Consider the following 72,089-nt stretch of genomic DNA (forward strand, 5'->3'; position numbering starts at 1 on the left):
ATCCAAAAATCCCACACAGCAGCCCACAAAAGCTAACATTCATAAAATTATGACCCATAATCTATTTTCAAAAACTCACTCGTCTTTTTCTTGTCCCTCATGCACTCTGTGCAGGAAATACATAATCTCCGGAAATATTCCCTAAATTATCTTCTATTCTTTTCCATTGCTGCGTTCACATACTGCTCCTTTTCTTTTGCATTTCTTGCCTCAAATCCCTTTAAAAAATGGTCTGGGATCTCCTTATTGGTCACTTCCACTCCTAAACTCGTCTTGTTTTCCTCTCCTTCAAAAAACCAAGAACTAGTGTGAAACGGCAGTTCATGAGGAAAGAAGGAAGAGAGAAAAGGTAGCAACACTAATATGCCAATAGTATTTTATTCCTGCTCCCCTTTCCCCAACATAAAGAATTAATTTACATTTAGCAGGTCGCTATACTTATTCTGGTAGATAAATGGTTAAACAATACCGGACTACTTGATGATGAGGAAACAGTGTTCCAATCAGTGGAAAAGTATTCAACATTGTAAGTCAAGAATCCAAGTTAAAACTACTATTATCATGTGTTAGAACAAATTCTTACAAAGATTTCAGTGTATGCATGACATTCTAAGTTGGTTCAGCCCTTCTTTTTCAAAGGAACTCGATTAAATAGAAGAAAAATAAGATGCTTATATCCTTTGATCAATTTCTTTTTTTTGAGTACTAAATAATGTAAATTTTTTCTTAAGTTATTTATAGCGGCACTTTTCTGACAATGTGCCAGGCTGTCAACAACCTAAGTGCCAGTATTTGAATATTAAATAAATTGACAAAGAATAAATACAAGCGTCAAGGGCCTTTAGAGTGAAAAGGAATCATGCCCAGAGAGTAGTGTTAATGGGGAAAAACAAAGAAGCGGAAGACCCTACTCTTGTACAACTCCCTAAAATACACTAAAGAAAAAATCTATCCACGTGATGATGATAATGAGATTTCCCTTAAATTTTCTTTATTGTTGTTAGTGTCAAACAAAAACTGAAAGACAAATGACATTGGAGAATCAAACAATATACCTTTACCTTACTGTGTACTGTATATAGACAAAGATTGGAAAACAGTATCAATAAGGCAAAGAGTTGTTGTAATGCCCCGCCTTCGGCCCTTTGTAGGGGTATGAAAACAAACAACAAAAAACCACCCACGCTTCTCACCTGCAGCAAACTCAAGCCTACCTCCTCGGCTGGCGGAGGCAGCGCTATTGGCCCCGGCCCCGCCTTCAGAAACGCCTCCTGACGTTAGCGATGAGGCCGGAAGTGACGTCAAATCTGCGCCGCCCGTGCCCGCTGTTAGCTGCTGCGGCAGGCTTTCGGTCGATCCAGAAGCGGTGGGCTTTCCCCGGATGGTTGCAGCAGAGGGATCATGACGGGGAAGAAGTCTTCCCGGGAGAAGCGGCGCAAACGAAGCGGTCAGGAGGCGGCGGCGGCGGCGCTCGCGGCGCCGGACCCGGTTCCCGCCGTCGCCAGCGGCGGTAGTGGAAGCACGAGCGGTTGCGGGAGCGCCAGCGGCTGCGGGAGCGTCACCTGCTGTGGGAACACCAGCTTGAGTGGAAGTGTCACTGGCGGTGGGAGCGGCGGCAGCTGCTGGGGTGGGAGCAGCGTGGAGCGCAGTGAGCGCCGTAAGCGGAGGAGCACTGACTCATCTGCCAGCGTCTCCGGCTCCTTGCAGCAGGTGCGTGCGTGCTCTTCTCGCCGCTTCTCGAAGCGGCTGCGTTTCCGGAAGAAGGTGGGCGAGGAGCGGCATGTGGCAGCGGGATGCGGAGCCGGAGGTATCTCATGTTAGCGCTGCGATCCTAAGGGGTCCCGTGTTTGAAGTTCACGTCCCTAAGTTCCCTTGAACCCCACACTCCCACGTCTCGAACTTAAAGTTTCCGAATTTACCGGTCGTCTGACTCATACTGCTTTTGGCTTCTTCCACTCCTGTGGTCTCCTTAGTCTCCTTGAAAAGTATGGATCAGGAACTACCCTTCAGTGCCCTTGCGAGACGCGCTTTATTTCTCTCTTCCTCCATGTTACAAGATGAGAAAATTGAGGCTCACAGAGGTTAAGGAAGTCTACCCACAGTTACAGTTTGTTAATAACGCCTACATTCGGATGTAATATCTGATTATAAAAGCCATGTTCTTTATGCTCAATCGACCTAGCAAGATATTAACGTTTTTTAAAAAAAGTTTGCTTACATTATAAAACAAATGCATGAATACATACTTTAAATGTATACAACACAGAAATGAAGGGAAAATCATGGAAGTCTCTATGCTTCCCCATTAATAGTTTGATATGCAGCCTCTATATTAACTCTTGTCAGCCCTGATAATTCTTTTTTTATTTAAAATTTTTTTAATTTTTATTTTTTATTGGAGTATAGTTGATTTACAGTGTTGTGTTACTTTCAGGTGTACAGCAAAGTGCTTCAGTTGTACATGCACATATATCTATTCTTTTTCAGCCCTGATATTTCTTATTTTTTGTTCTTTTCAAAATTTTATTTATTTATTTTCGGCTGTGTTGGGGCTTTGTTGCTGCTCACAGACGTTCTCTAGTTGCAGTGAGTGGGGGCTGCACTTCATTGCGGTGCGCGGGCCTCTTTGCAGTGGCTTCTCTTGTGGAGCACAGGCTCTAGGTGCACGGCTTCAGTAGTTGTGGCACGCAGGCTCAGCGGTTGTGGCTCACGGGCTCTACAGCGCAGGCCCAGTAGTTATGGCGCACGGGCTTAGTTGCTCTGCGGCATGTGGGATCTTCCGGGACCCGGGCTCGAACCCATATCCCCTGCATTGGCAGGCGGGTTCTTAACCACTGCGCCACCAGGGAATTCCTTTTCTTTCTTTTTAATCTAAGGCTTTTAGTATAGTGTTGAACACAAGCGTTCATAGTAGGCATTCTTTTCCCATTCTTTTTTTTTTTGCGGTACGCGGGCCTCTCACTGTTGTGGCCTCTCCCATTGCGGACCGCACGCTCGAGACGCGCAGGCTCAGCGGCCATGGTTCACGGGCCCAGCCGCTCCGCGGCATGTGGGATCTTCCTGGACCGGGGCACGAACCCACGTCCCCTGCATCGGCAGGTGGACTCTCAACCACTGAGCCACCAGGGAAGCCCTCCCATTCTTTTTTGTAGTGGAAACATTTCTAATTTTACAGCAGTAAGTGTATTTGCCGTCGGTTCTGAAAGATACCTTTGATCAAGTTAAGGAAATTTTCTTTAATTCGTGGTTTTCTGAGGGTTGTAGAGTTCTATCAGATGACTTTAGGGCATTCTGTTGAGGTGATCAGTAGTTTTCCTTCTTAATCTGATTATGTAATTTCATTGATAAGTTAACTTATATTGAATTGTCCTCAGCATTCTTGGGATAAATACCATTTGATTTGTTGATTTGGTGGTTGTACTCGGCTGAAATTCAGTATTTTTCCTTTTGTGCCTATGTTCTTAAGTTAAATCAGCTTATTGTTTTTGTTTTTGTAGTTATCCTGTCTTGTTTTGGTATCAAGGTTATGGTAGCCTTATGGATTGAGTTGGGAAAGGTTTGCATTTTTTTTGGTGTGTTCCAGAGTAGTTTATATCTTTTTCTTAAAGATACGTCGGAACTTGACTGTTGGACCATACAGCTGTCGGGGTCTGGTGGATTTTTCTAGGGGTGGTTTTTTTTCTCTTAACCGCCATCTTTTTCCCCCAAATTCTTCAATAGTTATAGATCTATGCATTTTTTCCACCCTTTTTAGATTCAGTTTTGGATATCACCATTCTTATCTTAAATAGTTTCCATGTCTTTAGTACTCTTTATTATTATGGGGAGACCAATAATAAGGATTCTATAAGCGTTTGCATACAGAACTAAACTGTACTTCTCATGAGAAGTAACTGTATTTGTAAAAGAAAAAAAGAAGTCATTATATATTAGGCATGTAGAGAACATCGCAAAATTCCAATAGTGCCATAATATTTGTTGGGTATTGCATTCCCTATTGTTGTTGTTAACAGCTTTATAGAGATATAATTCACATACCGTACAATTCACTAATTTCAATTATACAGTTCACAGGTTTTGGAGTATATTCACAGAGTGGTGCAACCATCACTGTGGTTAGTTTTAAAATATTTTCATCATCCCCAGAAGAAGCCCTGTATGTAATTTTTAGCTGTCATCCCTACTAGCCCTGCACCCATACACCCATTCTATCCCTAGGCAATCACTAATCTACTTTCTATCTCTATAGATTTTTTTTTGGCTGCGTTGGGTCTTCGTTGGTGGGCTTTCCCTAGTTGTTGTGGCGAGCGGGGCTACTCTTTGTTGCTATGTGTGGTCGTCTCATTGTGGTGGCTTCTCTTGTTGCAGAGCATGGGCTCTAGGGCGTGCCGGCTTCAGTAGTTGTGGCTCACGGGCTCTAGAGCGCAGGCTCAGTAGTTGTGGCGCACGGGCTTAGTTGCTCTGCGGCTTGCGGGATCTTCCCAGACCAGGGCTCGAGCCTGTGTCCCCTGCATTGGCAGGCGGATTCTTAACCAATGAGCCACCAGGGAAGTCCCCTCTATAGACTTACACATTTCCCTGTTCTGGGCATTTTATATGAATAGAATCATATGTGATCTTTTGTGGCTGGCTTCTCTCACCTAGCATATTTGTTTTTCAGAGTCTGCCCATGTTTTAACACATATCAGTACTTCATTTCTTTTTGTAGCTGAATAATATTTCATTGTGTGGCTAATACCACATTTAATTTTTTCATTTATCAATTGAGAGACATTTGGATTGTTTCCAACTTTCGGCTGTTATGCATAATGCTGCTATGAACATTTGTGTACAAGTTTCTGTGCAGGCATTATGGTTACATTTCTTTTGGATATATATCCAGGAATGAAATTTCTGCATCATATGGCAACTTTATAAGGAACTACAAACCGTTTTCCAAACCAGCTGCACGATTTTATATTCCTACTAGCACTTTATGGGAGTTCAGTTCCTTTACATCCTTGCTAACACCTGAATTGCTTTGTGAGCCATTAGAACAAGAGCTAACCTTTGCTTTTTCAGTGTAATTATCATAGTGTTCTTTAAAATTAGCCTGTTTTTAAACTTTTTTTTTTTTTTGTGGTACGCGGGCCTCTCACTGCTGTGGCCTCTCCCGTTGCGGAGCACAGGCTCAGCGGCCATGGCTCATGGGCCCAGCCGCTCCGCGGCGTGTGGGATCTTCCCGGACTGGGGCACGAACCTGCGCGTCCCCTGCATCGGCAGGCAGACTCTCAACTACTGCGCCACCAGGGAAGCCCCTTTATACTGCATTTTAAACAATTGCGTTAGAAAGTATAAAAAGGAACCCTACTTGAATAATATAGTTAGGGATTTTCCTAAGGAAATGACTTTTAAATTGATACCTGAGTTTGTTGATCTTGGGAGTATAGAGTGATGGGGAAGTGGGGAAGAAAGACTCTCCTAGACAGAAGAACAGTGTGTACAAAAGCCCTTCCTGTATGAAATGAAGGGAGAACACCTTATGTTTGAGTAGTTCAGACAAGGTCATTGTGTTTGGAACACAATGAGCATGAAGGACCTAATAGGCTATATTACCCTAAGAACAATGGGAAGTCATTGACAGCTTATATCAGTAAATAGGGAGGATGAGTATATGTGCATTTTATAAAATCCATTTTGGTGACAGTATACAAAACAGATTGGCAAGACCTCAGTTAGATGTAGGCAGTCCAGTTAAGTGCTACTGAGGTAATCTAGGCAAAAAGAGGATGGTACCTTGGATCAGGATTATGGCAGTAGATTTGGAGAGACTGGATAGATTTGGGAGATAGGAGGTAAAATTGATTGAAATGTCTTAAATTACTTGCCTGCTTTGAATGTCATTAGATATATAACAGTTTTTAAAATGATAGAGACTTCGTTGGTGGCCCAGTGGCTGAGAATCCATCTTCCAATGCAGGGGACGAGGGTTCGATCCCTGGTTGGGGAAGCAAGATCCCATATGCTGCAGGGCAACTAAGCCTGTGCGCTGGAACTACTGAGCCCATGCTCCTCAACTAGAGAGCCTGCGTGCTGCAAACTACAGAGCCCGTGTGCTGCAACTAAGACCCAATGCCACCAAAAATAAATAAATAAATATATTTTTTAAAGAAATCTTTATTTTAAAAAATGACAATAGCTTCTGGTAAGCAATGATACTTTATTATATAATATTTGTGGTTTATAACATTTTTGCTGCTATCCCATTTCTTTTTATGAATTAAGAAGAATGACAACGCATACATAAAGTTCTTGGGTGAATTGTCTACTGGAGGAATATCGTATTCCACAAGTCTAAAATTGTAGGAAATCATTCAGTATTGAATATATTTTTCATTTGTGTGTCCTAAGATATTATCTCTTCACTTTTTTTCAATTTATTAATAATTACAGAGTGGAGAGTAACTTCAAAGAATACTGAGCAATTAAATAATCTTTCCTATGGTTTTAAATAAATAATTTGTGCAAAAAAAGAATTTGGAAATGTTTAATGAAGATTTTATTCAATGAAAATGTATGACATTATAGACATATTTCTATTGTTTAATGGTTCTTTCTCTTTTAATTTTAGGAAGCCAAATATCTTTTGCCAACTCTGGAAAAAGAGTTATTCTTGGCAGAGCACAGTGACCTTGAAGAAGGTGGATTAGACCTTACTGTGGCATTAAAACCAGTTAGTTTCTATATATCAGACAAAAAAGAAATGCTTCAGCAGTGTTTCTGTATCATAGGAGAGAAGAAGTTACAGAAGATGCTTCCTGATGTGTTAAAGGTACTTCATTACATACATTATCAGGCTATCCACATATACCGAAATATACAAACACTTTTTTATAGCAATCATTTTACTTAATATAAATTTTAATTGGATGTTTTCAACTAATATGAGCTACTTCAAAAAGATGTAAAGAAGGGATTTTGTAGAACCATAAATGGCTTTGTATATTTAAAAATTTGCCAGGAAGAAATAGGGTACTTTACTATATTTCCGTAAGGAATTTTTTGACCTTCTGGAAATTATTCTATTAAATACAGGCAGTTTAAGTAACTAAGTTAGAGGTATACTGACTGATTCTTTCTGGTGCTTTAAGAAGTGTACTGCTGTGTAACAGTATGCAATGATAGTTCGTAATAGCCTATATTTCATTAAATTCATAAATGTTTTCATATATTTATCTCTGAAAATTATTCAGGGAAATACATGGAATTCTAATTTTACAGATGTGGAAAAAAAGCCGTGGACAAGTTAAGCCCAACATCATATATGTCTAAGATGTATGGAGCTAGGACTTGAATATTTAAGCCTTTAGAGGTATTACCTAACATAAGTAGGCTGCTATTAAGAATATCTGGGCACCTACTTATTCTTCAGTTTGTTCTTTCATAATAAACATGACTTTATATATCCAAATCAAAATTCTATAAATTATAATGTTTACATATTAACTGGCAGGTCTTTACATTTCATCCCAGAAAAAAATTTATGTGGCTTTTAATTTGTTTTACTGTAGGATTTTGCTTAGCAGACTTTTTTTTTTTTTAAATGGTTGCTGTTTTCTAGTTTACATTGGTGCTGTGTTATATAAATGCATTTTTTAAAATGTCATTTTCTTTAGAACTGTTCAATAGAAGAAATTAAAAAACTGTGCCAGGAACAGTTAGAGCTCCTGTCTGAAAAAAAAATCTTGAAGATTCTTGAGGGTAAGAATGCATATTTCTACCTTCTGGTAACTTAGTGGTTAATACTATACTTAGCATAAATCCTGAGGTATTCTTTTTTTTTCTTTTTTAACTTGACTGTTACTTTAATTTTATTATTGGGTAATCACTGAGTATTTTTACCTCTGTTTGTACAGAAATATAGTTTACATATCAGAATAGCATCTCAGGAATGGACTTTTTGATATATGTATGGTTTCTCCAAATCAGTTGTGTAGGTAAGAACATTAAGTTTGTGGACAATAAAAAAATGAAATAAAAAATGTTTACCCAAAATGCTATAAAAAAATTACTTATTGAGAAGGCAAAGCCTTCTCTTAAAATATTTTAAAATTTTCTGCTTTATAGTCTTACTGCTTTTAATTATCTGTTGAATACCATTTCTGCTCTAGCAAGACCCAAATGCAGAGTTAGAAGAATTGCCAACATTTATCTGTCTGCCTGAAGTAAGACTCTTGTTTGTATATATTACCTGTAGAATTTTGGATTTTAAAGCTTTTCTTTTTGGACTCTACAAAGATATTAGCATTAGCATTACAAGAGAAGGAACAAAAAAATGGAGAATTTCAATTTCCAGAGATAACATCTTTTTTAAATGTAAAATGGTAATAGATGTATACATGTGTGTATAGTTTGTAAGTATTATATGTACACACCTTCTTGCTTATATATATTTTGTACATTTATAAAAAAATAGATAAAGGGAAGGCAATGACAAATACCTAATAAGGCATTTTAAATATAAGCAATTAAAAATGTCATCTTTCAGCAACTCATGTTTTTTAATCGTCACTTTATACATGACATTTTCTGTATAATGATTAAATCACTCTGACATCTTATGAGCATGCTTTCAATTTTTTTTATGTCATTCATAAGGTGACAATGGTATGGACTCTGATATGGAAGAAGAGGCAGATGATGGCTCTAAGATGGGATCTGATTTAGTTAGTCAGTAAGTTAAAAACTTTCATTTTTATTTCAGAATTTCTTTGTTATCCCTTTGGTGATTTCTTTCCTCAAGAATGTGATTGTTTTTCTGTGTTATGTTTATATAAAGTGATTCAACAATGTTGGATTGATTTTTTTTTACTTGTAATGATTAGTCCTTTTGGTATATATGAGAATGAAGTTAATTGCTTTCAGGATTAAGATGATTTTCTTAAACTATTGCTCAGATATAGGACTGCAGCAGTGCCAACCTGAAGCAGAATCACATTTCTCATTTGGAATTTGAATATACGTATCACTAGTGATACCCACTATTTATTAAGTATTATACTTACTCTACCAAACATTATGTTAGTAGTTTAGAAAACTTTATCTCGCTGAATATCTTTTACTTACCGGTTAATGTTTGGTGATAATAGCTTCTTTTCACAGCTGAGATAGTAAGGTGGTTCACTGTATATAGGTACATATAATTTGATTATTGTGATGACGGAAAATACCTGATGTTTTGGGATGCTGACTAATCAAGAAGCAACATGCTAATTTCTTTTTCTAGATTATTCTGCTCTGCCATGGGCTCATCAATCTTTCACCCACTAATTTTATCATCTATTGATGATTTTTGACTAAAACAATTTTTTTTTCTGGTAGTTGCCAAAGACTGACTTGTATCTCTGTTTGCAGAGTTTGGCTATAGGCAGTAGCACAAATAAAAACAGATAACCAGAGGCAGTAGCATAAATAAGTAGCACATATTTAACCTGAAACCTTGAGTATATTTTCATTTCTAATACAATGCTATTGGGTAAGTATCACTGAAAAAAGATAATTTAATTTCATGTTATAACTGTAGAGCGCATCAAATAATCTACTTACACCGAAGCATTGAAGAAATCATTGTATCTTGGTGGCCTCATAAGCAGTAGATTTTTTGGTCATCACATATATCTTGCCTAGGAGTGTCACAGGATGATTTATACTTACCCACAGAGTAGAAAATGTACACATTTCTAAAAAGTCTTGCTATTGATTTTCCTTCAAAATACTTAGCTTTAAATTGTCTATGTAGTATGCTAATCTAGTTCAGATAGTTTAACCATTTACAAGGCTTGTCACTTTTTAGTTTCTTTTATTTTAATTTTAATTTTTATTTATTTATTCATTTATTTTTGGCTGCGTTGGGTCTTTGTTGCCGTGCACAAGCTTTCTCTAGTTGCAGTGAGCGGGGGCTACTCTTCGTTGCGGTGCATGGGCTTCTCTTTGCAGTGGCTTCTGTTGTTGTGGAGCACAGGCTCTAGGCGTGCAGGCTTCAGTAGATGTGGCATGTGAACTCAGTAGTTGTGGCTCATAGGCTCTAGAATGCAGGCTCAGTAGTTGTGGCGCATGACAGGCTTAGTTGCTCTGCAGCATGTGGGATCTTCCTGGATCAGGGATCGAACCCATGTTCCCTGCATTGGCAGGCAGATTCTTAACCACTGTGCCACCAGGGAAGTCCTTAGTTTCTTAAATTATCTAAACTAACCGTCTTGCTTCTTGATGTTTCTTACAGAGCATCAACTTCTGCTTGATTACATTTGTTTGCCTTTATTTAAGGCAAATGTTTTGCCTCTTTGTTTGCCTCTGTTTATTTTTCCCAGTTTTTGAGGTGTTGTCAAGTTTAAGTCCTTTATTGTTCACACCTGAACATTAATGCTACCTTTTCTACTGTTAGAGGCCATTTGATGGATAGCCAGTCAGATTAGAAACTTAATTCTCTTCAAAAAAAATTACAACAAAATACAGTATTTGACTTCTGAACTTTTCTAATGAAAAAAATGGTGATTAGATTCAAAGTGACTATTGCAAAGAACCCACTTTTACAGTGTTACTGTAAGACAGATCATGGTAGCTTTTATTTATTTATTTATTTTTTATTTATTTATTTTTTTTGTGGTACGCGGGCCTCTCACTGCTGTGGCCTCTCCCATTGCGGAGCACAGGCTCCGGACGCACAGGCTCAGCGGCCATGGCTCACGGGCCTAGCCGCTCCGCGGCATGTGGGATCCTCCCGGACCGGGGCACGAACCCGTGTCCCCTGCATCGGCAGGCGGACTCTCAACCACTGCGCCACCAGGGAAGCCCCATGGTAGCTTTTAAATGCTGCAATGAGCAGGTTAAGCAATCACAAATATTACCCAAAACTATCATAGTAGCCACTTGTGGATCTGATAAGTGCCAGAACATTGGGATTCTTTTGAGTTATAGGCTTTAAAAAAAAAAGCTACAAGATGTCAAATAAATAATAATACTAAGCTAGAAGATGCCAAATAAGCTAGAGATGCCAGATAAATAATAATATTAAAGCTAACACTTACAGAGCCAGTAAGTGTTGTATGCCAGACACTGTTCTAATCACTTTATATGCCTTCATTCACTCACTGGGTTTGTACAACAACCTTGTGAGGTAGGTGGTATTAGCATCATCATTTTACAAATGGAAAGATAAGGCCCAGAAAGATTGGTGTGCCTGAGGTCACACAAATGAATGTGGAAGTAGGAGGAATGTTAGTTCTGAAGAGATTATATAACATTCATGTTAATGGACCTGGCTTTAAGATACTTAACCTTCCCTAAAGTCACTTTATGCATTTGTAAAATGTGGGTAATCCTTGCTTCAATAGGATTATTGGGATTAAATGAGCTAATGTGACTTGTTTGTTATTATTTGTTTACTATTTTATTATTAATAATCTTAGTTATGAATGGGGAGATATACTGCAGTGTGAAACAAGGTGGGACAGGGAGTTAGTGTGAGAAGATGCGGACTTTAGTGCATGTTCCTGACATTTGCTATGAGTTTTGTGCTTAAAGGGACAATTCAGTCCTGTTAATCTCTATAGAAGAGAACTGAACCTGGTGGGCAGACTCATAAAAACCTCGTTCCAGTGCTTCAACTTGGTGCTGAAAATTTCCATGTTTTTTATTACCTGCTGGTTTTTTACTCTCTAATAAATAACAGTAGTCTGAGCTGTCCAGATGCTGAGGGAACAGTTACGAGTAGGCAGAGACAAATTAAAGGAATTCAATAATTTTGAAGAGAGGAAAATGAAGCTGAATAAGTTGAATAGGTAGCTTCTGTGGAACACAGAATTAATAGACTATAGGAAAGAAAACTTTAACAAAATAATGAAAACTCTTAAAGAAGTACAATTAGAGTACAAGTGTAGTTTTTTAAAAAATAAATTTATTTATTTATCTTTTTATCTTTGGCTGCGTTGGGTCTTGCTGCACACAGGCTCTCTCTAGTTGCAGCGAGTTGGGGCTGGTGACTTCTCTTGTTGCAGAACATGGGCTCCAAGTGTGTGGGCTTCATTAGTTGTGGCTCTTGGGCTCTAGAGCACAGGCTCAGTAGTTGTGGCATGTAGGCTTAGTTGTTCCACGGCATGTGGGATCTTCCCGGACCAGGGCTCAAACCTGTGTCCCCTGCATTGTCAGGCGGACTCTTAACCACTGTGCCACCAGGGAAGTCCCCACAAATGTAGTTTTTTTTTTTTTTTTTTTTTTTTTTTTTTTTTTTTTTGTGGTATGCGGGCCTCTCACTGCTGTGGCCTCTCCCGTTGCGGAGCACAGGCTCCGGACGCGCAGGCCCAGCGGCCACGGCTCACGGGCCCAGCCGCTTCGCGGCACGTGGGATTCTCCCGGACCGGGGCACGAACCCGTATCCCCTGCATCGGCAGGCGGACTCTCAACCACTGCGCCACCAGGGAAGCCCCCCCACAAATGTAGTTTTAGGAACTAAAAATAAATTCTGAATTCCTAAACTTAGGAGACAAACTGATAAAGAGGTTAGCTATGACTGGGGGCTACATCATTGTCCTAAGAAATCAAGTTGAATAAATAAATACAGAATAATAAAAACCACACACAAAAAGTATAAATCCTTATGTTTAACTCATGGCTACCTGGAAGACAATTTTAGACCTATCCTGAACATACTAGAAATTATAGAAAGAGAAACAAATAGCTAGAAAAGTATTGAAGAAATGATAGAATTAAAATTTTTGATTTAAAGACTTAAGACTGTAAGGGCAAGGATAACGAGAAAACACCTGGTTATGGGCTGAATTATGTCCCTTCAAAATTCATATGTGGGGGATTCCCTGGTGGCGCAGTGGTTGAGAGTCCGCCTGCCGATGCAGGGGACACGGGTTCATGCCCCCGTCTGGGAAGATCCCACATGCTGCGGAGCGGCTAGGCCTGTGAGTCATGGCCGCTGAGACTGTGCTCTGCAACAGGAGAGGCCACAACAGTGAGAGGCCCGTGTACACCGAAAAAAAAAAAAAAAATTCATATGTGGAAATCCCTAACCTCTACCACCTCTGAATGTAATCTCATTTGGAGATAAGGTCTTTAAAGAGGTAAATGGGGCTTCCCTGGTGGTTCAGTGGTAAAGAATCCACCTTACAATGCAGGGGATGTGGGTTCGATCCCTGGTCAGGGAACTGGGATCCCACATGCTGTGGGGCAGCTAAGCCCACGCACCACAACTACTGAGCTCGCACGCCTCAACTAGAGCCCATGTGCCTCAGACTACAGAGCCCACGTGCCCTGGAGCCTGTGCACCACAACTGGAGAAGAGAAAACCCACACACCACAACTAGAGAGAAGCCCGTGCACTGCAACGAAGAGCCCGAGTGCTGCAACAAAGACCTGATGCAGCCAAAAAAAAAATAAAATAAACAAATAAATAATAAATAAATCTTTTTTTAAAAAAGAGGTGATTAAGTTAATCCAATCTGATTGGTGTCCTTATAAGAAAAGAAAATTTGAATACACTGAAAGACTCCAGGGCTGGGCACACACAGAGAAGAGCCATGTGCGGACACAGCCAGAAGGCAGCCATCTGCAAGCCTCAGAAGAAACCAAACCTGCAGACACCTTGATCTTTGACTTCTACCTTGCGAAACTGTGAGAAACACATTTTTGTCATTTAAGCCAGCCAGCCTTTGGTATTTTGTTATGGCAGCTTTAACACACAACTACAAACTTAACTGTATGTGTGTGTGTATAAATTTCCCAGTGAAATTTTTTTCCCCACACTTTTTATTTTGGAAAACTTCAAACTTATATAAAAGTTGAAAGAATGATGTAATGAACATCCATATACCCTCTACCTAGATGCAGCAACATTAACATCTTGCCATTTTTGCTTTTGTTCTCTCCTTATATTTATCCTTTTTCCCCAAGAGCCATTTGTATTAGGTTGCTAGAGCTGCCATAGCAGAATACCACAGACTGCCTGGCTTAAACAACAGAAATTTATTTTCTCACAGTTCTGGAGGCTGAAAGTCCAGATCAGGGTACTGGCAGGGTTGTTTTTCTCTGAGGCCTCTCTCCTTGGCTTGCAGATGGCCACCCTCTTGCTGCCTTTTCACTTGGTAGTCTTTCTCTGTGTGTGTCCCTTTGGTGTTTCTCCCTGTGTCTTAATCTCCTCTTATAAGGACACTAGTCAGGTTGGATTAGCACCTAGCATAATGGCCTTATTTTAAGTCAATTAGCTTTATAAAGGCCCTATCTCCAAAACAGTCAACATTCTTAGGCATTGGAGTTAGGGTTTCACATATGAATTCTTTTATGGGGAAACAGTTCAGCTCATAACCTATTAAGAAATGTTACAGATGTCATAACATTTCATGCTTAAACAATTCAGTATGCACTTCCTAAAAATAAGAGAGTCTTACAGCCACAATGCCATCATCACTTTTCAGAAATAAACAGTAATTCAAATAATATCTAATATATTGCCCATATAAAATTTCCCCAATTACTAAAAAAAATGTATAGCTTACTTAATTTTAATTAATTAACTGATTGATTCTCATCCATGATCCAGTTGGAATTCATGTGTTCTGTTTGATTATTAGTATTTCAAAGCTAAATTTAAAGAGAAGATTTAGATATGAGAGAGAAAAGCTTAATGACTAGCCCAGGAACTTAGTTCACATCTTAAAGGAATTTTAAAAATAACAAAATAAACCAAAAGAAAGTTGGAAAAATGAAACAACAAAGGTAAACATTCAAACTAAGAAACAGAAAACAAAAGGATAATTAAATTTAAATTTATTAACTTGATTTTTGTAAAGAAAATAAGATAAACTCTTCTTCGGTCTGACTAAGGAAATAAGTAGAGAGCAATTAAAATTGAGATTAGTGAGAAAGGAGGAGACGGAATCATAGGCATGTATGAATTTAAAAGAATAATGAGAATCCACATGCAGCATTGTGTAAACAAACTTAAAGCGAGCAAATGTATGGTATTCTATCAAAATACAAATTAACCAAATTCACTTTTCCCAAAAGTGGAAAACTTGGAAGAGATTAACAAAGAAGAAATTAGAAAGGTGAATAGAGATCTGTTGAAAAAGACAAGGTGAATTCACAACTGAATTATTATTTACATGAGTTGATACATGTAATGTGTTTACAGCTAATAAAACGTTCAATAATACCATCTGTTACTTTTTTTTTTTTTTTTTTTTTTGCGGTACGTGGGCCTCTCACTGTTGTGGCCTCTCCCTTTGTGGAGCACAGGCTCCGGAAGCGCAGGCTCAGCGGCCATGGCTCCCGGGCCCAACCGCTCTGCGGCATGTGGGATCTTCCCAGACCGGGGCACGAACCCGTGTCCCCTGCATTGGCAGGCGGACTCTCAACCACTGCACCACCAGGGAAGCCCTGTTACTATTTTCAAACAGATTACACCTGTGTTATTTAAATTAGTCCAAGCCCTAGAAAAAGATGAAAAGATCTTCAGTTTACTTGATGATTTCTGCATAGCTTTAATATCCCAAATTTCATAAATAGTGCCAAAAACGTGTGCGGGGGATTATAGGCCTTCTCACTTGTTAATATAGATGTAAAAATTATAAGTACAACATTAGCATATAGAATCCAGCAGTGTATCAGTGGGTAATTATGCTACTGACCAAGTAGGATTTACTCCAGGAATTTACAGGAGACTTAATTAGAAAGTCTATTAGCATAAGTCATTTCAACAAATTAAAGGAGAAAAATTCCATGGTCAGATAAGTAGATGCTAAAAAGGCCTTTGCTAATATTCAGCAGTCATTTCTAATATAAGCTGTAGGTAAAAAAGATATAGTAGAAAACTATTCAGATATGATAATGACCATTTGACCAAGCTTAACTACCCACTTGGTGAATTAAAATGACGAATCAGACAGGATCATTCATTTTCAATGTTTCTTGGAGGTTCTAGCAAATGCATTTAGACCAAAAACAAACAAAAAAACAACCCCTCCCCCCCCGCACACACACATGCATGCAACATTGGTGGTAGGGAGTAATTAACTGGTCAAAGGCAGCAAAAAGAGATGGGATGATGGAAGCAGAGATTGGAGTGATGTACTTTGAAGATGGAAAAAGGAGCCACAAGCTAAGGAATGCAGGTGATCTTTCAGAAGCTGGAAAAGACAAGGAAATGGATTCTCCAGAAGAAATGTAGCACTACCTACACCTTGATTCTAGTGTCGTAAGATTAATTTGGGATTTCTGACCTCTAGAACTGTAAGATAATAAATTCACATTGTTTTAAGCCACTAAATTTGTGGTGATTTTTGTTACAGTGGCAATAGAAAACTATGCAAGGTACTTGATTAAAACCTAGACATAAGCCAGAGTTTTAGATTGTTGCCTGTAACCATAGAGGTGTTTTGCTCAATTTAAATATTTTAAAAATTTTCAAATAGTTCCAACATTTAAAAATCAAGTGATAACACACCAAAGTGTGGATTTCTGAGTTGCTTGAAAATCAGATCAAGCAACCTTTCCTGAGAGGGCAAAAAAAATTTGGAGCTGAGTGTAGGTACTCTCTTTGTGAGTGGCATATATATGTTTCACTTTGCCACATAGTACTTCATTTGCCTATATGCTTAATGTACAGAATGTCTAGAAAATGAAACTCTGATTCAAGGGAAAATACATAAAGGCCAAAGGTTTGCCTTGGAACCAGTTCTGTCAGTTTGTCAGTGTCTTATCAACTGAGACATACACCTTTACCTTTTTATCCCAATTTTGATGAATGAAAAGAATTTTAAATAGGTCTAGATAAAGCAGTCTATGGTATTAAAGACATGTGAGAATTTTGATATTTTAACGGCAACCTGTGTGCTTTTATTGTTTATGGGAAAGTACATAACATTAATAGTTTCTTAGAATTATCTAAGAAGCTGTAAAGTGACAACTTTCAGTATGAGGTATATGTATGCCTATGTGTATGTATATGGTATTTAATATGCTCTATGTAAATTAATTTTCTCGTAAACCATTAAAAGTTTGAAAATACAGAAGTACACACAAATGTTTATGCACAAGGGAAAAAAATCTAAATTTATATTTTCAGTTTTATATGATCTCCTCACATTGTTAGCTTTATATTTTTAAGTTATATTTATCTTCTAAGGTCAGCTTTCAAATACATGTTTTTTCCCCCAAGCTCTCTTGATCTCTACTGCTTTTTAAAATTTTGATTTCTCACTCATACTTACTTTACAATAGTTCTTTTTTACTACCCAAAGGAAAAAGGAAGTAGTAGTTATAAGAAATTTTTGACAGTGTACTACTTTGAAACTTGAAATTAGTGAGTGTTAACTTATAACAATTTTAATAGGAATGAGATGCAGGAACTATGAAGATAGAACATTCATAGTTTCTAAGTACCTTCATTTTTAAAAAGGTGAGGGATGGGATTGTCTGTCACTTTAGTTCACCTTAGGTAAGTCAATGAGCAACTTTGTATTGTACTGAGATAGTCTAAAAATTTTAGCATTTATAATTTTGCAGTGTTTTAAAACTTAGATATTGTGACAAGATTTGCACATGTTACAGATTACAAGTTGCTTAACAAGAACAACAATTTTAAGTAAATAAGGTAATATGCCTGGAATCAGAGCGCTGTCTTCATTTGGAAAAGAAGCTTTATTATAGCTAAAGTAGCACTAAAAATGAGAACAGGTATTAGCTTGGCGTATAATGTGAGATGATTACACCCTAAAGAATATGTTTGTAATGAAATTTAAGTCTTGAATAGTGCGATAAAATAATCAGGATTGAGGTTTTATATAAAAAGAATAAAAATACAAACACTTTAGGGAAATCTTAACAATGTTTTAGAATTAATTTAATACCTTTATGAATCTTAAATTAATATGCTTTTAGTGAATGATATTGAGGGAGATGTCAGTGGAAATTAAGTTGTATTTCTCTATGGATAATAAGCAGTGATGAGATAATATCCCAGTTCTAGAAGGCAAAGAAATTTAAAAATTGAGATTTTCAAACTAAGGTATACTGCAAAGTAGGTTCTATAGGAGTGTTCTGGAACTATTGATCCTAGTCACTGCTCCTTAGCAGAGGATGGGCATGTTCTAAATTAGTTATTATCAAATTCTAGTTTTGGGTGATTAACTTTCTGAAAAAGTAAGATACTCCTGAACAGGCCTTAGAGATTTTAGGTAATACATATAATTTTAACAACAACCCTAATAGTGATATGTGGTAGAACTCTGATGCCGTTTGTTAGTTGAATAAAAAGTGTTAGTTTTTCTTCTGTTTTTATTTTTTTTTATTTTTTTTATTTTTTTTATTTTTTTTTTTTGCGGTACGCGGGCCTCTCACTGTTGTGGCTTCTCCCGCTGCGGAGCACAGGCTCCGGACGCGTGGGGTCAGCAGCCACGGCTCACGGGCCCAGCAGCTCCGCAGCATGTGGGATCTTCCCGGACCAGGGCATGAACCCGTGTCCCCTGCATTGATAGGCGGACTCTCAACCACTGCGCCACCAGGGAAGCCCTCTTCTGTTTTTAGTAAGGGAGAAGCATTCATGTCTTTTTTGGTGAGTTATAGCCGTCTTGTGGGTTCAGCTCAGCTGGCATTAGAGTACTGAGTTTGATTTGTTCCAATTCAAGCAACACACTTCTTGGATCATGTTTGTATAAGTAACTTTCAAAGGGGCAATAGTACTCAGCCAAATGCTGAACTCTCAGTAAGTGTCAATAAAACTAAACTTGTTGGGAATAAAAGAGTCCTTCATAAACTGCTATTATTAAGCTTCAAAGGAATAAAGCATTTGAATAAAATTTACAGTGTTCCGGATCATTGAATTAATGGGCAGCATAAATCTTCAGTACATAATTAAATAAGTATTTTTATCAATAGATACAAAAATAGGCCTCAGGTAGACTCTAGACCCGGGCTTATTAGCAATAATACCTTCACAAATTGACTTGTGATTCATCTAACTCACATAACCTAATCTGAAATGTATGAGGTTGTTTTGTAACAATTATTTGTTTGTTTTAACTCTATTATGAAAAATTTCAGTGTACGATGAACCCTTGAATACCTATCACCCACTATGTTTCCTCCCATATTATTTTAAACCCCCTCCTTTCAACTTGATAACTTTGAAGCAGATCTTGACCCAGTTCTTTTTAAATATTTAACAGGTAGGCACCTCTCTAGAATCTTTAGAACATTCCTTGGAATGGGAGGGCCTGAGCTTCTCAGAGGTCTTAGGCTCTTCATTTGAATTGCAACTGTGTTTTCCATTGGGGAATTTTGAGGGTCTTGGGAAGGATTTTCTGTTTTTGTAACTGTCTACACACAAAAAAAATCTTTCTTTGTGTTACAGAAAGCTGATTTTTAAACTGTACCTGTTGTTGTTTTCCCATCAGTCGTTTTAATGCCTCATCTTGCTGCTCAAGCACTAGATTAGATGTAAGCAGGTAGTTTTCCTTCTCTCTGCTCTTCCCTTATCACTTTTAAAAAAAATTTAAGATTTTCTTAATCACATCTGATTCTTTGTATTAACTGTCTTTTCCATTTCAATTGAAAAATAAATTCACTGATGTTAAGTGCACTAAACTGATTGTTAACGATTATTCTTTATTACGCTGGTACACTTCTCCCAACATTTGAAGTTTTTGCTTACCAAGAGTCACGTGTATTTGTTTCCAGTGCAGTTACTGTAGTTTTACAATATAGTTATATGCAAAAACAGGTAAAATATCAGTATAAAAAGACTATTTGATCATGCTGAATGCTTTGGAAAACCTCAAAGTGCATTTGTTTTTAGCTGTGGGATAACAACAGTAAAAGTTTGGGCAGCACTGTATAAATAAAAAGGGTTATTTGTTTCTGCACTCAGATTTTTTTGCTTTAAATAAGCCAAAAGTAGAGATGTAGTCAATGGCTTATATGAGTAGGATGAGCCTGAACTCTTTTCCATGGATTCATATCAAAGGTAAGGCTTCATATCCAAAGACTGATGAATGAAGATACATTTCTGTTTTATGGTAACCTAAAAAGCTTAAATTATATATGTAACTTTTTTTTTCATTTCCTTTTTTTTTCTTTTTTAACATCTTTATTGGAGTATAATTGCTTTACAATGGTGTGCTAGTTTCTGCCTTATAACAAACTGAATCAGTTATACATATACATATATCCCCATATCTCTTCCCTCTTGCGGCTCCCTCCCTCCCACCCTCCCTATCCCACTCTTCTAGGTGGTCACAAAGGACTGAGCTAATCTCCCTGCACTATGCGGCTGCTTCCCACTAGCTATCTATTTTACATTTGGTAGTGTATATATGTCCATGCCACTCTCTCACTTTGTCACAGCTTACCCTTCCTCCTCCCCATATCCTCAAGTCTATTGTGTAGTAGGTCTGTGTCTTTATTCCCGTCTTACCCATAGGTTCTTCATGACCATTTTTTTCCCCTTAGATTCCATATATGTGTGTTAGCATATGGTATTTGTTTTTCTCCTTCTGACTTACTTCACTCTGTATGACAGACTCTAGGTCCATCCATCTCACTACACATAACTCAATTTCGTTTCTTTTTATGGCTGAGTAATATTCCAGTGTATATATGTGCCACATCTTCTTTATCCATTCATCTGTCAGTGGACACTTAGGTTGCTTCCATGTCCTGGCTATTGTAAATAGAGCTGCAATGAACATTTTGGTACATGACTCTTTCTGAATTATGGTTTTCTCAGGGTATATGCCCAGTAGTGGGATTGCTGGGTCGTATAGTAGCTCTATTTATAGTTTTTTAAGGAACAACCATACTGTTCTCCATAGTGGCTGTGTCAATTTACATTCCCACCAACAATGCAAGAGGGTTCCCTTTTCTCCACACCCTCTCTAGCACTTATCGTTTGTACATTTTTTGATGATGGCTATTCTGACTGGTGTGAGATGATATCTCATTGTAGTTTTGATTTGCATTTCTCTAATGATTAATGACGTTGAGCATTCTTTCATGTGTTTGTTGGCAATCTGTATATCTTCTTTGGAGAAATGTCTATTTAGGTCTTCTGCCCATTTTTGGATTGGGTTGTTTCTTATTTTTGATATTGAGCTGCATGAGCTGCTTGTATATTTTGGAGATGAATCCTTTGTCAGTTGCTTCATTTGCAACTATTTTTTCCCATTCTGAGGGTTGTCTTTTCTTCTTGTTTATGGTTTCCTTTGCTGTGCAAAAGCTTTTAAGTTCATTAGGTCCCATTTGTTTATTTTTGTTTTTATTTCCATTTCTCTAGGAGGTGGGTAAAAAAGTATCTTGCTGTGATTTATGTCATAGAGTGTTCTGCCTATGTTTTCCTCTAGGACTTTGATAGTGTCAGGCCCTACATTTAGGTCTTTAATCCATTTTGAGTTTATTTTTGTGTATGGTGTTAGGGAGTGTTCTAATTTCATACTTTTATATGTAGCTATCCAGTTTTCCTAGCACCACTTACTGAAGAGGCTTTCTTATCTCCACTGTATATTCTTGACTCCTTTATCAAAGGTAAGGTGACCATATGTGTGTGGGTTTATCTCTGGGCTTTCTGTCCTGTTCCATTGATCTATATTTCTGTTTTTGTGCCAGTACCATCCTGTCTTGATTACTGTAGATTTGTAGTATAGTCTGAAGTCAGGGAGCCTGATTCCTCCAGCTCCGTTTTTCTTTCTCAAGATTGCTTTGGCTATTCGGGGTCTTTTGTGTTTCCATACAACTTGTGAAATTTTTTATTCTAGTTCTGTGAAAAATGCCAATGGTAGTTGGATAGGGATTGCATTGAATCTGTAGATTGCTTTGGGTAGTAGAGTCATTTTCACAATGTTGATTCTTCCAATCCAAGAACATGGTATATCTCTCCATCTATTTCTATCATCTTTAATTTCTTTCATCAGTGTCTTATAATTTTCTGCATACAGGTCTTTTGTCTCCTTAGGTAGGTTTGTTCCTAGATATTTTATTCTTTTTGTTGCAATGGTAAATGGGAATGTTTTCTTAATTTCACTTTCAGATTTTTCAACATTAGTGTATAAGAATGCCAGAGATTTCTGTGCATTAATTTTGTATCCTGCAGCTTTACCAAATTCATTGATTAGCTCTAGTAGTTTTCTGGGAGCATCTTTAGCATTCTCTGTATATAGTATCATGTCATCTGCAAACAGTGACAGTTTTACTTCTTCTTTTCCGATTTGGGTTCCTTTTATTTCTTTTTCTTCTCTCATTGCTGTGGCTTTTACGTCCAAAACTATGTTGAATAGTAGTGATGTTCCTGATCTTGTTCCTGATCTTAGTGGAAATGGTTGCAGTTTTTCACCATTGAGGACAATGTTGGCTGTGGGTTTGTCATATATGTCCTTGTCTTGTTCCTGATCTTAGTGGAAATGGTTGCAGTTTTTCACCATTGAGGACGATGTTGGCTGTGAGTTTGTCATATATGTCCTTTATTATGTTGAGGAAAGTTCCCTCTATGCCTACTTTCTGGAGGATTTTTATCATAAATGGATGTTGAATTTTGTTGGAAGCTTTCTCTCCATCTATAGAGATGGTCATATGGTTTTTCTCCTTCAGTTTGTTAATATGGTGTATCACATTGATCGATTTGCATATATTGAAGAATCCTTGCATTCCTGGGATAAACCCCACTTGATCATAATGTATGATCCTTTTAATGTGCTGTTGGATTCTGTTTGCTAGTATTTTGTTGTGGGTTTTTACATCTATGTTCATCAGTGATATTGGCCTGTAGTTTTCTTTCTTTGTGACATCTTTCTCTGGTTTTGGTATCAGAGAGTGATGGTGGCCTCGTAGAATAAGTTTGGGAGTGTCCCTCCCCCTGCTATATATTAGAAGGGTTTGAGAAGGATCGGTGTTAGCTCTTCTCTAAATGTTTGATAGAATTCGCCTGTGAAGCCATCTGGTCCTGGGCTTTTGTTTGTTGGAAGATTTTTAATCACAGTTTGAATTTCAGTGCTTGTGATTGGTTTGTTCATATTTTCTGTTTCTTCCTGGTTCAGTCTCGGAAGGTTGTGCATTTCTAAGAATTTGTCCATTTCTTCCATTTTATTGGCATAGAGTTGCTTGTAGTAATCTCTCATGATCCTTTTATTTCTGCAGTGTAAATTGTTCCTTCTCCTTTTTCATTTCTAAGTCTATTGATTTGAGTTTTCTCCCTTTTTTTCTTGATGAGTTTCCGTAATGGTTTATCAATTTTGTTTATCTTCTCAAAAAAACAGCTTTTAGTTTTATTGATCTTTGCTATCATTTCCTTCATTTCTTTTTCATTTATTTCTGATCTGATCTTTATGATTTCTTTCCTTCCGCTCACTTTAGCGTTTTTTTGTTCTTTCTCTAATTGCTTTAGGTGTAAGGTTAGGTTATTTATTTGAGATGTTTCTTGTTTCTTAAGGTAGGATTGTATTGCTGTAAACTTCCCTCTTAAAACTGCATTTGCTGCATCCCATAGGTTTTGGGTGATCGTGTTTTCATTGTCATTTGTTTCTAGGTATTTTTTGATTTCCTCTTTGATTTCTTCAGTGATCTCTTGGTTATTAAGTAGTGTATTGTTTAGCCTCCATGTGTTTGCATTTTTTACAGAGTTTATTCCTGTAACTGATATCTAGTCTCATAGCGTTGTGGTCGGAAAAGATACTTGATATGATTTCAATTTTCTTAAATTTACGAAGGCTTGATTTGTGACCCAAGATATTATCTATCCTGGAGAATGTTCCATGAGCACTTGAGAAGAATGTGTATTCTGTTGTTTTTGGATGGAATGTCCTATAAATATCAATGAAGTCCATCTTGTTTAATGTTTCATTTAAAGCTTGTGTTTCCTTATTTATTTTCATTTTGGATGATCTGTCCATTGGTGAAAGTGGGGTGTTAAAGTCCCCTACTATGATTGTGTTACTGTCGATTTCCCCTTTTATGGCAGTTAGTATTTGCCTTATGTATTGAGGTGCTCCTATGTTGAGTGCATAAATATTTACAATTGTTATATCTTCTTCTTGGATCGATCTCCTGATCATTATGTAGTGTCCTTCTTTGTCTCTTGTAGTAGTCTTTATTTTAAAGTCTATTTTGTCTGATGTGAGAATTGCTACTCCAGCTTTCTTTTGATTTCCATTTGCATGGAATATCTTTTTCCATCCTCTCACTTTCAGTCTGTATGTGTCCCTAGGTCTGAAGTGGATCTCTTGTAGACAGCATATATACTGGTCTTGTTATTGTATCCATTCAGCCAGTCTATGTCTTTTGGTTGGAGCATTTAATCCACTTACATTTAAGGTAATTATCCATATGTATGTTCATATTACCATTTTCTTAATTGTTTTGAGTTTGTTATTGTAGGTCTTTTCCTTCTCTTGTGTTTCCTACCTATAGAAGTTCCTTTAGCATTTGTTGTAAAGCTGGTTTGGTGGTGCTGAGTTCTCTTAGCTTTTACTTGTCTGTAAACGTTTTAATTTCTCCATGAAATCTGAATGAGATCCTTGCTGGGTAGAGTAATCTTGCTTGTAGGTTCTTCCCTTTCATCACTTTAAATATGTCCTGCCACTCCCTTCTGGCTTGCAGAGTTTCTGCTGAAAGATCAGCTGTTAACCTTATGGGGATTCCCTTGTGTGTTATTTGTTGTTTTTCCCTTGCTGCTTTTAATATGTTTTCTTTGTATTTAATTTTTGATAGTTTGATTAATATGTGTCTTGGCATGTTTCTCCTTGGATTTATCCCGTATGGGACTCTCTGTGCTTTCTGGACTTGATTAACTATTTCCTTTCCCATATTAGGGAAGTTTTCAACCATAATCTCTTCAAATATTTTCTCAGTTCCTTTCTTTTTCTCTTCTTCTACTGGGACCCCTATAAGTTGCATGTTGATTCATTTAATATTGTCCCAGAAGTCTCTGAGACTGTCTTCAATTCTTTTCATTCTTTTTTCTTTATTCTGCTCTGCAGTAGTTATTTCCACTGTTTTGTCTTCCAGGTCACGTATCCATTCTTCTGCCTCAGTTATTCTGCTATTGATCCCTTCTAGAGAATTTTTATTTTTAAATTTTATTTTATTTTTATTTTTTTTAACGATGTTGGGGATAGGAGTTTATTAATTAATTTATTTATTTTTGCTGTGTTGGGTCTTCGTTTCTGTGCGAAGGCTTTCTCTAGTTGTGGCAAATGGGGGCCACTCTTCATCGTGGTGCGCGGGCCTCTCACTGTCGCGGCCTCTCCTGTTGCGGAGCATAGGCTCTAGATGCGCAGGCTCAGTAGTTGTGGCTCATGGGCCTAGTTGCTCCACGGCATGTGGGATCTTCCCAGACCAGGGCTCGAACCCGTGTCCCCTGCATTAGCAGGCAGATTCTCAACCACTGTGCCACCAGGGAAGCCCTGGAGAATTTTTAATTTCATTTATTGTGTTGTTCATCACTGTTTGTTTGCTCTTTAGTTCTTGTAAGTCCTTGTTAAACTTTTCTTGTATTTTCTCTATTCTATTTACAAGATTTTGGATCATCATTATTCTTAATTCTTTTTCAGGTAGACTGCCTATTTCCTCCTCATTTTTAGGTCTGGTGGGTTTTTACCTTGCTTCTTCATCTGCTGTGCATTTTTCTGTCTTTTCATTTTGCTTAAGTTACTGTGTTTGGGGTCTCCTTTTTGCAGGCTGCAGGTTTGTAGTTCCCATTGTTTTTGGTGTCTGTCCCCAGTGGCTAAGGTTGGTTCAGTGGGTTGTGTAGGCTTCCTGGTGGAGGCTACTAGCGCCTGCGTCCTGGTGGATGAGGTTGGATGTTGTCTTTCTGGTGGGCAGGTCCACGTCTGGTGGTGTGTTTTGGGGTGTCTGTGACCTTATGATTTTAGGCAACCTCTCTGCTAATGGATGGGGTTGTGTTCCTGTCTTGCTAGTTGTTTCGAATAGAGTGTCCAGCACTGTAGCTTGCTGGTTGTTGAGTGAAGCTGGGTCTTGGTGTTGAGATGGAGATCTCTGGGAGATTTTTGCTGTTTGATATTACGTGGGGCTGGGAGGTCTCTTGTGGACAGTGTTGTAAACTTGGGTCTCCCACCTCAGAGGCACAGCCCTGATGCCTGGCTGGAGCACCAAGGGCCTTTTATCCACACGGTTCAGTAAAAGGGAGGAAAAATAGAAAGAAGATAAAATAAAATAAAATAAAGTAAAATAAAGTTATTAAAATAAAAAATAATTATTAGGAAAAAATTTTTAAAAAGTTAAAAAAAGCAAACACAAAACAGACAGAACCCTAGGACAAATGGTAAAAGCAAAGCTATACAGACAAAATCACACACAGAAGCATACACACTCACAAAAAGAGAAAAAGGGGGAAAAATATATATCTTTTGTCTCTAAGTCCACCTCCTCAATTTGGGATGGTTTGTTATCTATTCAGGTATTTCACAGATGCAGGATACATCAAGTTGATTGTGGAGATTTAATCCTCTGCTCCTGAGGCTGCTGGGAGAAATTTCCCTTTCCCTTCTTTGTTTGCACAGCTCCCAGGGTTCAGCTTTGGATTTGGACCTGACTCTGTGTGTAGGTCGCCTGCGAGCGTCTATTCTTTGCTCGCACAGGACGGGGTTAAAGCAGCAGCTGATTCAGCAGCTCTGGCTCACTCAGGCCGGGGAGAGGGAGGGGTACGCATGTGGGGCGAGCCTGCGGCGGCAGAGGCCAGTGTGACGTTCCACCAGCCTGAGGCGCGCCGTGTGTTCTCCCTGGGAAGTTGTCCCCGTATCTCAAGACCCTGGCAGTGGCGGGCTGCACAGGCTCCTGGGAGGGGGGTGTGTGGATAGTGACCTGTGCTCACACACAGGCTTCTTGGTGGTGGCAGCAGCGGCCTTAGCGTCTCGTGCCCGTCTCTGGGGTCCGCGCTGATAGCCGCGGCTCGCGCCCGTCTCTGGAGCTCCTTTAAGGGGTGCTCTTAATCCCCTCTCCTCGCGCACCAGGGAACAAAAAGGCCAGAAAAAGTCTCTTTCCTCTTCGGCAGCTCCAGACGTTTTCCTGCACTTCCTCCCGGCTAGCTGTGGCGCACTAGCCACTTTCAGGCTGTGTTCACGCCGTCAACCCCAATGCTCTCCCTGGCATCCGACCGAAGAAGCCCAAGCCTCAGCTCCCAGCCCCCGCCCGCCCCGGCGGGTGAGCAGACAACCCTCTCGGGCTGGTGAGTGCTGGTCGGCATCAATCCTCTGTGCGGGAATCTCTCCACTTTGCCCTCCGTGCCCCTGTTGCTGCGCTCTCCTCCATGGCTCCGAAGCTTCCCCTCCGCCACCCACAGTCTCCGCCCGTGAAGGGGCTTCCTAGTGTGTGGAAACCTTTCCTCCTTCATAACTCCCTCTCACCGGTGCAGGATCCTTCCCTATTCTTTTGTGTCTTTTTTTTCTTTTTTCTTTTGCCCTACCCAGGTACGTGGGGGTGTTTCTTGCCTTTTGGGAGGTCTGAGGTCTTCTGCCAGCGTGGAGTACGTGTTCTGTAGGAGTTGTTCCACATGTAGATGTATTTCTCATGTATTTGTGAGGAGGAAGGTGTTGTCTGCGTCTAACTCTTCTGCCATCTTGAAGCTCCTCCTCTATGTAACTTTTAAAAGTGTTTCCCTAATAAAAATATTAATAAAATATATATTTTTTTCAGTTAAGTGATACCATGTTGTCTGAGTTAGACAAAAGGGACTTTACTGTATTAGTTTGTTCTTGTCTTTATTATGAAAAGTGTCAAGTGTATAGAAAAGTAGAGAGAACAGTATAATGAAACCCCCAAATAACTATTGCCTAGGCCTAACAATTATTACATTTTCCATATTTGTTTTATCTATTTTCTTGAAGTACTGTAAGTTGATTCTACCTATTTATGTTTGAATTTTCAGTAAATAAGGACATTTTCCCACATAGCCATATATCTTGTGTGTGTTATTTAACAGCTTATTTATTTGAATGGTAAATGCGTGTACATAGTATAAAGTTTTAAAAAGTATACAGTGAAAATAAGTCTCACTCTTTTTTCTGTTCCCCATTCTGAATCCCTTCCTGTAGGCAACCACAGTAAACCAGTTTCTTGTGTATCCTCCCAGAGAAATTGTATACATTTACAAATGTATAAGTGTATGTATAGTTATTCTTGTCACACAAATGGTAGCATACTGTGCAAACTGTTCCATACCTTTTTTTGTTTAATTTTTTCCATTTAATAGTATCACTTTTTTGGATTTTGTACCTAGTGCATAGAAGGCTTCATACACACACACACACACACACACACACACACACACACACACACACCTGTATACTATTCCGTTGTTGAATATAGCAAAAGTCTATCTATGGACATTTAAGTATTTACTGTATTCTGTTACTATATATGATATGAGTATCTCTGTATGTAAGTAATCTTGTTCTTCTGGACATTTAAGTGTTTACTGTCTTCTGTTACTGCATATGATATGAGTATCTCTGTATGTAAGTAGTCTTGTTCTTCTTTGATTGTATTAAAGTCCTGTAAGCTAATTGTTGGATCAGATGTTTGGGCATTTGAAATTTTAATAGATACTGCCTAATTGACTTTCAGAGTTTAAACCAATTTATACCCTTCCCCCAAAATGTGGAATACATGTTTTCATATACTTTAGCTAATATAATGTTGTCTAGCATTTTGATCTTTGTTCATCTGATAGGTAAAAAAGAATATCTCATTGGAATTTTAATTTATATTCTCTGAGTGAAATTGACTGTCTTTCCATATATTACAAAACTATTTGAATTTCCTTTTTCTGTGAGCTTTGTCATTTTTGTTTACCTTGTGTGTGTATGTAGGTAGAGGGCATTGGTCTTTTTTAAAAAATTAATTTATTATTATTTGTTTTGGGTGCACTGGGTCTTTGTTGGGGTGCATGGGCTTTCTCTAGTTGTGGCGAGCAGGGGCTACTCTTCATTGCAGTGCACAGGCTTCTCTTTGTTGTGGCTTCTCTTGTTGCAGAGCATGGGCTTTAGGCGCACAGGCTTCAGTAGTTGCAGCATGCAGGCTCAGTAGTTGCGGCATGTGGGCTCAGTAGTTGTGGCTTGCGGGCTCTAGAGTGCAGGCTTAGTAGTTGTGGCTCACGGGCTCTAGAGCACAGGCTCAGTAGTTGTGGCACATGGGCTTAGTTGCTCCACCGCATGTGGGATCTTCCTGGACCAGGGATTGAACCCATATCCCCTGCATTGGCAGGCGGATTCTTAACCACTGCACCACCAGGGAAGTCCCCTCTGGTCTTTTAATTCGTTGTTTGTGATGTGGGTTGCAATTTTTTTTCTTTTTGCTTGTTGCTTTTTTTTTTTTTTACTTTGTTTATGGCTTTTGTTGTTTTTTTGCACATGCATAAATATTTCATGCTTAATGTAGTCTGATTTTATCAATCTTTTATGGTTTCTGGATTTTATATTTACAAAAGTCCTTCTCCATTCTGAAATTTTAAAAAGTATTTTTCATTCTTTCTCTTAGTACTGTATGGTTTTTAAAAATGTTTAAATCTTTGATTCATTTGGAATTTATTTTGGTTACCAGTTGTATTTGCTCATGTCTGTCTTTTTACTGAAATTTTCCACAGTAAAATAATAATTCTGTCTTGATGATTTAATAGCATATCTTAGTTTTTTCCAATAGAAAGAAGTATTTTCCTGTGAGGTCTTGGGGTCAAATTTTGAATGAAAACTGATACTTTGAGATATAGATGATGGCTACATATAATTTTTTTTTTTTACATATAATTTTTAATATTACCACTTGGAGAACTGTTTCTTTAAGTAGGAGAAAGTCTGCATAAATGTAAAGAATGAAGGTTCTAGAGTTAAACTGCCTGCATTTTTAGCAGCAGAACTCCACAGCTTACTATTTCTCTGACCTTTGGCAAGTTAGTTAACCTCTCTGGGCCTCAACTTCCTTGTTTGGAGAATAGGGGTAATATCAGTACCTACTCATAGGATTGTGATGATGATTAAATGGGGAAAGATTGTAAAGTGCTTAGAATAGTACTTGTTGAAATGCATTGACAAAAATATTGCTGTATTTGCTCTAGAATTTTTACTTTGAATCACTGAATTTTTACTTTGAATCACACAATCACTGTTCTTAAAATTCCACTTTACATTGATGAGTATTGGGGATTCCCTTCCCCAAATTCCTTTTATGAAAGCCTAAAGAAAGCAAAAGAATTCATTGTGATTTTTAAGTTATTATTCTTTACTGTTATTGCTTTTTAAAAACAATTTATTGCTTACAAGTGTCTAACTTTTTCATTTATTACAAACATAGTTTAAGTTAAGAGAAAACTATTGTATACATATTTTAAAGCATAAAAGGATTTTTTTCACAAATGAGATCAATTTGTTAAATTGCCATTACTCTGTATGCTAAATTCTTTTAGACATAGTATATGTATTATAAAGGGCTTGACTGTGTGCTTTTTGGCTGGTAAAGGGTAATAAATTGGTTATCTGTACCCCACTTATGTTCTTGTGTCCTAAATCAGCTGTAATACTTAGGCAGACTATTCTGTATAATAAGTTTATCAGAAATAATGGAATACATTTTTCAGAAAACCTTCTCAGAAAGTACTACTAATCATTGACAGTATTGAGACTTAATGCTTAGATAGGACTCCACATTCAAAGTAGTACAGTATTTGCACATCCTAATTGTGCACCTTTAAATAAAGCACTTATAAAGTGATCTCATACAGTTTTTAAAACTGGAAAAGGCTTGAAAGCAGGAATATAGGGATAGAACAAAGAGGAGATCCTCTGTGATTCCCTTTAGTCACTTTTATATAGATTAGAGCCCCCATTTAGAGAATTGACTTATTTACAAAAACTTGGGAGTTGTGGGGGGCAATTTATAGAATGAATTCTTAGAGAATCATGGATCAGAGAAACGGGAGTATGGTAACTGATTTTTGGAATTATGTTATTTGGGGAAAGGAAATGGAAACAAGGGTTAAATTTTGCTATCTTGAGGAATGAGCTTGCTGAGGGAAACACTAGAGATGTGAAATTATTTGTTGTTTGGAAAAGCCCTTTGAGAAAGATTGTTTTGCTCCATTCCATAGTGTTTGAGGGTTACATTGGAGCAATAGGTGATTTCATTTTTCTGAACTTGTTCTAAGACTTTGTGGCTCCCCAACTTAAAAAATATTAAAAGTGCAATTTAGATACAACAAAATTCACGTTTTGGTTTTTTCTTTTTACTATATACTTATGTGGGTTTGGACAAATTTATCTACCATCACAGCCACAATATAGACCCGTTACATCATACCCAGAATTTCCCCCATGGCTCTTTGTAGTCCACTCCTTCTCCTATGCCCAACCGTTGACAACCTGATTAATGTACTCACACGTTTTCTTTTTCCAGAATGTCATATAGAGAAATACAGTATAGAGGCTTCTTTCACTTAGCATAATGCATTTGAGATTCACGTATGTTGCTGTGTATATAAGTAGTTCCTTCCTTTTCCTTGCTGAGTAGTTGGTATTCCATTGTGTGGGTGAACCACAGTTTGTTTATCCATTCTCCAGTTCAGGTAATATAGTAGGTAGAAAAATGACTCTCTAATCTCCAGAAATTAAGAGTGTATTACTTTATGTATTGAGAAAAGGGACTTTGCAGATTTGGTTAAGGTTAAGGACTTTGAGATGGGGAGATTATCCTAGATTATCCAGGTTATCCCAGTCTCATCACACTGAGTTATTAAAAGTGGAAGAGGAAGACAGAAGAAGAGTAGGTCAGAGAGATGTGACATGAGAAGACCTTGACTGGAAGCTGGGTAAGCAGCAAGACAACAGGGATTTTGGCCCTACCATCTCAGGGAACAAATTTATGCCAGCAATCCAAATGAGCAGGAAATGAATTCTCCCCTAGAGTCTCCAGAAAAGAGTGCAGCCTGTGGACACTTTGATTTTAGTCCAGTGAGACCCCTCCCAGACTTCTGACCTACAGAACTGTGATACACATTTATGTTGTTGTTTTAAACTATTGATCATATATGTGTTAGATCTGTTTCTGTACTCTATTCTGTTTTATTAATCCAGATGTTTATCCTTTCTCTAATACCACTACTATCTTGGTTACTGTAGCTTTTTACTCTTGAAATGTGATAGTGTGCATCCTTAAACTTGGTTATTCTTTTTCAAAATTGTTTTGGCTACTCTAGTTTCTTTGCCTGTCTCTTATTTTTAATAGTAGAAAGCTCATAACATGATAAGCTGGCATCATTCAGCCTCTAGATTTACTCCCAGGATAGTGGAGAGAACCAAGGGTTATATCTATCGTTAGGACAGTTTGCCTGATTCTTTGTTAGCTGACTTTTTCCAAAATGGGAGGGATCCTTCTGGTTTGGTTCTCTCTTTATCCTTCTGTTGAGGTCTCTTACAAGAAATTGATTTTTTTTTTTCTGTTTAGCAATATATTTTAAACCTTAGTAATTCACATGTGTGGTTGTTCTTGATTAAGTCCTACAGATCTCCCCAGTGTATTACTCTGATTTTAAAAACCAAATTCATTGGAGTTATAAGAAAGCATCAAGCATAGAACCATATTTGGAGTAAAAGAAAGTTAGACTGATGTTGGTTTGAGAACTTAAATCCCAAGGATAGATAATAGGGCTCTTTTATAATTCAAGGCCAAGATTGTAAATTAAGGTGCTTTAAGGAGCATTGCAGATGGGAGAAGAGAATTGGGGAAATAAAAACTGGCTTTTTTTTTCTTAATGGAAAAGACTACAAAAAGCATTGTAAGATTCTTAACCTAAGCCAGATTTTTAGTGTGTTCCTTCCCTCCCCCCTTTTTTCTCTTCACCTCTTCTCTCTCCAGTTGTTATAAAATTCTTATATGGTTTTAAAGTGTTTGATAGAAATATTTAAATGTCATTTAAATATAAATTGGAATTCCTTTAGTTTTCCTAACTCTGACACTTAGTATGTTTTATTATGTTAGGGGAGACATAATTTTCTTACACTTTAAGACATTTCCTTTTTTGTTTCCATCTTACCTTTAATGCTCTTTAGTGAAAATCTTTAAATTGCATTACAGAACTCTGAATGTGTATGATAATTTTAGTTGCAAATCTATGTCTTGGAAAAATTAAAATTCCAAACTATTTTCTGGAACATTTTTTCAGCTTCTGATGATACTGATATAAAAGCATCTAGCTTTTCACTTTTCAGCCACAAGGTGGTGTACTACCTCTACTGTCTGAAGTTTTTTTTGGTGACTTTCTTCAACAGCCTGATCAAATCCAACTTAAGAGAAAACAGAACATTATAAGCATTCACTTTGGGCAGTAAAAAATTTGTTTATGCCGGCAGATGGTCTTTATAGAGGGGTCCAATTTTATTTGAAGGGGATTCAAGGAGCTTTCACAAAGAAAATCAAATAATGCATAAAATAATGCATTTCACTACATTATTATTTTAAAATTTTATTTGGAAATAATTTCAGAATTATTAAAATGTTGCAGGAATAAGAATAGTACAAAAAACATACATATATCCTTTTATTATTAACATTTAGTCCCATTTGCACACCTTCTCTTTATATACTTGTATATTTTCTTCTGAAACATTTGAGGCTAAGTTATATACATCATGACACTTTACCTCTAAATACTACATTGTACTTTTCCTAAAATAGTGATATTCTTTTTCATATAACCACAATACATTGTTAACTTCAGTAAATTCAGCTTTAGTAAATTTAACATTGATACTTTTTTTTTGGGGGGGGGTATGCGGGCCTCTCACTGCTGTGGCCTCTCCCGTTGCGGAGCACAGGCTCTGGACGCGCAGGCCTAGCAGCCATGGCTCACGGGCTTAGTTGCTCCGCGGCATGTGGGATCTTCCCGGACCAGGGCACGAACCCGTGTCCCCTGCATCGGCAGGCGGACTCCCAACCACTGCGCCACCAGGGAAGCCCCAACATTGATACTTTTATCCAATCTGCCATCAGTATTTTAGTTTGTCACTTGATTCAGTAATATCCTTTATAATGTTTTCCCCCTCCAGTTGAGCAGTCTCAAGTCAGTTATAACATTTAATTGTCATGACTCTTTAGCCTCCTTTAACCTGGAATATTTCCACAGCCTTTCTTTGTCTTTGATAACATTGCCTTTAACTCCCCTCCCTCTTTTTTTTTTTTTTTTTTTTTTTTGCGGTACGCGGGCTTCTCACTGTTGTGGCCTCTCCCGTTGCGGAGCACAGGCTCCGGACGCGCAGGCTCAGCGGCGATGGCTCACGGGCCCAGTCGCTCCGCGGCACGTGGGATCCTCCCAGACCGGGGCACGAACCCGTGTCCTCTGCATCGGCAGGCGGACTCTCAACCACTGCGCCACCAGGGAAGCCCTCCCCTCCCTCTTTTTAATAGAACATTACTCATTTCCACTTGCGGTTTGTCTGATGATTCCTCGTGATATAGGTTATACATTCTCAGTTATAATATTGCATGAGTGATGTTGTGTCTTTATCAGGTATTGCATATGCCCATGGTCCTTTTAATGGTGATGTTACATTATAAGTTAGGTGTATGTGTTTAGAAGAGAAATAAGTGTCATTCAGGTATAAGAGCAAACAAACATTTTCTCTAAAGGAATATACTTAGAAATAGATTAATGTTCCGAGTAGGTAAAATCTAATTTGACGTAGGGCTTGAGGTGGCATATTTTAACTTTATTCTTTGCAAGGCTTTCTTTTTTCTTTTTCTTTTTGGCTGCGTTGGGTCTTTGTTGCTGTGCGCGGGCTTTCTTTGGTGGTGGCGAGTGGGGGCTACTCTTCGTCTCAGTGGCTTCTCTTGCCACGGGCTCTAGGCACGCAGGCTTCAGTAGTTGTGGCTCGTGGACTCTAGAGCGCAGCCTGAGTAGTTGTGGCACATTGGCTTAGTTGCTCTGTGGCATGTGGGATCTTCCTGGACCAGGGGTCGAACCCTTGTCCCCTGCATTGGTAGGCAGATTCTTAACCACTGTGCCACCAGGGAGGTCCCCTTTACAAAGCTTTTAATGTGGTATATTGGCATTTAATCTGCCCCTAGATTGCCAGGGTGTGTTGTTGATATCCTCCTTGGGATCTGCTAGTCATTCTGGTGAAAGAATAAAATCTGAGTAGGTGACATTAGACAGAAAGAAGGATAAAAAATGGAGCTATCTCAATTATAAATCTCCAAGATATCTTAATACCAAGTTAAATATTTTCAGTTTCTATTTGAGTTTATACTTGTATTAGTAAAGTTTTAATACAGAACTTATAAGTGCCAAATGTGTTGACTGGAAAGAAAATTGTAAATTTCTCAAAGAAATGATCACAAGTCTTTATCCTTTAGTTATTTGAGGGATTTGTTATTAAGTAGTTATAAAAAGTTTTGTGAATACGAAAATTTCCTAGATATTTCTAGTATGTTAGTCTTAGGGTGTGTATAAAAATTCTCAGAAGGTAATAGATATGTATTTTAAAGAAAATAGTTATTTTGAATATTTATAATAATTAATGTCTTGACTTTTGCTGTAAAGTATTTGTAACATCAATATTATGATGGTATAATGCTCTCTAAGAAAGAGTATTAGTTTAGTTTACAGCTCTTTTGCAGAAATAGTGAATCAAGAACTTTTTTTATGGCATGATCTTATACATAATCCATTTACTTTGATTACGTATGTTTATTACAAATAAGATATGTATTTTCCACATCCTGTAGACACCAAAGCATTTGAGATATGAAATTAGATGAATATAAAATAATTTGAATGCCAGAGTACCCATTAAATTTAACAGTTGAACTTGAAAAAATACTAGATTCTTCTGTGAGTTATGATTTCTCCCATCAGCTACCCTGCAGAGTATTGGAAGGGAGAGGAAGTTAACCTCGGTATTCATTTCAGGTTTGTCCCTTGATTTTACAAAGTATACTACTTAAATTGGTAGTAGTTTATAGCCGCTGCTTCTGACACTTGTATACATGTTTCTGAGTTCCCAGAATGTACTGAATGGTACCCTGGGGGCTGAGAAGAATTCAGTGTGTCTTCTCAAGTGTATAACTTAATTCTAGAAACCTCAGCAGTAAATATTATTTCATTGAATAATGTTTAAAAAATTGTTTTTATTTATTTTCATTCCTCAGACAAGACATCTGTATAGATTCTACTTCATCCCTGAGAGAGAACAAGCAACCTGAAGGTTTGGAATTAAAACAAGGTATGGATCATGTACTTAACTTTTTCTGTAACATTTTACCTGAAAATTATAAGCATTTTACCAATAATAAATTTTCACAGTCTTCCAGTTTGCCCCCACTTTATAGATAGGGAAACAAAATAGTTTATTTAGTCTAAGATCAAGAGTAAGATATACATCCTTTATTTCATGACTCCTTTAGCCATTGGAGTGGTTCTGTCTTAGTGCTGTATGATTACAGATGCCAACAGAAAGGTGTCATTTTTGAATAGTTTTAATTCAGTAATCTATTATATATTCTCATCTCCGAGGTACTGTAGCTATGTTAACTGGATAGCTTTGGGTTGTATATGGGGGAAAAAAGTTTTATAGAATAACTTTTTTCTGTCTTTTTTTTTTTGCTAGATATTTTATCCTTGTTTACTTTCTTCCTCATATATTATTTTCTATAAATCAGTAATTTTGGACATTACCAGCTAACAGAAGTAAAATGGTAGTTGTTATTTATTCAAGCCAGGTAGATGAATAGGGCTAATCTTTTAGATGTCTTTTTTTGTTGTTTTTTTTTTCTCATGCCTAGCAGGGAAAACTGAATGTAAAAATAAATTTTTGTTATGTAGTCAAAGATTACCTTACATTTTTCCATTTTCCTGATAAAAATTACTTCAGAGCAGTGAGAATTTGTTGCAGCCAAGAGGGTTATGTTGTTTATTTTGTAGGCAACTAGTCTTTGATGGGCTTAGTTTCTCTAAAACTTGAATCGTAAGAACTTATTTGGTAGAGAGAAACAGGTCATCAGTTTACTTAGGCAGAATTTCTTTTTTTAAGCCATAGCCTGTACTACTAATGCTTAATTAAGAAATGGAGGGACTTCCCTGGTGGTACAGTAGTTAAGAATCCACCTGCCAGTGCAGGGGACATGGGTTTGATCCCTGGTCCCGGAAGATCCCACATGCTGCCGAGCAAATAAGCCCATGCACCGCAACTACTGAGCCTGCTCTCTAGAGCCTGCAGGCCACAACTACTGAGCCCTTGTGCCACAACTACTGAAGCCTGTGTGCCTAGAGCCCGTGCTTTGCAGCAAGAGAAGTCACCATAATGAGAAGCCTGCACACCACAACGAAGAGTAGCCCCCGCTCGCTGCAACAAGAGAAAGCCCACATGCAGCAATGAAGACCCAATGCATCCAAAAATAAATAAATAAAATAAATAAACAAAAAACCAAAACATGTATATTTTTTAAAAAAGAAAAAGGGAAAAGGTTGATTAATTAATTTTGTGATTCCTTTAGTTCATATGTAGTGAGAACAAAATCTAGATTTTCTGTAATTCTAACTTACGTACTCTGGTGTTTATAAATATTTCTGATGATTTTGAGAATTCCAGCGCCAGACAAAATTACATCTTTGTGCCCTTACTCCTTCTCAGCACCCCTACAGACAGAAACTCAGATTCATAGTTTTATTTACATTTGTTTGTCGTGTATCAATACATGCCAAGCATACATCGTTTCCATATAATGTAGTCATGGTCATTTAACTCTTATGCCCCATGTGTAATTTGACAGCACTGCTATTGTTTCTGCCTTTGTTCTGTTCTTTGCATTTAATGAGCAGGAGGTGTGGAGACTGTGCTATTAAATTATCTGTGGAAAGAAGAATGCTGTATATGTATACGTACAGCTGATTCATTTTGTTTTGCAGCAGAAACTAACACAACATTGTAAAGCAATTATACTCCAATAAAGATGTTAAAAAAATCCTGAAAAATAAATTTAAAAAAAGAATGCCATATAAAGGATAGAAAAGTCTAGAATGGGCAGGTTGATTCCAGTTCCGAGGGAAAAAGGAATGGAGGCCTCATTGTGCAAATTAGCCAGTGCTGCCCTCTAAGGGAAGGGGTTTTTCTGCTCCTGGGTTCAGGCACCTGGAGCTCTCTTCAGAATTCCCTTCCTGGTGCTAACAGCCTATTTTGCTGTGATTTTTTTTTTATGGTAACTTCAGTCATTGGAAAATTAGCAATGGAGGTGAAGAAGGAGAGAAAAATAACTCAGTAGCCAGATATCATAAAGCCTATTTTTTTATGCTCAGGAGCCTTTATAGACACTCTTGGGTTCTCACCTCAGCATCAGAAACATCAAGAACACACTGTCATCAGTAAGTGACAGCAAGCAGAGGAGAGGAAACAGGAGATCCAAGCACAGCAGTTACCATAGTGCAGTACAGTTCATGTTCATACTGTAACTAAATTTGTAGAAAATGGTTAAATTTCAGCTCTTTTTAGAAAGCAGGGAAATAAGTGAAGTCTTTTAGAAAAATGCCTATGAGGGGCTTCCCTGGTGGCGCAGTGGTTGGGAGTCTGCCTGCCGATGCAGGGGATACGGGTTCGTGCCCCGGTCCGGGAAGATCCCACATGCCGCGGAGCGGCTGGGCCCGTGAGCCATGGCCGCTGAGCCTGCGCATCCGGAGCCTGTGCCCCGCAACGGGAGAGGCCACAACAGTGAGAGGCCCGCATACCACAAAAAAAAAAAAAAGAAAAATGCCTATGAAATGGTTAAAACTTTAAATTTTGTTGCATAATGGGATAAATGTAAGTTATTTAGAAGATTCAATTATATGGAACTTTTTACAGACAAATATTAGTATAGCTGAAATCTGAACCAGATAGTAACTAACTTGCTTGGAGTTAATCAAGAAGGTGAGGTACCCCAGGAAACAAATCCTGACAGGCTCAGTAAAGATTATTGCCTTTATTTTAAATGAACTAATATTGTCCATTTTTATATGCAGAACTTTCAAAATTGATTTAATATTATCTGTAATTTTCTATTTTTGCTCACAGTTATTAGCTCAATAAAAACAGAGCATAATTCTCCTTGTGAATGCGTTGTCATTTTATTTAATGGCTTGACCACTTAAGAAAATTCATTGAAGCTTACTTAGTACTAAAGTAACCCTTTGCTCAGTAGACCAAAATATAAAGCAGCATTGAATTTTCTCTTTGTTCTTTCAGGGTAAAATAAATCTTATATGTCCTATTAATGGTATATGATATTGACAAGTTATTTAAATTATATTTTCAGTTTTTTCAGCTTCTAAAATACTCGATATTGAGAAACAGTGACTATGAATTAGGTAAATTGAAATTGGCATTTCTTTGTCTAGTACTGGTATTATTTATCTTATCGATAGGAAATTTATTTATGAAACTGGCTGTGCTGAAGGTGAGTATCACATTGTACACTAACTTTCACCTTCACTGTGCAAACATTATTTAAATGTAAATATAATCTACTAGTTGATTGATTGGTCCTGTAGTAAAATAGGATTAGGATTAGTGTCCTAAGTCATTCATTTTTAGCAGGAGGGTAGTTGTATAAGAATGGTTTATATAAATTTTCTAAATTAGTCATTTGTGCTACAATTAAGAAAAAATGAAACTGCTGTTTGTCAAAGGTATTTAATGCATAGAAAATACTTTTAAAATATCAAACACATCTTTGCTAATCTTACTGAATTCTCTTCTATATATTTATCTATAAATAAATAAATTTAAGACATTTAGTAATATTAAAACAATTTAAATTTTTGCTTTAAAGTTTACAACTGGGGTATGTGTAATTTTGTAAATTATTCTCCTTTGTAACTTCAAGAATTAAACTCTTATGTTTGCATTACTTCTTGGACATTGTTATGATAAATTTTTTTTTTTACTATACATGATTAAATAGCTAAGTTAAAATTGTGTATTTAGGTTGACGAGAAGAGATGAGGTGTATAGTAGTCCCTTTAAAATATTTGAAGGGCTGTTAAGTAGAAGACTGATTAGGCTTGTTCTGTATTGAGAATTTGAGAATAAAAGCAGGGCCAATAGATAAGGTTATCATTAAACATGTTTGGATCGATTTAGTTACTTCAAATAATCAGATGTATCAGGAAATGCATTGGGCTGCCTTCTGAGATACAGCCCTATTGCTGTAGGTGTTTGAACACAGGTTACACAAATGGCCACTTGGTGGTGCTGTTGTAGAGCAGATTCTCGCATTGTTTAACTATTTGGATGTTTGGCCTTCATCTTGAAGTTCCTTTCTATCAGATTTTCTAAAGAACAGGGCCTAGAGCAGTGTCTGCACTTGTGAAGAGTGCTTCTTAGTAACTGTTTTATTAAACTGTTTAATGGAAGAAGAATGACATATACAATTTTTTCTATCTACATTTTTCTATTAGAGAAAAAGATGCTTGATTTTTAGTCTTTAAGCTGTATGGTGGTTCCTTAAGATGCATTCATTTGAATATAGTTATAAAAATAAGTAATGTAACCACATGGTGTATAAAATGATTAAAATTAATAAGACATTAACTACATTTTACTATGAATCTTTTTTTTTGCGATACACGGGAAAATGATTAAAATTAATAAGACATTAACTACATTTTACTATGAATCTTTTTTTTTTTTTTTTTTTGCGGTACGCGGGCCTCTCACTGTTGTGGCCTCTCCCGTTGCGGAGCACAGGCTCTGGACGCGCAGGCTCAGTGGCCATGGCTCATGGGCCTAGCCGCTCCGCGGCATGTGGGATGTTCCTGGACCAGGGCACGAATCCGTGTCCCCTGCATCTGCAGGCAGACTCTCAACCACTGTGCCACCAGGGAAGCCCTACTCTGTATCTTTTACATTAACTTTCTCATGTGAAAATTATTCCTCTTTTCTATTAAAGAAAGATGTGCAAACACACACACAAAATGTACAGACTTTTGCTGTGGTTAGACTCAAATCTTGTCACTTTTTTTAAGTAATGTAGTTGCCTCATGCAATTATATTTTGACCTTCTAATTCAAGAGTTAATGAATGATAGGACTTCCCTGATGGCGCAGTGGTTAAGAATCCTGGGATAGAGTGCAGAGCACACGGGTTTGATCCCTGGTCCAGGAAGATCCCGCATGCCGCAGAGCAGCTAAGCCCATGTGCCACAACTACGGAGCCTGTGTTCTAGAGCCCGCGAGCCACAACTACTGGAGCCTGTGTGCCACAACTACTGAAGCCCACGTGCCTAGAGCCCGTGCTTTGCAACAAGAGAAGCCACTGCAGTGAGAAGCCTGCACGCTGCAACAAGAGTAGCCTCTGCTCACAGCAACTAGAGAAAGCCTGCACACCGCAATGAAGACCCAATGCAGCCAAAAATAAATAAATAAATTAATTTAAAAAACAGTTAATGAATGATAGACAGCTTTAAGAATTACCTTGTTGAGAGCTTCAAGAATTTGAAAAGTAGTCTTTAATAGGGGAAAATTGTTTTCAGTGGTTAAACCATGTGATGAAAGTTTAGATAGGTATTTTCTTCGGGCTTCTTTCAGCCTTTCAGACCACTGGTCACCACAGTGTAATTATATACACTCCCTGGGAATGCAAGATGAAAATACTAGAGCTTTTAAAGTAAATAAATACATATAAACTTATATATTTAAACCTCTCCCTTTAAAAAATTTTCAGCTACGTGTATGTAATGGTTCATATTAATTATGTATTAATTTATAAGTAAATAAAAATATGTAGTTGGACAGGTACTTAAAAATGTTTTCACTGATAGGTTTATGTAAATAAATAATGAAGTGGAGAGACCACTCTTTTAGACTATTATAAAGGATTGATGGTGGCCATAATGTATTCATTTATTATTTCAGAAAAATTAAATTTTATATGGGATATTTTCCATCAGTTAGCAAAGATTAAACATAAAATTGTGTGAGACTATTTGAGTCCTTTAGGTGAGAGAAATGGAAAAGCTCAATTTTTGTTCTTATTGCTTCTGTTGTTGTTCTGAGGTTGTACTGCTCTAGGAGAAGGGAAGGTAGGTACAGAGTGGGACTAGAATAAAAAAGAATGAAGAAATCAGCTTGCAGTTACAAAGGGGTTGAGTTTTGTTGAAAAGAACTTTACAACCATGAAGGAATAAGCACAAGTTATAAAAAATTGAAAAGATAATGAGAAAAATGTCATCAGAGACTTTTATTGCACTGTAAAAGAAGAGAGAATGAAGATCATCAGTTAATTAAGTAGCATTTGTAGGTCAAAAGTTTTATGTGAAGAAGTCTCTGGATTGGCAGATGAGCTCTGTGCTGCCTCTTCCTTTGAAAACCAAAATTGCAGGTAGGAGTGTTAGAGAGCTGACGGGAAACTGAAAAGAAAGTGTTAGAAGGCTGTTCTGGAGTTGGAAGCAGAGAAGCATGTGTACTACTGATTTGTTTTCAAAGTTAGAGTCTAATTCCTTTCCTCCTTGCCCTTGATTATCTCCTTGACTGGCTCTAACAAATAAGTATTCACAGAATTCAGCTTTTCAACATGAGTTAATGTCTTTAAAAGATTTTTAAAAACTTCTTCTGGGGAAATGTTATCCAATTCAGCAATTGGTGAAGTAAAAAGAGATTGTGGTGTAACCATCAATGTGGCATAAGAATTTACATTTCTTTTCTCATTCCTTTGAGCTTTTTCACAAGTTATTACCAGCAATGACACAAACATGATCCTCCCTGCTTTTTAATTTGTCTCTTTCTATGAGTAGTAGTTGAATGAAAGGGTGAAAATTACATTTTATATGGCAAATTAGCCTATACTGTTTCCTGTACCTTTTGAAGGCCCCTCTGTTACATTTGAATGTGAGACTTTTCTGGATTAAAAAAAAAAAGTAAACTGACAAGGTTTTTGGGTGCATAATGCTGTGTTTTTTTATCAAGAATGGATTTGCTTCAGTATTCTGAGAGAAATGTTTATTTCCATGTTTCTTTAAATTGTACTCATTTTAAACATCTTGTGATGCATTTCATAAGATCCTAGACACACTCTTAGGGGAGCTACTTTGGAGGTTGCATACTCCAACCCTTCCTCAGATGTTTGGATCCTCTGCGTTTTTCAGCTACTATGTTCTCGTCCAGTTCATTGGGAAAAGTACCTCCTTATATAGAAGTGCTGCTACCAAAAGAAAGATAGTAAATACTAGGCTTGAAATCAATTTTGTTAACAGTTCCTGAACTTTTTATACACCTCACACCTAACCTATGATTTAATCAGCCGTTTTGGTTGCCACATCATATAGTTGATACATATTGAGCTTGTAGTTAACAAGCTTTATTTTTATTTTTAAAAACTAATACTTAATTAATTAATTAATTATTTTGCGGTACGCTGGCCTCTCACTGTTGTGGCCCCTCCCGTCGCGGAGCACAGGCTCCGGACACGCAGGCTCAGCGGCCATGGCTCACAGGCCTAGCTGCTCTGTGGCATGTATCTTCCCGGACCGGGGCACGAACCCGTGTCCCCTACATCAGCAGGCGGACTCTCAACCACTGCGCCACCAGCAGAACCCCTTAAAATTTTTTTGAACAGCTTTAAATTAGGTTTACAAAAAATTGAGTGGAAAGTACAGAGCTCCTGTATACCCACTTACCACCACTTCTCCCAGTTTCCCATATTATCATCTTGTGTTAGTGTGGTAAATTTGTTAAAATTGATGAGGCACTATTAATACACTATTACTAACTAAAGTCCATAGTTGCCTGTTTATTTACTTCTGTTATAACACTGCCCAATAATTAATAATTGTTTTCAATTTAAGAAGAATTTATGAGTACCTAAATTTAGGTACTTAAGGTAAAGGATTGTGTCTTACAATTCTTTAAGTCTTCACTGCTTGTCTATAGTGGGTACTCATATTCTTTTGAATGAGTAAGTGGATGGATAGATGACTAAAAGAATTCCTTTTTCTCTTCTGTCCTGTCCAGTATGTACAAGGTTCTTAAAAAGAAGATAGAAGTGAAATAGAATATTAGTTATATTTACCTATTAATATTCTACCACCTACCCCAAAGAGTGAGTTGCTTATAAGCTTGTTTTTCTTTCTGGTCTTAACAAAACTGAGCCATGTTTTGGTTTGTTTCCCTTGGCCTTTAGCTTTGTTTATATTGCTTGCATAGATTCATACCAGTCTTTTATATTAAGCATTGATCATGTGCTCTTTATAAAATATGTGGTCATCATAGAGATTCTTCTGTAGCTTATATTTCTTTGGATATTTCCTCATTTGGATAATTAATGTTTGGATAGAGTTTTATTTTTGAGCATCTTTCTACACTCTTGAACTATCCTTTCACCATGAGATTATCTTCTTTCCAACCATTTTGAAAACATACAGGACACTTTTTACTGCATTTTCCACCTTCAGTACCATATACTCTAAGGTGACATAGTTATTTTTTCCAAAGACTCTCACCACTTCCACATATTTTCTTTTATGGAAAGAATTAGGGTGAAACTGACAGTTTTCATTATTTTTCCTACTTCTTTAATGAAAGTGTTTTTAGTTTTAGGGTAGGATTTCTATGTTTTATGAAATGCACTACCACTTTTTTGGCATACTGATAATGACTGGCTGCTTTCTGCATGAGTCTATAAAAGATACTTTTACATTATCTAAAATTAGAATCAAGTCTTTAGTATCTCTTTGTAAGCTTATATTTATATTTAAACAAACTAAAGCAGTGTCGCAGGAATCATGGCATACTGTGAAGTAGATGATGAGTTTAAGAACACCTTCCTTGGATGGGCAGATTGTGGAGCATTGAGATGTTACTAGCAGATAATATTTGAGTGTGATGCCCTTTTAAATTCATAAATTCCAACAAATCTTTGGGGAGAACAGTTGCCTGATTTTAAACAGCAGTGCTTGTAAATACGCTACTCTGTCTTCATTTTTAACCCCTTTGTATGTTTTCATATTAGAAGCCTGTTTAATCAAATGGTAGGAGAAATGATGAATGACATTTAAAAATACGTTCTTCTTGTTTACTTTCAGATTACTAGGGGAAGGGTAGTCAGGAATCTCTCATGTGTTAGCCTGTTATTGTACCCCAATGTGACCCCAAAATATTTACTTACCTGATCCATTGTAAAAGGCTGGCAGGAGGTTCCTGTTGTGCTTTTTTGTCCAGGAACGGTGATGTCTTCAGAGGCAGTAATTTTGGGTACTGCCCTTTTCTATATTCTCACGTCTGCGTTTTATTCTGTTAAGCTCACATATTGTACTGAGTTTAGATCTAACACTTTGCCTTTGTCCATTCTGTCCCTCACACTTGGAGTTCCTCCCCTGTCGATATCACCTGTTAGATTCTAAGACCTACTTAATAATACATGTCTGTAAAGATCTCCTTGACTATTCACTATTGCTTTATATACTGTGATATTCTATTATACTTTATATTGTATAATTTAGCACTTTAAAGTGTGATGTTCATATTTTAAGCATCCTCAAGCACCATGAAGGCAAAACCTGTGTCTTAAATCCTGCCACACATATTTAGTCTACACTACCTGTGGCATTTTGTAAGGCCTACTTCTGTGGCCTTTACAGCACATATGTAAATAGATACTGAGTGAATATTTGTTGATTCTTGGACTAACCTCTGTATTCGTGGTTCTTAAAAGTTAGATTTACAGGCTAGCAGACAATCACTTATCCAGAAATTTAATGGATAGTTCAAGGGGTTTGGTAGAATACTAGACAGTTTTTCTGTATTAAATTGTTTGCATTTTCTTTTTTATGAGTAGTAGTTGGTTAATGTCATTATTAAGTTTTTAATATGATGGTTAACATGATGCACTTAAATCAATAGTTTAAAATACTGCATGAAAAAAAAATAGCCAAGATCTGTTAGTTTTGCTGAGAGGAAGATTGAAGGCTTATCCAGAAAAAATTATTCTTATATATTAAAAAAACAGTTCTGTTTCTTTTTCAGAAAATAAAGTTTTGGCTTCTTGAAAAGGCTGGAACTCACTAAAAAGGTTAAAAGTTATTAAGCTGACTTTCTACAGTTAGAAAACATTAAAAGTGTGTTCTTCATAACTTAAAAAATTTTAAAACCAAAATTATCTGTAGTCTAAGAAAAGAAATCCATGGAGGCATAGCATTGCTGTCCAATATATCATACACTTTGTTACTAATGAGATTCCAGCAGATTGATAATGCCGGAGGCCTTGGAGAGTTAAGATTCTAGAGGGAAGGATGGTGAAATGTGTTGTTCTAAATGGCATAACCACTGAACGTGAATAACTTAAAATCAGATGAGAAAAACTAATTAAAATAGAAAAAGTAAAATAGTTTAACCCTTCTAATAACCAACTCTATGTTTGCTTGATAGGAAAATTGGATTTCAATTTTCTCATTTTCTTCTCCATTGTGTGTGTGTGTGTGTGTGTGTGTGTGTGTGTGTGTGTGTGTGTGTGTGTTTGTGTATTAAAACCTGTTGTTACAGGTTTCTAAATAAAAATCAACTTTAAAAAGCCTTTTTATTTTCAAAATTTTCAAGCAAAAATAGGAAAGAAAATAGGAATATTAATTCCCATGTACTCAGCTACATCTTCAACAATTATCCACCTATGTCTAATCTTTTTTCATCTATATTCCTACCTACTTCCTACCCGTTATGTTATTTTAAAGCAAATCCTACATCTTTTCAGTTCATTTGTAAATATTTTACTATCAATATACCTCTTAAAGATGTGGGTTTTTAAACATAATCATAATACCTTAAAAAGTAGCATTTCTTAAATCATCAGATAATATTCAGAAAGTGTTCAAATTTAACCTAGTTGTTCATTGGTGGGTATTGTGATGTTAAGATTGATCTATTGGGTCAGGTGTTGTCAGCCTAATGGTTTTAATAGCTATTTAGTAGTGTCTAGTTCCATTATTTCATTAGGGGTTACAGAACAGTGATAATGTGATTTTAATCCTGAGATATTCAGTGTTCAAACTTCTCTGATTGTCTTATAGTATTTTTTAAACAATATTTGTAAGAATTGGGATCCAAATAATGTCCGTACGTTGCAATTGGATGATACTGAGTCTCTTTTTAATCTACTCCCCTTTCTCTCTCTTTCTTCCTCTCTTTGCAGTTTATTTTTTGAAGAAGCTGGGTTGTCAGAGTTTCTCAGTTTAAATTTACTGATTGCATCTCAATGTTTTATTTAACATTATTTTTCTGTAAATTGATAATTAGATATAGAGTCTTGATCAGATTCATGTTCAATATTTTAACAAGAATATTAAGAAGAAGTGTTGTGTCCTGGAGACACAGAGTATGTCATTACTCCTCTTTTTTGTGAGCATGTCCATAGCCATTGGAATGTATTGTCCACAGTGGCTGATAAGAATGCTCTTGATTTCTTGAGGCTATCTTTTTCTTGGACATCTATTTTTTCCCTCCTCGGAAATTTTAAGAACTTTTTTTTTTTTTATCATTGAGTTCTGATATTTCACAGGATGTGTCTTAGGTGTGATGCTCTTGGCAGACCCTTTCAGTGTGAAAGCCTTCTTTGTTTCATATCAGTTTTCTTCTCTTATTTCTTTATTTTTTTTATTTTTTGGAAGTATAGTTGCTTTACAATGTTGTGTTAGTTTCTGCTGTACAGTGAAGTGAATCAGCTATATGTATACATATATCCCTTCTTTTTTGGCTTTCCTTCCCATTTAGGTCACCACAGAGCACTGAGTAGAGTTCCTTGTGCTATACAGTAGGTTTTCATTAGTTATCTATTTTATACATAGTATTTTCCCTCTCTACTCCCTCTCTTCTTGCTTTCTGACTTGTTCTGTTGCTTTAAGTCTCTGCTCAACTGTTACTGTATCAATTCACAGTGATCACTCTCTATGAAAGCATTCTGCTACTATTTTCTATCCTGCTTTATTTTTTTCATAGCACCTGATGTTGATTTATTTATAGTGTCTCTCCTATGACTTAATGGTAAGGCAAGGACTTTTTAAAATTCACTGCTGTTTCCTCAGTGTTTAAAACAATGTCTTGTACATAGTAGGTGCTCAACAATATTTGTTGAATTAATTATATTAGGTTGTTGGACTTGTGAGTGATTCATCCTCATCTCTTAACTTTTATTGCATATTTTAAATATATTTTTGTTTCTTTTCTACATTTTGAAAGGTTTTTTTTAAAAAAACATTGTCTTTCAACAACCATTGAATGTTTGCTCTTGATAACTGTAATTGTAAATTATATTTCTTGTTCTCTGGTCCTTTTTCATTGCACCCTGTACTTCTTTTATGGCTACAGTGTCTACTTCAAACTCCATAAGTATACTAAGTAGACACCCCAACCCCTCATTCTCCTCCAGTAGAATATCTTCTGATCCCTAAATTTTCTTTATGTCCTCCTTTGTTCATCTTGGTCCTTCATTTATTGTAGTTTTTCTGGTAGCTGGTTTGGGTTTCTTCAATAGATGTTTAGTTATATCTCTCTACCAGAACTCTTTAGTGTAAGTGAATGGGGTAGACCTCCCAATAGAGTGCTTGGGCATGTGTCAGGGAAGGGGAGGGAAGGAAGGAAGGGTTCAGTTGAGTCAACTATTCTGAGTGAGTTTAATTATCTTGCTGTATGTTCCAAAGCCAACTCTTCCTTGCTTCCAAGACTCTCTAAGAAAGAATTACACTTATCTGTGGTGTCTTTTTTTTTTTTTTTTTTTGCGGTACGCCGGCCTCTCACTGTTGTGGCCTCTCTCGTTGCGGAGCACAGGCTCCGGACGCACAGGCTCAGTGGCCATGGCTCACGGGCCTAGCCGCTCCGCGGCATGTGAGATCTTCCCGGGCCGGGACACGAACCCATGTCCTCTGCATTGGCAGGCGGACTCTCAACCTCTGCGCCACCAGGGAGGCCCTCTGTGGTGTCTTTGGCAGTGATTTTGCTTTGCTTTTATTTTTCTGTAAATTTTATCCTGCCTACTTACATTTTGTAAAAAATCCAGCAAAATTTCTTTTTAGATGATACCCTTTCTTATCTAATATTATAATTTCTTTTTTTATAAACTTTCTACAAGGTTATATTCTTAGAAATGGCTGAAGAAATACATATGTTCATAGAGCAAAATTGGAAAACTCAATTTCTTCTCTTCCCCTTCTACTTTTACTCCCCTCCCCAGAAGTAAACCTCTATTAATAACTTACTTATGTTATTTTTAACACAGTATGATTATTACTCTTTAGCTTACTTTTTTGACTTAACAATGTGTCTTGATCATTTTTGCATCTTGCCAATTTATTATCTTAATGTTTTCATTTGTATTTCCCTGATGAAAAATTGTGTTGATCATTTTTTATATGTTTATTGATCATTTGTATTTCATATTTTGTGAAATGCTTAACCCGTTTCTATCCTTTGCTCATGTTTTTAGTTATTTCTAACAATATCCAGATGTTGTATATATTCTTACATTTGTCCTGTTAAAAATGTATTTTGCTAATATTTTCTTATAGGTTTGCCCCATCTTATAATTTTATTTGTAGTCTATTTTCTTTCTCAGAAGTCTTACATTTTTTTAGCTTTATGTGTTGATATTTTTCCTTTGTGGATTCTCCGTTTTGTATTTTACTTAGGAAAGACTGGTGTTTGTTATTTTCATCCTCAGTTAATTTACAGGTTTTTTTTCTTTTTTATAAATTTATTTATTTATTTATTTGTTTGTTTGTTTATGGCTTCATTTGGTCTTCGTTTCTGTATGCAGGCTTTCTCTAGTTTGTGGCAAACATGGGCTACTCTTCATTGCGGTGCACGGGCTTCTCATTGGGTGGCTTCTCTTGTTGCAGAGCACAGGCCTTAGGCACATGGGCTTCAGTAGTTGTGGCACTTGGGCTCAGTAGTTGTGGCTCATGAGCTCTAGAGCTCAGGCTCAGTGATAGTGGTGCACGGGTTTAGTTGCTCTGTGGCATGTGGGATCTCGCTGGATCAGGGCTCAAACCCTTGTCCCCTGCATTGACAGGTGGATTCTTAACCACTGTGGCACAAGGGAAGTCTTAATTTACAGTTTTTATGCTATTATTTTTAAGTATCTCTCTTCTGTCACTTCAATGGATTCTTGATAGGCAAAGGAATTAGATATATGTGCTCAATTTGCCATCTTTATCAGGTATTCAGACAGATACTTAATTATTCCATGTACTAGGGTTTGTCTCTTGGCTTAATTTAATAACTCACTATCAAGCAGTTTCACAAGCATGTAGTCACTCATAACGTTAGATATGCTTTCATTTTATGCCTTAAAAGTATTCTGATATGTTGAATTATTTGCAAGTGGAATATTATAGGCCCTATCAAGGTTTAAGTGTAGCATAGCTTAAAAGTCCTTTTTAATTTTTATTACTCAAAATATTTAATAATTCTTCTCTTTGTTTACTTTGGGTAATTAAAACTTTTATTTTAACAAAAAGCAAACATAAAACATAAAATGTTTTCCTTTATATAGCTTAGGGGAATCTCTAGCTTTCAAGCATTGAGGTTTGTTATAGATGATAATAAAAATACAGGTATTGCATTTTAGCTTTTCTATTATGTAGTACACTCCCATTTTTAAATACCGAAACTATATTAATTTTAAAGTGATTGAGTCTTTTGTAGTTGTAAATTTTCTCCTTGTCAGTAAAATATTTAAAGAGTATTGGGTGTTTTATTTAGTTGTGAAATATTTTCCCTTTATGGTTTTATCCCATGTTTATAACTATGCCTCATTAAATAATATAAACAAATATTTTCTCTGATAAATTGTTCCATTTATTCATCTGTATTAGTGATGAATTTAGATAGTGATTGATTCATTTTGCTGTCTAGATACTGAATCTAGATGGATTGATTTGTTATTTAAAAAGCTTTGGTACTTGGGTAGAGTTTGACTAGGGTATGAATCAAGTTGGTAGCACAGAAGATAGCAGGAAAACAAAAGAAAAGAGAAATGATGAATTTATACAGATCAGAGGAAAATGGAATAGAATGTATATTTGTGAGTAGTTGGCTAGGGGATCAACCATAAGAGATGAATGCTCAATAAATCCTTGTATTGCTTTTTCCCTGAAAAATATTTTAACTCTTACTCTGTTTTCCTATAACTATTGCTTAGCCAAATTCTTAAACTCCTTTAGTTCTTTCCCTTAAGTTATTTGATTTATTTCTTTAGTTATACTGCTTTTCTCTGAATTTCTCTAAATGGTATGTAGTATTTTAAGGGCCACCCATGTTACATTAATTCTGCTCTTTTATATAATCTAGTAAGGAATAAATATATCATACCCTCTTGTTTCTTTGTGTATATTTTAAAGTTATTTTATTTTAAAATTTTTAAATTTAATTTGTTTATTTTAATTTTATTGGAGTTTATTGATTTACAATGTTGTGTTAGTTTCAGGTGTACAGCAGAGTGATTCAGTTATACATAAACATATATATATATTCATTCTTTTATAGATTCTTTTCTCATATAGGTTATCACAGAATATTGAGTAGTTTCCTGTGCTATACAGTAGGTCCTTGTTGGTTATTTATCTTATATATAGTAGTATGTGTATGTTCATCCCAAGCTCCTGATTTATTCCTCCCCCCACCTTTCTCCTTTGGTAACCGTAAGTTTGTTTTCGATATCTGTAAGTCTATTTCTGTCTTGTAAATTGGTTCATTTGTATCTTTTTAAAAATTAGACTCCACATATAACTGGTATTATATGATATTTGTCTTTCTCTCTCTGACTTACTTCACTTAGTATGATAACCTCTAGGTTCATCCATGTTGGTTCAAATGACATTACTTCATTCTTTTTTATGGCTGAGCAATATTCCATTGTATATATGTATCGCATCTAAGTTACTTTATTTTGCTGCTTTATGACATCAGTAATTTGGGTCTAATTTTATGCTTGCTCTGTTCCCTGAACCATTTTTTATTGTAATGTCTTTAACAGTTAACAGTCTGAATTCTTATTCTTAATATTTTCAATTACATTTGTATTATTTTACCTCAGACCCACCTGTCTTTTATTTTTCTTGGTGGATTTCAATAGCCTTACTTTAACATCATGCATACAGTGAAACTGTTTTTATTTATTTTAGAGAAGTACAAATAATTTCCCTGAGATTGATTTGTTACTCTCAGACTCCTAAGCCCATGTAAAAACTTAAAGATGCTCTTTTGTAGAATTCTCTTACAATTTAAATGTATACTCACTTCCCCCTGAACACACATGCGCACACACACACACATACACACACACACATTTTCACATATGCAGAATGTCGGTGTGGAAGGACAGAACGTGACCACACTGATATTTTGAGGGCTTAGAATGCGGCATTTTAGGTTAAAGTTACTTTTTTAGTAAGAGTGTACAAGTTATACCCCTTCTGATTTGAGGGTCATAATTGACAACAAAAACCCCTGAAATTTCTAATACTTAGGATGAGAGTAAATTATCTTTGAAAATGTGTTCATATATTTGCAAGCTGTACTTTAAAAGTGAGTCAATAGAATGAAGAAAATTAAGAAATAGTGAAAAGACTTGAAGTATGATCCTAGATCTTTACATAGTTTGTCAGATTACATTGTACAAATCACTTACCTTATTTTCACATTTGTGAAGTGAAGTGCTTATGCTAAATTTTTTCAGTACAGATTCTACAAAGCTTTGGCATCCGTGGTGCAGGTATAATGGGCAGATGGAACCCGTGAATGCTTTTACCAATACTGTGCTACAGAGAACTCAATCACTTGGATTTGGATAATTTTTAATGTAAACAGAGAACACCAAATTTATAGAGCCCCATTTCTTCAGTGAATAACATGTATAGCCGTTTCTGATTAAAAAAACAAAGCAAACCCCACCTCTGCCCTCTAAAAATGTTTGAAACAAACCCATAGAAAATATAATCAAAAAAAGTTTTTTCATAAAGTTTTCTCCTTTGAAACATTGAGAGGGTGTGTAGCAGAATCAAGGTCACTAAATCATTTATTTTAAAATCCATGGAGTAGAATTGTTTATACATTCTATTATCAGAATTTTCCATCTGTCAATCTGTGTTTTGTAAGTAAGTTCTTCTTACTACAAGAAAACTAACAGAGCTAACAATTGGGGGATCATTACTTTCTTTTTAAAAGACATATTAGGAATTTAAAAGATAAATAAATTGGAGGTATAAGGGATCACTCAAAGTTGTAAATAACTCATGGACTTCAGTAATGGTCCAGGCCAAGGTGGTTGAGGGCTACAATCTGTGTTTATATGCAAGTTCTTAGCATCAGTTATAGAAGTTTTATATAACAAATGTATTTTTAAAATGTGTGGCATACTAACTTTATTAATTAAAATCCTCTTGGTAACAAGTTATTTTACCTTAGAAAGTGGACTTAGGCATTCTCCTTTAATTTATTGATTTAGAACAAAGTGTTTGAAAAAGTATATGAAAAGCTTTGAAATAATTGCAATGCACATGGTGTCCAGCTTACCAGTGATATTTTTCCTTTTTTGTAGTTTATAAGGCAAAGCATTTTAAACTCCTTCTCAAATGGAATTTTGCTTCTTCAGTAATAAGCAATACTCTATCCAAAGGGTGTCAACATTTTGTAATGTAGAGGCTTCACTGTTGTCTAAAGTGTTAACAATATTTTAATTAGGAAAATTGATCAGGGACATCCTTATGATGGTATACATTTCCCAGTGCTTCCATATTCTAAATTGGAATGAAAAATACATTAAAATTTACATTAAATTAGATCTGTTTTTAAAGTTGAAGGGGGGAACCCTGGCGATCCAGTGGTTAGGACTCGGCGCCTTCACTGCTGGGGCCCGTGTTCAATCCCTGGTCAGGGAACTAAGGTCCCACGATCTATGCAGGGGTGGAAAAAAAAAAAGAAAGGGAGGAAGGGAGGGAGGGAGGAAGGGAGGGAGGGAGGGAAGGAAGGAGGGAGGAAGGAAGGAAGGAAGGAAAGAAAGGGCAGGAAGGAGGGAGGGAGAGAGGAAGGGAAGAAGGGAGGAAGGAAGTTGAGTCGGGGGAAAAGGGGGTTGGGATGGGGTTTATGGAATGTATTTGGGACTCCATGGTGGGAGGTGGGGGTCACAGCAGCCCTTTCATCATAAACAGAAAGGAAGTTTTGATAAGGGCATTTAGGTTACATGGTTCTTTGCCTTTTTTCGTTTGTTACAGGCAAAGGGGAAGATAGTGATGTACTCAGTATAAATGCAGATGCTTATGACAGCGACATAGAAGGCCCATGCAATGAAGAAGCAGCTGCTCCTGAGGTCTCAGAAAATACAGTCCAAAGTGAAGCTGGTCAGATAGATGACCTGGAGAAAGACATTGAGAAAAGTGTGAATGAGATTCTGGGACTGGCAGAGTCTAGCCCAAAGGAACCGAAAGCCGCCACCCTGACTGTTCCTCCACCAGAAGATGTTCAGCCTTCTGCACAGCAGCTGGAGCTGCTAGAACTTGAGATGAGGGCAAGAGCTATTAAAGCCCTAATGAAAGCTGGTGATATAAAAAAGCCAGCCTAGTTTGTTTAAATTGTATCTGAATATTAGATGTGTTTGAACAAAGCCACATCATATAATTTTGTATCTAAAGTTTATTTGGGGTCTTACATGATATTTCTCATGTAACTCTTATTAAACTCATTTTAGGCCTAAAATACATGTTTTTGTTGTTGTTGTTACTTTTGTATTATATATGTTATTGTTCTCTGATTTCATGGCAAATATAATTGGGTAACCTCGATACTTTGTTAGATGAGTATTTAGCTATATCTGCACATTAATATCTGAAAAGCCATTAGCAAAGAGTCATGGTATTTTTTTCTTTGTTTTGAAATGTTTTGGCATCAAACCAAAAAGTTTATGATAGAATAACCAAGCATGTTGCCTTTAGGCTACCTATATTTTGCGATAGAATATTAAATGATTGCTCCTAGGTTTGTTAACAATTTAAGAAATTTAGTTATGCTTATATGCACTTTTAAAGTATGTACTGTGTTGAAGATGCCTTCTATGGGTGTGGACTTGCTAGTAAAAACTGAGTGACATTTTCGTTACAAGACTTAGAGATCCAAAATGGCTGAGAAAAGCTTTCTATAAAAGAAAAAAAGGACTTAATTTAAAGCATTTTTTAACAATGTAGAAGTAATTGCCCAACTTTAATTCCAGCAGACAAGTTATTCTAACAGGTATTTGATATTACTGGACGCTTAGTTCAGTTTTTTTCCTTCAATAAAAAGGGAACACATTTTAATTTACATTCCAAGCTATTAGGAAAAGGAGACTATTTTATCATACAGGCTTTCATCCGATGTTTTTGCTTGAATATCTGATGTGCTATAATTAAAATAATTAATTTTAAATTAATGAATTAAAAATAATAAAGACTATCATTCTGGATCTGAGGACTTTTGATACATTTCCATAAATGAAATTAATTTCAGGAAGCTTTGATAAGTTGATATAAAAATTAATCTAATTTTGTATAGTTTTTGTAAATAAATTAACATCCTACCACAATTATGGATGCTTGCCCCATCACTAATTGTAGTTGTTTGATACCAAAATAAATTTAGGCGGAGACTCTTAAAATAAATTAATTTTTTTTCTAAAAGATAAATCTGGAACTGTTGTTTTTATATTTGCTAACAAAAACAGTATATTTTATTTATAAGCCATGTTCTGTTAATGTATGAGGATTTTCCTTATACACAAAACTTACAGGGATTGTGTCTTATTAGCTGGCTTAATTATATGTAAATTTTAGAGGGTTTCTTATGAAAATAGTATTTATGAAACACTGGAGTTGCAGTTACAAATTCATTTTTGTTGTTCCTGAACATGCCTTTCAATAATCCTGTCATTTTTTTTTTTTTTGTGGAATCTTTCTAATGAAGGACAGGGTCCTATATCATTTGAAATGCTTCTCTTAGGCTGATAAACATGGATATGATTTAAATAGTTCTCATAGTTACTGCTTCAAAATGAAAAAATCAGTTTCTATTTCAACTTAAATTAAAAGTTAAAATAATAACAAAGTAGTACAGAATAAACTTTATTGCTGCTTATTAATTATAAGATGCAGTAGATGACTTTTGTGTGATCAAACATAGTAGAAAAAGGTCTGAGTGCTTTGTAGCTGATTAAAGTCACCACCTTCTTGAAGCATTGTGTGTCTGCTGTATTCACTGTGGAGAATTGTTTAGAGGACATTTGACTAGTGTGGGTGTGTTTGAGGTAGAATGAACTGAACAAATGAGAGGCTGCTTGGATTCTTACCTTGGAAAATCAACTTTCTCACTTTTTTTTTTGTAATGTTGAAAGATGAGAGGTTTTTGCAAATGAATGGCTTTAGAGAACAGGAATAAGATTATTTTAGAAATGCCTAGATCAGTATATGGGAAAATATCATATACTGATCTGATGCTGTCATTTAAATCATCAGCTCACAGGTATTTATTGACTACCTCAAAGGTGTTTAGTCTTGTTCAGAATCTTAAACTGTTATGGTGTAGGCATGTTGTGTAGATTTTAGCATGGAATAGACTGATTAATAAACATGAGTGCTGCTTCCTTTTATGCCTAATTCTTCCCTTTTGCCAAGGTAAAGAAAAATTTTAGGCAACGTTTAGTTAGTGATTAAGAGGAAAAAATATTGGCAGCCTAACTTTCCATCCAAAGTCAGGTAATTCTGATATTTGACTAGGAACTTGATCCAAGACTTGAATGATAGGTGGCAACTGGTAATAATGGGTCCTCTGCATTAGGCCTTGCCCCACTTTTTGATGTTCTTATTAATCCACAGACTCAAGGTATATCCTAAAAACCTATCCCTAGGTTACCAGTGTGTAGCATAATAATTATGAAAATCACCTAACACTCTCAAATCCTTTTGTTGAACACCATCAGTTCCTTAAAACTATAGGGCAGTATATCTTTTCCTTGTAAATCTTGTTGCCAAAACCTACTTTCAGCAAATTGTTAGATCCTAGGGCATGATTAGCTATCTGAATAAAGGTGTTCTGAGTCATTTGAATAGTAATACAAATTGCAATAAAATATGTGTTTTCAATGCCATTTTCAAGGTAGATAAAGCAGGAGTGAACCCACAATTTAAGCAAAATATAGATGGCAGCCTGAAAGTTTTAAAAATTCTCAGTTCCATTTCATCATAAAAAGTAGGAAAAGAGAGTTTGGTTATAGATACTTTTACTGTATAATATCTAATAATTTAAAAGTAAAACACCAATATGCTTTAACTTAAAACTAATAGATATTTTTACATTTTTTATTTTCAAGTAGTCTCCCTTTTTAAATAAAAAGAAAAGTGCTAATGAATATATCAGTAAGAACTCAATTTCCTTGATATTTAATTATTATTTTAAAATGCATTGTGATAAAATGACAAGAGTGTGAGAGTTAAGAACAGAGGGTTCTGATTCTGCCCAAACCAGCTGTGTAACTTTGGACAAGTAACTATAAAATGGGACAGATGAATCATTAGCCAATATATAAGATTTCTTTCTGCTGTAACATCCTGTGATTCCAGTAGAAAATACCATAAAATTTGCAAAACTTAGGGAACTCTTTTGAGTTCAAGTATTTCTTAGGGCTTGCCCTCCTCTTCCCCTTATTCAAAATGAAACAGTCTAATCTTTCCTTGTCCCATAGTGTTGCTAGATATGAACAATAATCCAGTTTTTTTTTTCTTTTACCTATTTTTTTCAATATTTATTTATTTATCCTTGCTGCCCGCGGGCTTTCTCTAGTTGTGGCGAGCGGGGGCTACTCTTCATTGTGGTGCATGGGCTTCACATTGCGGTGGCTTCTCTTGTTGTGGAGCATGGGCTCTAGGTGTGCGGGCTTCAGTAGTTGTGGTGCGTGGGCTCAGTAGTTGTGGCACACAGGCTTAGTTGCTCCGTGGCATGTGGGATCTTCCTGGACCAGGGATCGAACCTGTGTCCCCTGCATTGGCAGGCAGATTCTTAACCACTGTGCCACCAGGGAAGTCCTACCTATTAGTCTTTATTGTCAGGGTCACTTGGTAAGTATTGTCTAGAATTATTCACTTTGGCCTATAGACTTAGGTTGCTATCTTTAACTTATTGCTTTATTTATTTATTTCAAAATATGTAGATAGTTTTAAGTCAAAAAAATTTTTTCCAAGGCTTATTATAATGAAAACCTACTCCCTTCCCTATTCTTTTTACACCAGCTCTTGCTACTGAGAGGTAACCACTTACAAATCTTTTAGCCTTCTTAAAACTTTACCTTTGCATTTCTAAGTAACAACATTTTTTGCTAGTCCTTGATATTTCAGTCTTAGATTTTATTTATTGATCTATTTTGGAATATGAAAATTAAGCTCTATTCCTTCTCCTTGTTCCCTAAAAATGTAGCTTCCTCTCTCTTCCTCCCAATTTAGTGCAGTTAACATCACAGTTTTGGTTCATTTAGCATTCAATATTTATACTATTTTGGCTGTGTAAATGTTATTCACAACTGGGTTGTGTGGTATCTGTAATTAGATTTCCTTTTTTGTTCCAATTTTTGTTTTAAGCTGTTTGGAATTAATTTATAATGACCTTATTCTTTCATTTGCTCAGTGTTCTCTGTAGTAGCAGTTAAATTGTACCCTAACTACCTTACAGGAATTTCAGTCTCTTAGTAGTTTCAAACACATCATGTAATCTAGCTTTTTTTTTTCCTTTCTTTAAAGACATTTCTCCTGGGGCTCTCTGTCCTATGCTAATCTGGATTGGTTGCTCTTCACCTCTTTCATGCTGGATATCCCATTTCCTGAATCCTGTCTTCCTCTTTTTGTTTATTCCCTCATTTTGGTGGTGTACTTCTTCCAACAGCTTCCTGTGAAACACTGCATAAAGAATAAATAGTTTTGATTCATTGGTGTGACTCAGCATGGCTCAATTCTATCCATATGTTCAATTGAAACATTATGTGAGTGTTGACATTAGGGTGGAAATCATTGTCCTTTTCAATTTTACAGCATTGCACCAGTGCCTTTTAACTTCCACTGAAGCTATTGAGAAGTCATTTGTCATTTTGATTCTTGATACTTATGTGTGTCCTGTTTGTTTCTCTTTGGAAGCTGTTAGTGGCTTATCTTTATTCCTAATATTCTGAAATTTCTTGATGATGTGTTAAAGGATGGATCTTTTTTCATCCTTGAGTTAATCATTGATGGACTCTTTAAAGGGGAAATTCACCTCATTGAGTTCTGGGAAGATTTTTAATATTACTTCTTGGATGAGTTCCTTCCCTCTAATTTTTTCTAATCTCTATTTCTAGAACTCCTTTTATTAAGATGTGTATATTTAGGCCTAATTTTAAAATTTATTTCTCACTCTCTTTTCCATCTTTTTCTTCTGCTTTCTTATATATTTTCTTAATATTCTCTTCCAGTTCCTCCAATGATTTTATTTCTCCTATCATATTTTTCATATCCAAAAGATTTTTTAATTCTCTGAATATTCCCTTTTAAAAGTAGCAGTATGGGGGCTTCCCTGGTGGCGCAGTGGTTGAGAGTCCACCTGCCGATGCAGGGGACATGGGTTCGTGCCCCAGTCTGGGAAGATCCCACATGCCATGGAGCAGCTGGGCCTGTGAGACATGGCTGCTGGGACTGCACGTTCGGAGCCTGAGCTCCATGACAGTGAGAGGCCTGTGTAGCACCAAAAAAAAAAAAAAAAAGTAGCAGTATGTTGTGTCTGTAGGGCCATGGCTCCACCCCATGGTGTTCTGATGACCTTGCACATATCCCCGTAGGCCATGCAGTCAGAGCTTGAACCTCCTGGCCTAAGTCTTGGTGCAATGCCCTGTTATCTTCCTAGGAACGTGGTCAGACAGTCAAGTCTTGTGAGGAGCCGTCACAAGAACATTTTCTCATCAGCCTTTTCTTCTTGAGGGAAGCTCCCTATTTTGCAGAAGGATGCCTTGAGACAATTTTCCCATCTGCCTCCCTGGTTCTTTGGAGACTTGAGACTTTCTATCTTGCCCCACTTAGGGCACAGCTGTAGGCTATAAAATTTCTTAGCTGCAGCCTGGTATTAGCGACTCAGCAGCAGTGTCTCGTTAATCCTGTTGCATCTGGTTCCTTTTACTTTGGTGTCACCCTACCCAGAGGCCGGCACCTTTGACTACTGTTTTTACACTGTGTAAGTAATAAGCTGCCTGTATCTAAAAAGAGCTTGTTTTTCGTTAATGGCTAAGTCTGTTGGGCCTTACTTGACCCTTGCCTTGGCCTTGTGCTTGATAGTTTTGTGAATGAAATATTTTTACCTGTCTGAGGATGTTAATTTTAGTGGTTGTTTTCAAGTTTTCTGCTTTTTTGCCTTCTAGTTCCTTCAATTTAATTGTTTTCTTGTTTGTTTTCCTCTCTATCTAAGGTTTTCTCAGATTTCCTTAAATCTGTGGTGATGTTTAACTGCTTTCATTAGTAAGACCCTAAAAAGCTGATTGGAAGCCCTGTTTATGGATGAGGCTAGTTAATTGGTATAATTCGCTTTTCTTTGGGGCTGCCTGAGGATATCCACGGTTTGCTCTGAAGGCTTTTTCCTGAATGCACTTAGCTCTGATTGGTATACCTGAGTTTAGAATCTCATGCTTCAACTTTGCCAGAGTTTTCTGTGGAGTTGGTGAATGAAGGGTTGCCTGTTTGTGAAACCAACTTTCGCGTTTTCCCCTCTGCACTGTCTTTGGAGGAACCTAGGATCTTCATTACTTGGGTTTGTGTTTAGAAGCAAGTTGCTTCTTAGTTTCCTACAGCCCTTCAGGTTGCAAACTTCTTCACCTGCTAAGTCAATTCCACTCATTTGTGCTTCAGGTTCTAAATTTTTCTTATCATTTCGGTGGACTTTCATGAGAGAGCAGTGGTAAGTGTGGTGTTTAGTATATGTTTAAGCAGGTGTTACTTGAATTTTTCACTTGTTTTTGCTTTGGTCAATTCTGAGTTTTTGTTTTTCTTATATCCAAGCTTAGATTAATTGATTTCAAGTGGAAAGGTGTGAAAGAGTAGACAAGGATGATGGTAGACTAGAATCTGTGATACCTGAGGCTGGCTTATATAGGTCACCATGTGTTTTTCTTCTTTCGCTCTAGTAATTTTTAAGAGAATATGTGTTGGCATTAGTTATTGTGCCGATATTTTCAAATATGCTGTGTGCTCTTTCATTATGTAATTTCACATTCTTTTTAATTTCACAAATATTTACTTGAATTCTTATTGTAGTATTTGTTCTTTTGCCCTTGCTTTGGTTTTCTTCTGGATTTCCTGTTATTTGCCATGTGTCTTTGCTTATCTTCAATATGTCACTTTCTTGTGAACCTTTTCTATCCTCATTTGGAGTTAAATTTTTTTCCTTTTTCACCTATTTCTGTTAAGGCACTATCTGTTATGTTTATTCACTCCTATGTTTCTTCTAGTTTTGTTTTCATTTCTGGAGTGATATTTTTCTTTCATTTCTAATTTCTCCCTAAATTCTGTCCCCTCATTTCTAATTCTGATTCATATTTCATTTTTTATGGCTTGTATCATTTTCTTAATGACTTTAATCTCATTTTAAAATGCAAGGTAATAGTTTTGATATGTTCTGTGGGTCTTTCTGGTGTACTTTTATTGTCTGGAGGGATGTTATTCTGTTCCTTATTCTCTGTTTTATTTATAACAATGTAGCATAGGATTTGATCTTGATATTTTTGTTTCTCATTTTTAGTGAAGCTCATTTTTCTGAACTTTTAAAAAGGAACCTGGTTCAGATTAGCTTTTCTATCTTCATACTCCTTTTGGTTTTCTTTGTTTTTTTAAATATTTATTTTTGGCTGCATTGGGTCTTCATTGCTGCATGTGGGCTTTCTCTAGTTGCGGTAAGCGGGGGCTACTCTTTGTTGCAGTGCATGGGCTTCTCATCGTGGTGGCTTCTCTTGTTGCGGAGCATGGGCTCTAGGCACGTGGGCTTCAGTAGTTGTGGCATGCAGTAGTTGTGGCATGTGGGCTCAGTAGTTGTGACTTGCGGGCTCTAGAGTGTAAGCTCAGTAGTTGTGGCACATGGGGTTAGTTGCTCCGTGGCATGTAGGATCTTCCTGGACCAGAGATTGAACCCGTGTCCCCTGCATTGGCAGGTGGATTCTTAACAACTGCACCACCAGGGAAGTCCCTCCTTTGTTTTTTGTTCTCTAGTGTTCAAAATTATGCTGCCTTGCTTTTAGAGCTCTGTCCCTCTTTCCCACCTTTACTTGAACTTCTCTTTCCATCTGTTGATTTCCTCTATCCTGATCAGGTTGTTTTTTTTTCTTTTGGTACGCGCGCCTCCCACTGTTGTGGCCTCTCCCGTTGCGGAGCACAGGCTCCAGATGCGCAGGCTCAGCGACCATGGCTCCTAGGCCCAGCCGCTCCGCGGCGTGTGGGATCTTCCCGGACCAGGGCATGAACCCGCATCCCCTGCATCGGCAGGCGGACTTTCAACCACTGCGCCACCAGGGAAGCCCCCTGATCAGTTTTGATTCTACCACCAAGTGATTCTTCTTAGTGGGACTCTCCTAGAAGGGAGCCCTGACTGGTCCATTTCAGAAGTGCTTAGGGTCTAGAGTGCTTTGAAACATTATCCTCACATTCACCTGCTATTACGAGAGGCAAAACCCATCCCACCTTCAGTTGCTGTCTCAAATTGCCTCAGGTGATTTCTACTTATTTTGAGCGTCTCCTATTATCAGGTCTGTTAGATGCCCAGTTGGCTTCCCTTTGTTTTCTCCTACAGAAGTGCTGATATTATGAAGGTCATAGGACTTGTTAGTGGTTTGTTCTACCTACTTATATTTTGAGGTTGTAGCATACCTGTACTTAGTCTTGTTTTAAATGTTGTCCATGGTTTTCCGGTTTTCTTTCTATTGCTCTCCCTGGGTTTATGTAGAGATTCAAAAACTCTTGCTTTTGCTAACACTGTCTTCCCAGGGTACCCCTGTGTTTTCATTTTAAGATACATAGTCAGTCTTCATTGTATACAAATAAAAATGTACTTTATGTAAAGGAGAGCTGACATATATATGAGATATCTTACTGAATTATTTCAAAGAATCCTTAAAATTATTATGTTAATTTTAACAGTTATTTTTTTATTTTAAAACCGAAGCTTGATTGTTATCTGGTAGAAGCAGTTGTTACCCTGAATGTAAAACACGTTAGTACTGCTCCTTAATAGCAAGGGAATTAGCTTTATTAGGTATATTCTTATAATAGTTATTGTCAGTTGTAAGATCTTTTTTATTAAGATTAAAAGTCATTTGTACAAAAATAAAAAAATATGACATTATAGATTCAGAGAACCAATATTTTAACGTTTTAAAATTTGGAGGGGAAGAGAATAGAATTCACTGTGTCACTTTTAAAAGATAAATTGTTTCTTATTCTTTGAATAACATATTTATTCATTAGTCTTCTGTTTTAGTATATCTTCTCTGCCTGGAACGTATTTCCTGAGGCCAAAAGAGAGCTACGAGTTTTAGTAACTGATTTTTTCCCTCTAAATACATTTGGTGTAGGATTTTAAATAAGATTCTATCTTTAGTGTGATATTTAAAATCACCATATTAATGAAAAATTGGTATTATCGTATGCCATGTTTATCAATCTGTTATAATATGGTCACAAAAAACAAAAAAACTCTGCCTGAAAAGAGATTCAGAAAGTGTCAGTACCATTATTACATAAAGTTTTTCTCTGTCTTTTAGTTTAAAAGATAGCTTGATGTGGTTGATTACTGTAACACAATTGTTTTGGTATTAAATATCTGTGTAATAGCTTATTTGTGGACTTTTTCTATTAGTAAACATGGAGACTATATTAGGAACACTTAAGATATCAAATTAAAATCTGATTATGCCTTTGGCTTATTCACGATTATATAAATTTTGTTTATATCAATGTCAAATATGCGATATGTAAAAAGAGAAAAAATGTTTATTATGTATATTTTATTGACAGCCAGATTTGAAGGTTAAAATACTGCATTTTTCAATCAGGTTTCATGTTTTATAGTTCTTGCTATTAGCATTTAAATGCATAAATGGAATTCTCATGCATTCTGAAGTCTGCAAAAAGATTTTTGCTGCACACTAGTTGATCAAACTGCTGCTGTAGTCACATGAGAAAGAACCAAAGATGATAACTGTAAATACTGTATGTTTATGAAACTGTGGAGGACAAGGAATCATCCCTCTTTTTAAAAAAAATATATGTTCATAAAATTGACTATTCTCTTTTCAATATACCTTCAGATGTCATCTTTTTCCACTTAATCTTTAGACTCTTTTGTTAGAACTTAATGTGAATTTTAACCTATGGTAAAAATCAGTCTTATATAAATGCTTATTGTTTTCTGGGTTGAGTAAATGAAATCAATCCCTCCCAGTTATGGAACATGTTTATATCGACATGTGACAACTATAAGAACTTGGTTTTCATATTTCCACTTATATATTAATTAAATGTTAATTGATTTTTTTTTTTTTTTTTTTTTTAGAAAAACCTTCTAGTCTTTAGTGGAGGAGAGGCATTTCATTGGCAGTTTTTTTTTTTTTCCTGAATCTCCAAAATGAACCTTTATTAGTGCATTGATTTGGAGTTCGGAAACTTTTAAATTGTAGCTCAAAGTATTTAAGCATTGTGAGTTGTCAATCTTAAGCACACTTTACTGTGAATTAGTTTGTAATTATTTGTCTTTTTAAGCTAGATATTATCAGAAAATAGAGTTTTGATTGGTAAGAGAAGGAACTTTATATTTAGAGCTTATGGATGTAACAAATGGATAGGAGACCATGGGGTGCCGCTACCCACGTTAGCTTGGTTTGTGTGTCTGTTTTGAAACAGCCCTACTGACCAAAATTTTTAGTAAATCTTCTTTGTTTGCTTTTCTTCCCTTTTTTCTTCCACCTCACTATAAATATTAACTCTTTCCTTTGCTCTTTTTTCATTTTCCTGCTCTACATTTTCTTCCTTAACTGATCATTATTTGAGAAAATTTTTAAAATTCTTTGTTGTATTCTCAACCTATATATTTTTTAAAATGTCAGAAACTTTGTTTAGAAACCTGTTTTTCTTTAAAGTATATATATAATTGAGAATTTTATAATCATAGAGAATCAGAGAAACAGAATTTTTCATTGGATGAGATATTAAAGATCTAGTTCAAAATACCAACAAATTGAATGTCTATTTTTGTATATGATCTTCAAAAAACTTCATTTTTGAATTAGTGTTTTACCATTACAAGAAAAGATTAAAACTTTTGGTCATGCCACTTCCTTCCCCCATTCCCCACAATCATTTCAGTGCATATGTCACCCAAATATTAATTCTCTTCCTCCTGTTTTTCCCACAGCTTCAGTTTAAATTATCAAAAGTACATGAACATTAGGTGCTTTTGAGTTCAAAGTTTTCTTTCTTTTTTTTTAAAGCTCTGTTTCTAATTTCTCATTTGCAGCATTAGAGCTTTATTGAAGATAACTTGGACAAAAGAGAAAAGTATAGAGAGGAACCTCAATGTCTAGAAGTAATCTATTGGGTATTTTGCCTTGTTCTCTAATGTTTAAAAATCATTGTCTGTTGATCAAATTAGCAGTACAACACACACACACACACACACACACACACGCGCACACACACTGTTGTCAAGATACTCAGTGTTGTCAAGAATACAGAGCCTCCTTGACTTACGATGGAGTTATGGCCTGATAAACCCATTATAAGCTGAAAATACTGTAAGCTGAAAGTGCATTTAATACACCTACCTTGGGCTTCCCTGGTGGCGCAATGGTTGAGAGTCCGCCTGCCGATGCGGGGGACACGGGTTCGTGCCCCAGTCCGGGAAGATCCCACATGCCGCGGAGCGGCTGGGCCCGTGAGCCATGGCCGCTGAGCCTGCGCGTCCGGAGCCTGTGCTCCGCAACGGGAGAGGCCACAACAGTGAGAGGCCCGCCTAGCACAAAAAAAAAAAAAAAAAAAAAAAAATATACCTACCTTAAACATGCTCAGAACACTTACATTAGCCTACAGTTGGACAAAATCATCTCACACAAAGCCTATTTTATAACCAAGTGTTGAATATCTTACGTGATTTACTGAATACTGTACTGAAAGTAAAAAACAGAATGGCTCTCTGGGTACAGAATGGTTGTAAAGGTATCGGTTGTTTACCCTCGTGATCGTGCAACTGATGGGAGCTGCAGCTCCCCACCACTGCCCGGCATCATGAGTATCATACTGCATGTCGCTAGCCTGGGAACAGATCAAAATTCAAAGTACGGTCTCTAGTGAACACGTATATTGCTTTCACACCATCATAAAGTGGAAAAATCCTAAGTCAAACCATCATAAGTTGGGGACCATCTGTATAAGGAGTAAAAACATAAAAGGCAAACAATCTGGAGGAAAAAGAGCGTGTGTACAAATGAAAGCCGTATCGTTGATAGTCTTAAGATTAAGATTTAATACATATAATCGAGAAATTACAAAGCGTTAATATCGTAGAATTGTGTATTAACTATGGTTGCTGATTCTTCAAGCTCAGAGAATTTTGGAGGGGTAGGAGACAGCGCTGGGAGATGTGCGGAGTAAGCACATCCAGTAGGAGAAATGACAGCTCACAATAAAAGCAGTGAAAGAGCTCTGGTTCCGTGGTCCTTGGAGACCATTTAGTGCAGGGGCAAATAGTTTCACACTAAGGAGGTTTTGTTTGCTCTAAGTATCACACTACAGTGTGATAACTGATGTGTCTAATGATGAATCTGAGTCTAAGAAATGGAGTTCGTGTGGAATTGTTTGCAAATTTAAGTTTTGTTGTAAAGTGTAAAAAGCAGGTGTTTGGGTATAAGAAGACTGTGTATATGGGCAGCTTCTTTTCTTGATTTACTAGGTAAATGGGACATCATCTTTAGGTAACTATTTGAAAACATCCTGTTATATTCTTTTATCTCCGCTTTGAGTCCTAGCCGCAGTTAGAATATATGTAATTTCTGTTCACTGAAACAATAGAATAGAGAAAATGGACTTGGGTATTCCTTGGTAGATGGCCACATAAGGTCATTTGAAGCATAAAACATGTTTATCACTGAAAACTGAAATTAGCCCCAGAACTAGTGGGCTGTGTTTGACACTTTAAAGGTATAAACTCAGTGAAGAACATAATTAGGGATAACAGGCTTTAATGCTTGGCAGGAGTAGGTGGCGCATTTACTTAACATACAGTGCTTAATATTACTCTCTTGACAGATTCTCCAAATATCATCTTTTTTTCCATAGCAACATGTTCCCCCATGTGTTTGATACTTGATATGAACAAGATTTTTAACAAATGTTTGATTACAGTTAAATGATGAGAACCCTGTGTTATGGTCAGAATGAAGTATTATATACTTTGTATGTAACAAGTATGAATATTATAACTTACCTGAAAGTTAAGAAATCCAACTTTTTAATAGCTATGAGTTTGCTGTCTCTAGCTTTCTCGCAATTCAGTGTAGCCTTGTTTTAAATTTTTGTGTTTGTATTATCCTGAAAGGAGAGCTTCCAAATTATGTTTCCATATCCAGTCCCTGTAAACATTTAATTTAACTAGTCAAAGCAATGACAAAGTCTTTGCTTTGTTGCAGAATGTTTAATAAACAATACCTAAGTAAAATAATAGAAACACAATAAATTTATTTTTTTATTTTTATTTTTTAACATCTTTATTGGAGTATAATTGCTTTACAATGGTGTGTTAGTGTCTGCTGTATAACAGTGAATCAGCTATACATAGACATACATCCCCATGTCTACTCCCTCTTACGGCTCCCTCCCACCCTCCCTATCCCAGCCATCTAGGTGGACACAAAGCACCGAGCTGATCTCCCTGTGCTATGCAGCTGCTTCCCACTAGCTACCTATTTTACATTTGGTAGTGTATATATGTCCATGCCACTCTCTCATTTCATCCCAGCTTACACTTCCCCCTCTCCGTGTCCTCAAGTCCATTCTATACATCTGCATCTTTATTCCTGTCCTGCCCCTAGGTTCTTCAGAATGATTTATTTTTTTTTAGATTCCATATATATGTGTTAGCATACGGTATTTGTTTTTCTCTTTCTGACTTACTTCACTCTGTATGACAGACTCTAGGTCCATCTACCTCACTACAAATAACTCAATTTCGTTTCCTTTTATGGCTGAGTAATATTCCATTGTACATATGTGCCACATCTTCTTTATCTATCTGTCTGTCGATGGACACTTAGGTTGCTTCCATGTCCTGGCTATTGTAAATAGAGCTGCAATGAACATTTTGATACATGACTGTTTTTTGTGTGCGGGGGGGTTTTTTTTGCAGTACACGGGCCTCTCACTGTTGTGGCCTCTCCCGTTACGGAGCACAGGCTCCGGACGTACAGGCTCAGCGGCCATGGCTCATGGGCCTAGCCGCTCCACGGCATGTGGGATCTTCCCAAACTGGGGCACAAACCCGTGTCCCCTGCATTGGCAGGCGGACTCTCAACCACTGCGCCACCATGGAAGCCCCCCATGACTCTTTTTGATTTATGGTTTTCTCAGGGTATATGCCCAGTAGTGGGATTGCTGGGTCGTATAGTAATTCTATTTTTAGTTTTTTAAGGAATCTCCATACTGTTCTCCTTAGTGGCTGTATCAATTTACATTCCCACCAACATTGCAAGAGGGTTCCCTTTTCTCCACACCCTCTCCAGCATTTGTTGTTTCTAGATTTTTTGATGATGGCCATTCTGACCAGTGTGAGATGATATCGCATTGTAGTTTTGATTTGCATTTCTCTAATGATTAATGATGTTGAGCATTCTTTCATGTGTTTGTTGGCAATCTGTATATCTTCTTTGGAGAAATGTCTATTTACGTCTTCTGCACATTTTTGGATTGGGTTGTTTGTTTTTTTGATATTGACTGCATGAGTTGCTTATAAATTTTGGAGATCAATCCTTTGTCAGGAGCTTCATTTGCAAATATTTCCTCCCATTCTGAGGGTTGTCTTTTCGTCTTCTTAATGGTTTCCTTTGCTATACAAAAGCTTTTAGTTTCATTAGGTCCCATTTGTTTATTTATGTTTGTATTTCCATTTATCTAGGAGATGGGTCAAAAAGTATCTTGCTGTGATTTATGTCAAAGAGTGTCCTGCCTATGTTTTCCTCTAAGAGTTTTATAGTGTCTGACCTTACATTGAGATCTTTAATCCATTTTGACTTTATTTTTGTGTATGGTGCTAGGGAGTGTTCTAATTTCATTCTGTTACATGTAGCTGTCCAGTTTTTCCAGCACCACTTATTGAAGAGGCTGTCTTTTCTCCATTGTATATTCTTACCTCCTTTATCCAAAAGAAGGTGACCATATATGTGTGGGTTTATCTCTGGGCTTTCTGCCCTGCTCCATTGATCTATATTTCTGTTTTTATGCCAGTACCATCCTGTCTTGATTACTGTAGCTTTGTAGTATAGTCTGAAGTCTGGGAATCTGATTCCTCCAGCTGTTTTTCTTTCTCAAGTTTGCTTTGGCTATTTGGGGTCTATTGTGTTTCCATACAAATTGTGCAACATTTTGTTCTAATTCTGTGAAAAATGCCAGTGGTAGTTTGATAGGGATTGCATTGAATCTGTAGATTGGTTGTGTAGTATAATCATTTTCACAATGTTGATTCTTCCGATCCAAGGACATGGTATATCTCTCCATCTGTTTGTAGCATCTTTAATTTCTTTCATCAGCGTCTTGTAGTTTTCTGCATACAAGTCTTTTGTCTCCTTAGATAGGTTTGTTCATAGGTATTTTATTCTTTTTGTTGCAGTGGTAAATGGGAGTGTTTCCTGAATTTCTCTTTCAGATTTCTCATCATTAGTGTATAGGAATGCCAGAGATTTTTGTGCATTAATTTTGTATCCTGCAAATTTACCAAATTCATTGATTAGCTCTAGTAGTTTTCTGGTGGCATCTTTAGAATTCTCTATGTAGAGTATCATGTCATCTGCAAACAGTGACAGTTTTACATCTTCTTTTCTGATTTGCATTTCTTTTATTTCTTTTTCTTCTCTGATTGCTGTGGCTAAAACTTCCAAAACTATGTTGAGTAATAGTGGTGAGAGTGGGCAACCTTGTCTTGTTCCTGATCTTCATGGAAATGGTTTCAGTTTTTCACCATTGATATCGATGTTGGCTGTGGGTTTGTCATATATGGCCTTTATTATGTTGAGGTAATTTCCCTCTATGCCTACTTTCTGGAGGGTTTTTATCATAAATTGGTGTTGAATTTTGTCAAAAGCTTTTTCTGCGTCTATTGAGCTGATCATATGGTTCTTCTCCTTCCATTTGTTAATATGGTGTGTCACATTGATTGATTTGCATATACTGAAGTATCCTTGCATTCCTGGGATAAACCCCACTTGATCATGGTGTGTGGCCTTTTAATGTGCTGTTGGATTCTATTTGCTAGTATTCTGTTGAGGATTTTTGCATCTATGTTCATCAGTGATATTGGCCTGTAGTTTTCTTTTTTTGTGGCTTCTTTGTCTGGTTTTGGTATCAGGGTGATGGTGCCTCATAGAATGTGTTTGATAGTGTTCCTCCCTCTGCTATATTTTGGAAGAGTTTGAGAAGGATGGGTGTTAGCTCTTCTCTAAATGTTTGTTAGAATTTGCCTGTGAAGCCATCTGGTCATGGGCTTTTGTTTGTTGGAAGATTTTTAACCACAGTTTCAATTTCAGTGCTTGTGGTCGGTCTGCTTATATTTTCTGTTTCTTCCTAGTTCAGTCTCTGAAGGTTGTGCTTTTCTAAGAATTTTTCCATTTCTTCCAGGTTGTCCGTTTTATTAGCATATACTTGCATGTAGTAATCTCTCATGATCCTTTGTATTTCTGCAGTGTCAGTTTGAAACTTCTCCTTTTTCATTTCTAATGCTATTGATTTGAGTTCTGTGCCTTTTTTTCATGATGGGCCTGTCTAATGGTTTATCAATTTTGTTTATCTTCTCAAAGAACCAACTTTTAGTTTTATGATCTTTGCTATTGTTTCCTTCTTTTCTTTTTCATTTATTTCTGATCTGATCTTTATGATTTCTTTCTTTCTGCTAACTTTGGGGGTTTTTTTTGTTCTTCTTTCTCCAGTTGCTTTAGGTATAGGGTTAGGTTGTTTATTTGAGATTTTTCTTGTTTCTTGAGGTAGGATTGTATTGCTAGAAACTTCCCTCTTAGAACTGCTTTTGCTGCATCCCATAGGCTTTGGGTCATTGTATTTTCATTCTCACTTGTTTCTAGGTATGTTTTGATTTCCTCTTTGATTTCTTCAGTGATCTCTTGGTTATTTAGTTGTGTATTGTTTAGCCTCCATGTGTTTGTATTTTTTACAGAGTTTTTTCCTGTAACTGATATCTAGTCTCATAGCGTTGTGGTTGGAAAAGATACTTGATGCGATTTCAATTTTCTTAAATTTACCAAGGCTTGATTTGTGACCCAAGATATGATCTATCCTGCAGAATTATCCATGAACACTTGTGAAGAAAGTGTAATCTGCTGTTTTTGGATGGAATGTCTTATAAATGTCAATTAAATCCGTCTTTTTTAGTGTATCATTTAAAGCTTGTGTTTCCTTATTTATTTTCATTTTGGATGATCTGTTCATTGGTGAAAGTGAGATGTTAAAGTCCCCTACTATTATTGTGTTACTATTGATTTCCCCTTTTTTAGCCTTTAGCATTTGCCTTATGTATTGAGGTGCTCCTATGTTGGGTGCACAAATATTTACAGTTGTTATATCTTCTACTTGGATTGTTCCCTTGATCATTATGTAGTGTCTTTCTTTGTCTCTTGTAGTAGTCTTTATTTTAAAGTGTATTTTGTCTGATATGAGAATTGCTACTCCAGCTCTTTCTTTTGATTTCCTTTTGCATGGAACATCTTTTTTCATCCCCTCACTTTCAGTCTGTATGTGTCCCTAGGTCTGAAGTGAGTCTCTTGTAGACA

General features: G+C 36.7%; 1 protein-coding gene across 2 annotated transcripts; it reads left to right on the forward strand.

Moving 5' to 3' along the window:
* The first annotated feature begins 1,297 nt into the window (after positions 1-1,297).
* On the forward strand, positions 1,298-56,716 carry CAAP1 (caspase activity and apoptosis inhibitor 1). 2 transcript variants are annotated; one of them, XM_059072973.2, is made up of 6 exons: positions 1,298-1,710; positions 6,611-6,811; positions 7,656-7,740; positions 8,638-8,713; positions 36,178-36,251; positions 54,247-56,716. In XM_059072973.2, the coding sequence occupies exons 1-6, from the start codon at positions 1,402-1,404 to the stop codon at positions 54,591-54,593; spliced, it is 1,092 nt and encodes a 363-aa protein (XP_058928956.1). In that variant the 5' UTR covers positions 1,298-1,401; the 3' UTR covers positions 54,594-56,716. The 2 variants fall into 2 exon arrangements, with proteins under 2 accessions (XP_058928956.1, XP_058928957.1); XM_059072974.2 differs by having other exon boundaries at positions 1,301-1,807; positions 54,247-56,232.
* Positions 56,717-72,089: the final 15,373 nt, after the last annotated feature.

This window comes from Kogia breviceps, chromosome 8 (assembly GCF_026419965.1).
Source record: "Kogia breviceps isolate mKogBre1 chromosome 8, mKogBre1 haplotype 1, whole genome shotgun sequence".
Lineage (NCBI taxonomy): Eukaryota > Metazoa > Chordata > Mammalia > Artiodactyla > Physeteridae > Kogia > Kogia breviceps.

Coding starts and splice junctions, on each gene's coding strand:
- CAAP1 (XM_059072973.2), top strand. CDS start 1,402: ATGACGGGGAAGAAGTCTTCCCGGGAGAAGCGGCGCAAACGAAGCGGT. Junction 1,711..6,610: donor TCTCCGGCTCCTTGCAGCAG/GTGCGTGCGTGC, acceptor TTTTAATTTTAG/GAAGCCAAATATCTTTTGCC. Junction 8,714..36,177: donor GGATCTGATTTAGTTAGTCA/GTAAGTTAAAAA, acceptor TTCATTCCTCAG/ACAAGACATCTGTATAGATT.